Here is a 72,089-nt window from a genome sequence, read left to right on the forward strand (position 1 = left end):
ACCACTCACAGCCTTGATACCGTCGTTTACAAACTAGTCTCCATATCTTTGTGTTTGACTGATCAACCTTAAACTCCCTCATATCCTTAAAACAATAAATTTTGACAGCCCGTTGCAACGCCTTTTTGGATGCGAACAACATTCCCTTTGCAAGGTAGCATCGATCTTTGTTGAGATCCTTTGGTTCAATCCAGGTTTTTTGGCGACTATCATCATCTTCTCTTGTGAAGACAAATGCATCATCACGACCCTGCAGGCTGTCAAGATAAGGGATATTGTTAGAATGCCACTGAATTGGGCTTTCAGAAGTTGGGTTTTCAGCCATCGGTGGTGGTACATGGTGGTGCATTGGTTCTTGTTGGTTTTGGCTTTGAGGAATATTGTTGGTCATACCAACTTGAACATCATCATCATCTTCATCATCGGTTACCTTTGCATTATTAGCCATTTCATCGTCATCACTTGATGATGACTCATAATAATTAGGAAAATCTTTATTATCAAGTGCATTCATCCTCCTACACGAAAAGTAACATATTTTAAATACCAACATCATATATATATATACAGATAATTTAATATCAAGGTGATGAACTTACTGTCGTTCATTAGCACTGTCATGGTGTGGAGAATGATCAACTCCACCGAACTGAGAGGATTGACCAACATCCATATTTGGTACCACTGGCGAGTTTTGAGAATAGTTCCTATAAAGATTTGAAAACTGGTTATTGACCAATTCATACAACAAACACGTGCTATAATATGAAAAATCCATATTTACCAATTTTCATTATAAGCTTGATTAAATTGCTGGCTTAGATTTTCCAGCGGCACTTGACCACTCAAAATGTCTCCATAAGAACTAAAGTCCCCATAAGTGTTACCATGAATAGGCTGGACTTGAGGAACTTCTTCTCGAGGTATCTTTTCAACATACATCTCAAGAACATTAATGAATACTAAATCACGATATTCTTCCGGCGATCCCAAATAATCACTTAAAGATTCATCATCGTTGATATTGTGCATGCCATAACGCACAACACCGTTTGATATTGTTTGTGGATATCTGCCAGTTATTGAGATTCCAAACTCAGTGGGTGTAGTTTTCATTCTTTTGTGCATGTAACTGACTAGTGTTTCATAATTTAAAGTTGTTGGAAATTTAACATGGGCTTTTGGTTTGATACTATAACGAATGGAGTAATTGTCCTCGACGATATCTCCATCCCAAAATAGTGAAACCTTAACAGTTGAAGCATTCTGAGACATTTTTTCTATGAAGTTTGATTTTTTTTTGAATGACTTGTAAGATTTAGACTTATGAAGTTGATGAGTTTTTCACTCGTCAAGCCTTCAAGTTAAATAGACCACTCAAAATTGTAATGCGTGGTGTGTTGTCAAATCAACACTTAGATTGTGCATTAAAATGGTGCACAATACAAGTCGTGTTAAAATGGTCAAATAATGCAGCAACGTATTGTCAAATCAAGCCTTTATGTGTCATAGATTTCTGAAATTGACATTGCGCATTAAAATGGTGTGCAATACACGTCGTATTAAAGCGGTCAAATAATGCAGCAACGTATTGTCAAATCAAGCCTTTATGTGTCATAGATTCCTGAAATAGACATTGTGCATTAAAATGGTGCGCAATACAAGTTGGTCAGACAAGGTGGGAACTTTTCACGCCCAAAAACTGTGCGTGAAAGGTTAATGGATGGTTTTTACACTTTCACGCACAGTTCTTGTGCGTGAAAGGTTGTGTTTTTCATTTTCACTTTCACGCACAGTTTTTGTGCGTGAAAGGTTCACTTTTTCATCCACCTTTAAACTTTTTACTTTCACGCACAGATTTGTTTTTTTTTTTTTTAACCTATTAAAATCACGATTTTTTCCATACGTTGCACGAGTTATTATTAATATAACTAATTATCATTAAAAAAAAATAATAACATAAAATATACACTTTATTTACAACATTCACAATCTCAGGTCCCACAAATGGGAGCCTTTAGAGTTTGGCTAGGCCTAAGGCTAACCCCACCACCACCACCATCATCTCTATCCCCCTTCCTCCTCTTAATCTGTACATGCTCTATGGCATGATCATCCTTGCTTCCCTTCCTTCCCTTCTTTCGACCCGGACCCCAGTTCATAACATGTTTTCTATGGGAAATGACGGTGGGCGGTGGGGCCGGTTCATAACATGGCTCCTCATCAATCTCATCAGGAGATGGGTCCACAGGCACAGAGGAATGAACCTGAAATAACATATGAACAATTTAATTTAGATTTATCCTAAAATGACCTGAAATAAATAAATAATTAATAAATAATTTTATTTTATTGTAAAAATCAAACCTGTGTGTCGACGACCTCCTGAGATGCCTGCTGAGAGGGCTCCTGAGCTGGCTCCTCAACGGTCTCTTGAGTGGGGCCCGGTGTAAGAGATGGGTCCACAGGCGCAGAGGAATGAACCTGAAATAACATATAAACAATTTAATTTAGATTTATTCTAAAATGACCTGAAATAAATAAATAATTAATTAATTATTTTATTTATTGTAAAAATCAAGCCTGTGTGTCGACGACCTCCTAAGATGCCTGGTGAGAGGGCCTCTGAGCTGGCTCCTCAACGGTCTCTTGAGTGGGGCCCGGTGCAGGAGATGGGTCCACAGGCGCAGGAGATGCCGATGGTGCCGTATCAAACACGAAGTCCTCGAACATGGAGTCCTCGAAGTGCAGTTGTAGGCCACCCTATAGATCACAAACCGGCCGCTCACCCTGTGGATCACGAACTAGTAGATGTGGCAATGAAGGCCAGGGCACATAATCTGAAAAAGGGTCCGGCATATACAGAGGTGTCTGTGAAGTCGACGGCCGGGAATGAGAAGTCGATGAGATATCTGTAGTCGCCGGCTGGTAAGAACTCGATGGGATCTCTGAAGTCGCCTCATCACCTCTGCCAGCCCTACCACCTCTACGACGGCTACCAACTCCTCTGCGACCACGACCACCTGCTGCCCTAGGTGGGGCAACGGAAACACGCTCATGAAGACGCTCAAAGTCATGTGCATGTCTCATACCAGCCTCGGCAAGCTCAATCATCCATGCTGCATACTCCGCCGTCTCGGGGGCCTCTAGACGGGCAGTGCTCTCATAGCGCATCGTCTGAACGGTCCGTACCAGCGCCTCGTACGCTCCTGCGAGATCTACATATCCCAGGCCATCTGGACGACGCCTAGAGGGGTTGCCAATAATGATGCGAGTGATCCGCATGTACCACTCCATGTACACATGGATCGGAGTGTCATGTCCGACCACCGAGGCTCGTCATCCTCACATCCCAACTCTGGACCTGCTACTGCATATATAGTCGCCATGCATCATCGACGCCCGCACGCTCGTCTCTCGCATGGTGGTCATGCTCCCAAATCGTAGCCGCGGGTATATTTTGTACATACCCAAACTGCCGTAACACGCGGTCGGGTGCGTGATACTCAACGATATCCATATGTATCAATGGACACCGCGACATTCACATGTGCTGACCAGCCCTACAAAACGCCTGCAGCTGATCCAAAATATGATCATACGACGTCCATATAAAAGCCTGTAAAAAGAAGTGAACTAGTTAACAATAAAAGACTAAAATAGTAGCTATGTGGTCTAGCGTGTGGATCTAAAATATGAACATACCGTCTGCATCGTCATGCGGTCTAGCTGATCCCTAAACGGGAGAAGGCTGTGATGAGTCTCCGTACGTCGGCGTACGCCTCGCGACCATCTCCGCGCGTATGGCATCGACATAGTAAGATAGTCAGCGGGAGGGTGAGCTGGTATGGGCTGAAAAGGTCTCAACCTAGTCCACACCCATATCTGATATAGTCATTTAAAAAACATTTTATCAGTCGTCGTTTTAAAAAAATATATTTTGTGTTTAATTACACAGACTTAAATATATCACCTGAAGGAGCGAGCAAAATGCAGGGACCTTTACCCTCGTGCCCATAGAACATCGGCAGAATCCTCGATACATGTAGCCCAGCACAGCAACGCCCCAACTATAACATCCTATCTTGGCAAGATCGTCGATATACCGAAGATACCTCAAGCTCAAATGTGAACCCGAAGTGTTCGGGAACAGGATGGCCCCGAATATGACGAGTAGGTATAGACGCGCGCGTCGGTCAACATTAGCCTGAGGCGTGTCCTCTCCAATCGGATGTTGCATGTCTGTGAGGCGCAAGTGAGCGTAAAGGGCCGACAATAAAAGTCGACTCTGGCTAAAAATATGACCATCCAGAGCCGCGAAACCGGTGAGCCTAGTCAACTCATCCCGGTAAGGTGGCAGCACAGGGGGCTCCTCAATATACAATGGGCGTCCATCAACATGTAGCCCATAAATGACCTTTACATCCTGAAAGGTAATGGTAGCCTCACCGGTGCGGAGATGAAATGTGTGCGTCTCCGGTCGTCACCTCTCAATCAATGCCGTCACTAGCGACCTATCGTGCTGTACTTGACCAACTTCGACGCACCGGTAGATACCGCCCCGACGTAGTATATCCAGGACACGAGGATGTGGGAGGTGAGCAGCTAAGATCTCCCATGCTGAGTCCCCTAACCGGGTACGAACCTGAGACTCAGGCTGCAGGTCGGATGTCCATATATGTTGCGACCTATGCTCGGGCTGAAGATACAGTAACTCTCGGTCGAAGGGCCCCAGATCAAGAGGGTGGTGATCCATCTGTTTTACGTATTTTAAATCAATCATTAACAAGTAGTATTAGTTATGTAATCTTTTATCAAAAATTTTATTAAGGATTGTGGTGACCCATCTGTTTTACGTATTTTAAATCAATCACTAACAAGTAATATTAGTTATGTAATCTTTTATGGAAAATTTTATTAAGGATTGTGGTGACCCATCTGTTTTACGTATTTTAAATAAATCATTAACAAGTAATATTAGTTATGTAATCTTTTATCAAAAATTATATTAAGGGTTTTCAATCCTAAGCTACGGGTTATGAATCCTAAACTAAGGGTTTTCAATCCTAAATATAAAGATTAAAAATTAATAAGTCAAATAATTAACAATTAGTTAGCATACAATTAGTATAAATAATTAATAAATAAACAATTAACTAACTAATCAAATGATTAACAAGTTATTATCATATATTTAATAAATAAACAATTAAGTAACTAATCAAAAAATTGATAAATTATTATTGTATATTTAACAAATAAACAATTAATTAACTAATGAAACAATTAAGAAATTATTAGCAAATAAACAATTGGCTTAACAAAAACTCAATAAATAATTAGCTAATCTAACAATTAAAATAGCTAGTATAACAATTAATAAATGCTTAAGTCGCTAATCGAACAATTAATAAATACTACATAAACAATTACTAAATAATTAACTAATTAACAATACATAAACAAATTAAAAAAAAAAAAAAAAAAAAAGGGCAGTCCCAACAGTGCGGGCACTGCCCAAAAAACGCACAAAAAGATACCGCAAAACGGCAAATCCACCTCAACAATCCTTAGGGTAATAATATATTTAGCAATGTAATAAAAAATTCGTAGTGAAATACCTAGATTGAAGGTTTTTTTGAGTTTTCAAAATAACCTCTGCGCTGCTCTATTCCAAAATGTAACCTTAGAAACTTGTTCCTACACTTCAATATACCAAGAATATTGAGTTTTGGATTGAAAAACAACAAGAAAATAGCGTTTTTGGGGTGGGGGACCATCGAAAATCGACGTTAATGGTGTGGGTGGGGGCTAACTGTCAGGTTCTGTGGTGGGGAAGGAGGGGATCGGTTTTTGTTGGCATCATTCACGCACTAAATTCGTGCGTGAAAGGCAAAAAGGCAACTTGCTCTTTCACGCACGAAATTAGTGCGTGAAAGGTGAAAACTATATTTTTGCAACTTACTCCTTTCACGCACGAATTTCGTGCGTGAAAGGCTCAAAGTGCATTTTTGCAGTTTGGTCCTTTCACGCACGAATTTCGTGCGTGAAACCTATTAATGTACTTTTATTTTGTACTAATTTGGTTCAACTTTTCTTTTTTTGTGCTACTTAAATCGCGGGTTCAAACCAAGATGGTGACATAGCTAACGAAGCGCAAAATCCTTTTTGGTAAAATTCGTATTTTTTCTTGTTTGCTGTTGGTGACTTCGTGGCATAAATAGTAAATTAATTTTTCTCACACACAAGTAAAAAAGTCGTAAATATGATTTTATTTGACTTCATTTTCTGCTGTTTGATACAATAAGGTGATTGTATTTTGACATGTTTGCTAAATTTGTTTTTTAATGCAGGTTCTTTTTTTCTTCAATTAAATTTGTGAGCGCGCGATTGCGATTTGCTAGTTGTGATTGCTCCGAATCTTCTTGAAGCTCTTTTGATTTTCTTAATTTCAATACTAAGTCCTTTACAGCTATAACTATATGGCGGTAGTGATAGCAATGATGGTGGATGAGGTGAATAGTTTAGTGGTGAAAGAGGGGAGGAGTAAAATGGGTTAGGGGTGATGAGATGGCAATGTCACGTGGCACCCACCTCATCAAATGTCAGTGTCACGTAGGATAGGATGTCCAAAGTGGACAACTTTATCAGAGGAAAGGTATAGCTGAGCCAATAATATAATTGCAGGGGTATATTTAGACCCATAATATACTGAGGGGTATATTTAGCCCTTTTCCAATAGTACAGGGGTATATTTGGCTCTTTTCTGTTGAAAAAATATAATGAGGGATCAACCCGACCCTGCAAGGCACGCGACGACCCAAATTGAAAGCTATGACTTATTTCTACCGCACGACACTAGGGAGCCGTTTGGACATGACCATGAGATGAAATTATGAGATGAAATCAGATTTGGACATGCAATTTGAATTTCTTAAGTTGCAGTTTTTTTTATAAACATAAACCCCACAAGTTGTGAATACCATCAAAATTTTCTCAATTCTTATACAATCTTACCAAATGAGTAAAACACAGTTCATAATAAAGTTAATACGCGACTTGAAGACCTTTCTAAAAAATACAATATCAATTGATCAAACTTTAGTTCAATAAAAAGGAAAATTTAACATGAATAGTACTGTAACTACTATTTAATATAGTCCTCCCACATGGTAAACATGATTGGTAAATATATTTTACCAACTTACAGATTAATATTTAATACAAATGATTGGTAGATATGATTGGTAAATATTGAGTTATCACTATAAAGTGGTTTAGTGACACCGAAAAGTAGTTTAGTGATATTTGTGTTAGTATACTCAAAGTTAAGTGATTTTTGTGTTAGAAACGATAGTTAAGTGACTTTTGTGGAAAAAAAAGTGATAGTTAAGTGACCATATGTGAAATTTACTCGAGAAAATCTATATATAATATAAAGCTACGCATAGACAAAGTGATGTGGCACCCCTATATGGCCTAGAATACCATTTATCTTTTTTCTCCTTTTTTTTTTTTTTTTTTTTTTTAACTTTCTCTCATTTTAAAATCAATATGTTATCTATTAAATAATTCAAAAGTGACTATCTTAATTCTCTTAATTACACCTCTTAATTATTTTAAGTTTTAACTACACCTTATTCTCCATCTCTAGCCGTTCGTTTTCTTTAGCTTTCTCTTTTGTAACCGTTTTTATTAAATTCTTAATCAATAGAGCATGAATTCTTCAACTATTTAAGTTGGAAATAAGAAGGTTGCAAACAATCTTTCACACACTTTCAGTTTGTTCACCCAATTAAATTCTTGCATATAATAGAGTAATATTGTGTTCTTTTGTTCTTCCAACGATTTGAGGGAGTAATATTATTTATTTTCTGTTGATTCCTCCATTGTCGTTTTTTGTTTCTAATATAATTATTTTGATTTGTTTATCATAAATCTTTCTGTTTAATTTTTGTGCGATTGCGAATTTTAAATTGTTGTATTTCTTTTTCTTTTTCGTGCTCCGGCAAAAGTCTAGGAACTATGATTCAATGCTTCTATTTCTTTTACCTTTTATCGAAAAATATAATGCACCAGATCTTTTTTTTCTATTTTGTCCGCTTTTAGGATGAAAACCTTAAAGGAGCTTCCTTAAGTTTTTTCGATGATTCAAGCAGGAGTAAGATACTGTTGAAAGATGGAAGAGACAAGACAATTCTTAAGGTTTCTTGATGTAATTTTATAATCTCAAAAAGTTACAAATGCAATTCCATACTTTATTGTATTCTTTTTTGTCTTTATGTGAATTCGATGTAATTTTATGTTCAAAAGGAACATTGAAGAGGGAGTTTATCTCTATGATATTCGGTTTTCTATCTTTTCTTTTCTTAATTATTCTCTATACGCGAAGACAAGAATTAATTGAGCAACGAAGAAAATAATGAAAGAAGGAAAACAAAGGTGGAGTTGTAGAAATGGAAAGTTGTGACATCTGTTTATTTCATTAATAATATATCCCTTAACTTTTAACTGTTACAGTAACTATTTGAAAAACTAAAATTATTTTATTTATAATTAGACCTTTTAATTTGATAATATGTATATTTTGCTGAAATAATTTAGCTATTCTATCGTAGATACGCGTTTCAATCATATTTTAGGTTTAAGTGATGGTTCATAAAATAGTGGTAATCAATGATTTTATCTTCTACAAATATCTAATTGGAAAAAAAAAAAACTTAAACTTTTCAATTTTACTTAAGAAAAACTAATCATGTTAAACACTTGTATTCTCAAAATTGTTAGAAACTGCTATTGTACAAGACATCAAGAGTCCCAAGGTTGTAATTACATATTGAATTTAGACTGCTCTGTTCCCCGTGCGCATAAACGAATTTGATGTTTTTTGTGGAAAATGAGCAAGTAGGGAATTACGAAAGAAAATAAAAACCAAAGAGAGAAAAATAAAAGGAAAACGGACAGGACTAAATATAGACAAGGTTGTTATGATTTAACTCACTGAATTTTGGATTATATTTATTCAGTTTTGATTTTATTTTTTCCATTCATTCTTCTTTTATTGTTGTTATCAAATTTAGAATGAAAAATAGAGCAAAACATAAAAGTAAGTGTTAAAAATAAATTAACATTAAAACGTTAAAAATCGATCTAGATTTGAAGTCAAAATGGTTTTCAAAACAAATATCTATAAAATTTATATATGTATACTTTTTCATTTACCTATTTTCTTTAAAATCTGCTAATGGAAAAATCAGTTCATTTATGTCTAATTCTAATAAAAGATATTATAAATTTTATTTAATATAAAATTAATTACTAAATGTAATACATAAGAAATTTAATCTATTCTGTCTTGAGTAAATTTGTAATGATATCAATTATATCCTTTATGTATTAATATCGTGGTTGTACCGTGTAAAGCGCGGGCTACTTCACTAATAATTTCTTAATCAAGAAATCGACAAGTTTACTTTTAGTGTGCTGTTTTTTTTCCGGTTATATTTTGTGTAACCAAGCCAACTTATTTTATTTATTGTGTAACCAACCCAACTTAATCTATTCAATCCACTTGGTGTTTGTTTGACATGTGGTAATCTTTCTTTTCTGGGACAATTTTTGCACTTTCTTCTTCAAATTGGATATGCACATAAACGATAATGTAGAAACAAAATTGAAAAAGAAACAAGACATTTCTTTATGGAATCTTTTATCCTTGTCATCCTTTTTACTTTTAGTAAGTGACTTTTTTGGAGGCAAATTTTTATTTCTAATTTTAAATGTAACATTTATTTGAAAAAACTTAATGAAGAATGATAAGATAATCTCAAGTCTCGTCTATTATATTTTATAGGAATGATATATCTATTTCATGCTTAATTTATATACATACAATTTTACATGAGTTTAAAACACCTGAAAGGACGGGGTTGAAACGTTCACTGCTTTAAGCTCAAGGATGTAAATTGCAATTGGAGTGTGATAACGAAGTAATTGCACGGTTTTCCTTCAAATGGACCGATCTTTAATTTTTTGTCTTTCAAATGGACTGGTCTTTAATTTTTGTCCTTCAAATGGGCTGGTCTTTAAATTTTGCTCTTCAAAATTAAACTTATGCATAGCAGGGTATAAGTTCTTTAAGGTGCCTAGCAAAATTTGTGAATATTATGATGTGTAACTTATGTGCCTTTAAGCATAAGTTCGATTCCGAAGGACAAACAGTAAAGACCAGTCCATTTGAAGGTCAAAAATTAAAGACCAGCACAAAATAGGGCCAAAAGTTCAAATGACCCCGTGATAATTGACGACCAGATTGGCCTTTTCCTTAGGCGAAGCCCGTAGATTTTTGGCCGGTTCGTTTTCTGGATAATTGTTTAATAAATAATGATTTCTTTTGGTGTAATTTATGAATCTCTTAAATGACGGTCAAAAGATTTCTTTTGATCAAATCGAAAATTTTATGAAAAAATACTAGACCACTTTCTAAAATTTTGCAAGTTGCAACAAATATTAGACACAGTTTAATGTTTTGTTTGTAACGTGGAGCAATATGAGCAAAATAAGACACGAGTCTAACATTTTTTAGAAAAAATACTTAGTTTATGTGACATCATTTCCTTTATACTTTGTCCCAAAAAGAATATTATCTTTCTATAATTAGAAACAACTTAATCTTAAAATTCCCCTTTTACTTTTGAAGAAATGATTTATAGCAATGCGAATATCCAAGATTTGCTATAGACCACAAGTTTCAAAAACTTACTTCCTTTATTAAACTTTATGTCAACTTAAATGGTGTCAAATATTGGGACGGAAGGAGTAATTTTTTAAGATTTATATTTGCACAACCTTTAAAAATAACAATAACTCCCTAAGTTTTAATTTATGTGATATAGCTTAACTAGACATGAAATTTAAAAAAGAAAGGAAAACTTTTGAAAGATATAGTCTAAAACAAGTCAAAATGGTGGTTTACAAATATAATAATACTAGTATTTGCGTAAACTAGAAATGTTAGTAGTAAGTAGTAATAGAAAGAGATTGGGCTTTGTTCCTTGAAGCCCAATTAAGTAGGGCCTGGGTCGATATCCTTATTTTTTATAAATATAAATATAAACCCTACTGATCCTTCTTGACATCTTACAAACCCTCGCTGAGCAGAGAGTCGCCGCAAGTAGAATAGAAGGCCAAAACATGGAGGCAGCGAGAAATGTGAAGGATGTTTCACCCCATGAGTTCGTCAAGGCTTATGCCGCTCATCTCAAGCGCTCCGGCAAGGTATGTACTTGTATATATATTCATTAGATTAAGTCTGTCTAGTTTACAAATTTGTGTGTTAGGTTAATGCTTTTTAATTTGATCATTTATATCTCATTTGCATGTTCTCTATATGTGTATTAGAGTTGTCTAATAAACAGATAACTGTACGGCCAAATCTGCATTAGATAATAACGTGACCATACTCTCTATGCCAAACTATGTGTTAACTATTCCTGTTTTTGGAGTGCCAGGCTTGTTGTAAATATACGAGATGTTTCTGATTTTGTTTGGTTAACACACGTACGTGTATACCTTGTTTGGTTACTCTAGAATATGTAGTCTGAGGGTGATAGAGTGAGATTGCTGTTGTGTAAGCCTAAATACTGATTCAGCAGAACCCATTAGCTTTTGCTCTACGCTTATTAAGAAATTCATTGATTATACAATAATATACCCAGTGTAATCCCATAGGTGGACGGATTAAAGCATTTCAAAGCAGTTTGAAATAGGGAATGTGGAAGTGAAAGCAGTAACAACAACAAAATAATTGGATATGTAAACTTAGAATCCAGTTATTAGCACTTGAATTTGTAACGTTGAACCCAGAAAGTTGAAACCCTAGCTCCTCCTCTTATGTCAAGGCAAAAATTATTATATAGTCCTGTAATAAGTGTATATACATTGTGATCAGTAGGGAGAGTGTGTGTCTGCCCTTATTATTAGTAGACTGTTTATTTTCCCCGTCCAGTGTTTTGTTGTTTAGTTTTTGAACTAGCTTGCTGCTGAATGTCGGTTTTGATGGGAGGTCGAAAGTCACAATGATCTTATTCGTTTGCTGCTTATTAACATTCCATATCTGTAGATGGAGCTTCCAGAGTGGACTGACATTGTCAAGACTGGAAAACTGAAAGAGCTTGCCCCATACGACCCTGATTGGTACTACATTAGGGCTGGTATGTGTTTTATTATCTCCCCACACTGAAGAATGGATTCATGTGAATCAGAATTTTGGCTTACTGACTTTTCTTCCATGTTTTGAATTTTATTGACAGCTTCTATGGCAAGAAAGATCTATTTGAGAGGAGGTATTGGTGTTGGTGGATTCCGAAGAATCTATGGTGGTAACCAGAGGAATGGCAGCCGTCCACGCCATTTCTGCAAGAGCAGCGGTTCAGTTGCACGACACATTCTTCAGCAATTGCAGACCATGAACATAATTGACTTTGAACCCAAGGGGTACGTATTCTTTTCACAATCAAATGCATCTTTCTTGTGTTTGGGTGTTGGTATAGGGCATGGAATTCTTTTGGTTAGGAAGAACTCCTCGGATTGTCTTTTGAGTAGAATAATGTAGTTATTTAATGATGGTTTATGTGTGGTTACTTGTTGTATCTTTTGTTCTTCTATCAACAACAACCCAGTGAAATCCCACATCGTGGGGTCTGGGGAGGGTAGAGTGTACGCAGACCTTATATATGTCCTGATAAAATAGATGTAAAGTGAAAAATGTATATGAAAGCAACACATTTGTGAAATTGTTTGTTTTTGATTGTGCTATTGTGTTTCTGATAAGTATTCTGATTTATCTGTTATTTCCTTTTTACACAGAGGAAGGAGAATCACATCCAACGGTCAGAGAGATCTTGACCAAGTTGCTGGAAGAATTTCTGTTGCCAATTAAGAGATGAAAAAGCTGCCTTTTTTTATGAATACATGAGTTGCTTCCACCTTGCAATTTCAGCTTGGACCTATATAGATGTAGCGTATCGTTGAACCTTTTTTCTGCATGTTTTGCCAATTATCTTCATTGTGGGATTCTTCTCTTTTTGCATCAATATGCTAGTTTTGTCCTGTCAGTATTTTAAGATGTTACTTAAGATTGCTGTCTATTTGAGCATGGCTTCCTTATCTATTTTCGGAGTATTTGCTTGGTGGAAAATGTTTCCTGAAAGGAAATCATCTATCTTTCAAAAATCATGACTCGTGCTCTATGCTTTGACTATTTAAACATGGAAAAATCGGTGAAGAATTGATTTTTGTCGTGGTTAAATGGTTTTGGTGCTAGGTAAGTACAATCATAAGTTCTTTTGTGAGAGTTGTGAAAACCAACAAATTTGTGTGATAATTAAAGTCGTGGTAATTTTGGTTCTCTTCCCCTCTCTGAGGAAAAATTTCCTGTTAGCTTAGAGCTTTTTGTATGTTTGGATAGTTTTTACCGTACAGTGGGAACGGGAAGTTTAATTCTTTCCAATAGAATTTTAATGTCCACGTGTCCAATAGAATTTTAATGTCCAATATAACTGTTTTCTTTTATTAGCTAATTTTACTTTCCGTGTTAACATAGTGAACAAACCAAGTTGACGCTTATACCTCTATTTGGATGGAAAATTCAAATAAAATCTAATTTTCAATTTCATTTAAAATTATCCATTCTCTTTGTTGATCCGCTCCGATCCATCAATTACACACAGTCCCCGTCAGATCCCCTACATTAAGCAATGCTCCAGTATTGTTCAATACTATACTAGATTGAAGCCACGTGTCCTGTAGAATTTTAATGGCCTAGATTACACCTTTCCATCCTCTACAATGTTCCCCCTCCACCCATTAGCTTCCTAAATCTCCCTTCTTCGCCAAATGAAAGAGTAAACAGAAAGTTTCTTACCCCAAATTCAAAATTCAATTCATAGGAAAATGACCAATTCATACTCTATATTTAAGCTTTCCAGTTTTCCAAATGTGTTAACGCAACTTTACGAAAAGCACTATTAAAAGGCAGTTTTAATTAAGGGTAATCTAGTCGAAAAGAACATATCTTGTTTCTTCTCTGTAATCTACTGAATAGCAGTACAAAATCTCCCCGAGATCGATCTTCTGAAGAAAATAACATGGGTCTTCATGCATTAATGCCTTCAGTGTTGAAATTGCGTATAAGGAGGAGAAAAACACAAAGCTGTACTTCAACAAATTGCTCTCTGAAGAAACAAAGAGAGGCAAATTGCTGTTGCAAGCTAAAATAAAAATGCAGGAATAGGATACGCCATTGTACATGATGAACGATATAATAATGGGTATGTATTTCTTTAAGGGAGTTCTATGAGATGGGTTCGGTATAGAGGCTGGAGAGGTGTAATCTAGGCCATTAAATTCTATTGGACACGTGGCTTCAATCTAGTATAGTATTGAATAATACTGGAGCATTACTTAATGGAGGGGATTCGACGGGGGCTGTGATTAATTGGTGGGTCGGGGCGAACCAACAAAATGGAAATTTTAAATGAAATTGGGAATTGGGTTTGATTTGAATTTTCCATCCAAATAGAGGTATAAGTGTCAATTTGGTAACGGCAGAGGTATTTTTGTTCACTATCGCTAATGGAAGGTAAAATTAGCTAATAAATGAAAGTAAAGGGGTATATTTGACCATTTTCCCTTGTGTTAATGCAAAACGAAATTAGATAGTGGCGGATTTAGGATTTTTAAGTTTGTGGGTTTTCACCTACATGGTGACCAAGGAGAATTGAACTCTTGACCAATAGGAACAAAGCTTAAAGGACTCCTTCTCTATCAAGAGACTAACAACACACTTTCTTAATGGATTTTCAAGTTGTATTTTTTCTATATTTACTGATTTTTTCAATACAGAAATCAAATCCGCATGAATGTATGGGATTCCCAGGAATCCCATACAAGGAGCTAGATCCGCCCCTAAACAATAATAATAGATATGCCCCTGCTTTTTACTCTCTCTGTTTCAAAAAGATTATTCTCTTTTGACTTGGCACAAAATTTAAGAAATAAAAGAAGATTTTTGAAATGTGTAGTTCAAAATAAACTTTAGATATTTGTGTGATTGTAAATTATCTCATAAAGTTAAATTATTTCTAAATATAGAAAAAGAATAATCTTTTTGAAGCAGACTAAAAAAGAAAAAAGAATAATCTTTTTGGGACAAGGGAGAATACATTTTACTGAAAGATATTACATGAAGCATCATTAGGAGTTGAGGACGTGGAAAAATATAAAATTGTTGGCTGTCATACATCAGAAATCTCTGGGAAGTTTCCTAGCGTGATGATTATTGTTTTATAGGCTCCTTAGACATCACATTGGCAAGATCTTAGGGTTCATTGGGTTTGGAATAGTGTTCAATAACCTTTCCTAAAATCAAGAACAGTGTTTGAATTACGTTTCCTAAAACCAAGAAACAGGGAGTTTGAATTAACAATAAGATTTAAAAAAAAAAAAATCAGACCAAAGTTTATTGCAAATACAAGATGCAAAAAACACCTAGTATTTTCTAATAGGAAATAGTTCGTAGTGCTACTAAAGATATATGCAGTTTTTCTTCTCCTTTCACTGAGAGTTACTAAAGATATCTTAATGCTCTCAACTTTCCCCTATTATCAATTTATCATTCTCACTGTTGCCGCTTTCTTTCAACATCTTGACACTCTTAACGTGTAAGTTCTGACGTAGATGTGCATATATCAACCAAGTCATGTCGGCAATGTTGTTTAAGGGGTAAGTTAGCTAATTAAGAAGCAATTTGTATTTAGCTAATTAATTTGAAAAGTGCTTGTGACTGCTTTTAATAAGCAAATTGTGTTTGACTAATCTTCTTAAAAAGTATTTTTGTGTGTCAAATTACGAAAAGAGATAATTATCAATGAACATTTACTATTAAGATTATTTTACAAAGACAAATTATTTTAAATATCTATTTGTGAAAGACTTCATATTAAGTTTTCACTTTTATTTAATTAAAATTTAAAAGTACATATTGAATTTTCAATTAGTATAATACATAGATAAATTACAAAAATATTAAATATTGATATAATACCAACACATTGATTTAAATATACTAAAAATTACAACCAAAATAAAATTTAAAATCATTGCACAAATTAAAATTCAACACAAAAAATTACTAATTAGAAAATTAATGGATTAATGAGGGATATACTTGGTAAATATGTATTTATGATAGGGATAAAAATAATTTTCTGCTTTTGCTTTCTTCAAGAAGCAGAAATTTTCTGCTTCTCCCCAACTATAAAAAAACTGCTTCTGCCTCTACTTAAAAATAATTTTACTAATTAGCTAAACACCTCAAATATTCAAAAAAAAAATTCTTAAAAAGAGAAGCATTTTTTATCTCAAAATCGGTATGCCAAACAAGACCCGTGCCGCCGCAAGTAAATGTTCTTTCAACTTTTTTATGTCAGGCTTATCCAAAACTTCTATTGTTAATGGGATTTAATTTTATTCTGTCAAAGCACTGGGTTAATAAAATCTAATTCAAAAAATTGAATTTGGAGATTTTTTTTTTTAAAATTGGCGATGGGCGTAGGTGATGGGCACCGTGTCCCCAACGTCAACGTGTTGCTTCAGTATAAATCCATAAAGTAGGGCCCAATTTGGACATGGGCCCACCAGAGTCGGCACACTCTGAGAGAATCCACGTGTAGGCCTGTTAATCTCCGAAGCGTCGCCCTTCCTCTAGACGTAAGATTAGGAATATATCCATAAAGATTTATAGAAACCTGTATAAATTCAGAATTAAGCCGTTGCCTAACACTTAATTAATAACGAATCAATGAACAAAGGAAAATAAAAGAAGGCTTAAACTCTACATTTTGATAAAGCAAACTTACGGCTTTTGCTTTACTTTTTTTCGATTCTCCATTTTCCTACTTGGCCTAGGGTTTTGCAGCTACAATTCTGTTAGAGGAATAAACAGAGCACCACTTTTTAATTTCGCTTATAGGGTAAGGTTGTTAACTACCAATTCATTATGGTTTTGCTGATTAGATTGACATATTATTCACAAACTATGATCACGTATTCATGTTACTTTCTTCGTCTTTTATGTCCGAAATGAGCGTTGAGCCATTTCGTGATTGTCGGTTCATTCATAATATCAGTATAACTATTTTTTTTTTTTTTTTGCTTTGCTATCATTTCTAAGGGATATCGTCTGAAAATTGTTACTATATCTTTTCGCTACACCGATTTGTTTATCATTCATAATATCAGTATAACTATTTTTTTTTGTTGCTTTGCTATCATTTCTAAGGGATATCGTCTGAAAATTGTTACTATATCTTTTCGCTACACCGATTTGTTTATCATTGTTTTTTCGAAGCCATTTTTCTCTGATCAAACAATTAACTCGGCGTTTTTCCTTCAATGCTAGTGATGGAGTAGTTGTGAAGTATATTTATTTGCGTTTGATGTGTTTCCGTGTGCAAAAGTTGGCATATGACTTGTACTCCTTTCAATTTGTTTGTCTTACTTAAAATTTCCCTTTTTGGCAAACTCTTCAATTCTAACTTTCTACCTGCCATCTTTAAAACCACAAAGATTAAAGGGCGTTTTAGTACATTCCATCTATGTTTAGTTTAAGATCACAAGATTCAAAAGTGTTCTTTATTTTCTTAAATTTCATGCCGAGTCAAAACCAAACCAGCAAATTGATATTCTGTGAAGTATAATGGTTTTACTTTCTGGTTAAAATTTGGTATACATGTGCAGTTTGATCCCTTTTGCCAAAGATAGGCTAATGTTACATGAACTCAGCTAAGGTTTAGTGGAATGTTTCTGGGCACTGTCTGATAAAGATGTTATTCTCATCTTTTGCAGGTTATTTTTGTTTCTTGTTGTGTTGATTCAAAGGTTTAGGGCCCTTCCAGGGTCATAGTGAATAAGCAGGATTTCAAAGATGAGTTGAAGTGAAGTAACCTCATATTTGGACGAAGGTTTCATAGTATTGTTTGGTTGGGCTTATACTGGATAGTAAGCTAATATGTTTGGCTTAGTTGGGGAAAAATGAAACTCAAAATCGAATTCTAGCGCCGGCATGGCCTTAGATTGTGGTCGTGTTAAGAAGGTGCATTATACTGTTATTCATAGCCTAATGCTTGTCTAGGTTCATAGTTTACTAGCATACGTGTAGTTGAGTACTAAATGGAAATATAGAACTTTAAAATGGAAGAGTATAGAGAATCGGAGTTTCCTCTTCTTAGCTGGATCAGCAAAGATCCTTCTGATATGGTGGCGCCCCGTCTGTTTATTCTCTCCTGTTTCATTGCTGGTTTAGTAGGAATTTTAACTATATTTTACACAGCTTTCGAGTGGAGAAGGAACCTAAACGGTAGTTGGATGAAAGCCATAGCCAGGTCAAAGAAAAACCCGAAAACAAGGAATAAGGTCCCTGCAGCTCCTCATACTTGGGCTTTGGAAACTGTTTCTCGAGGGAAAAGTTTAAATTGCTGTGTCTGTTTAAAGTCCATTTCTCAATCTCAGACTCTTGGCCCACTTGTTGCTTCAGAAAGTTCTTTTAATCGTTGCAGCATATGTGGTGCAGCCACTCATCTGAGTTGCTCATCGAGTGCTCATAAGGATTGTAAATGTGTATCTATGTTTGGACATCCGCATGTGATACATCAGTGGGCATTACGCTGGACAGAGGTAGCTGATCAACCCGATGAATCTTATTTCTGCAGCTACTGTGAAGAGCCAAGTTCATTTCTTGGTGGGTCCCCTATATGGTGTTGCTTGTGGTGTCAGCGCCTAGTTCATGTTGATTGTCATGCCAATATGTTCAACGAAACAGGTGATATTTGTGACCTGGGCCCTTTCAGAAGGCTTATTCTATCGCCACTTTATGTGAAAGAGTTTAACAAGGGCGGACTGCTGAGTTCTATCACACAAGGTGCCAATGAGATTGCATCTTCAGTGCGTGCTAGTTTAATAAGTCAAACCATGAAATACAAACACAATAATCAGAAACATGGGAGTGGGACCTCTGCAGAGACAAACAACGGTGATGTTGTTGGGGACACAACGGCTGAATGCACTGCTGATACTCATCAAGTGAATGGTAATTGTAGAATAGATGAAAACTGCAATAATGGTGTAAATAGAGAGGGTGTGGATCAGCAGCAAGACAGTGGTGTGAAAAAGATGATATCTATACCCAGCTTCAAGAGGAGTTCATCCATTAATCAGAAGGATGAATCTCAATTAATAGGGCAGAAATACGAATTGACTGATTTGCCTCCAGATGCCAGGCCTTTGCTAGTTTTCATAAACAAGAAAAGTGGAGCTCAACGAGGAGATTCACTTAGGCAGCGGTTGAACCTTTTATTAAATCCAGTGCAGGTGAGGTGAAGTTCATTAGCTAGTCACTGTTCTTTTAGCATCCATCTTGTGAACTATTCTTGCTATCTATTATCTATGTGTAGAGCATGTCAGTCAGCACAATGATTACATGTAGGGAATGTTACCGCCATAGGTTGTAGTTGATTCTTCTGTCTTTTAAATGGCTTAGGTAGCTTGTAGCTGCTGGAAAAGATCATAGAGTTTTATTTTATGTGTCATCTGCTTTTTACCATGCTTTTCAAAGCGTTGGACACATTTCGATGGACAATTGTGAATTTTGTGCCACCTAATAATGTTTCATTATTAAAGATTGACTTATCTAAACACATAACTAAGAAATCCATTTATCGCATTAGATATCTTCATACTGCTAATATAGTTGTAAGTCGAAGCTAACTTTTTAATCTTGGTCTTGTGGTGAATGGAGGCAGATCTCTATAAGGAGAAGGAACAAATATGGTATTTATTATAATTACATTATTCCGGTTACCAGGTTTCAGTGAGGCTGGCTTGCTAATTTCCTTTTTATGCGACTTGATTGTGCCTTATGAACGTCATAAACATGCGACTTATCTTCTCTGTTTAAATACTTTTTATGTGGTTTAGCTTTTTCAGTAGATTCATGAATATTGTCCAGCGAACCAATGTCTTGATCTGTGATTTCCCATTGATATGCTGCTTAGGTCTTTGAGTTGAGTTCAACAGATGGACCGGAAGTTGGTCTGCATCTTTTCAGAAGGGTGCCGCACTTCCGGATTCTTGTTTGTGGAGGTGATGGAACTGTTGGCTGGGTTTTGAACGCCATAGATAAACAAAACTATGTTTCTCCTCCACCGGTGGCAATACTCCCCGCCGGGACGGGAAACGATCTGGCTCGAGTTCTTTCCTGGGGAGGTGGTTTAGGTTCAGTTGAGAGACAAGGTGGTCTTTGCACACTTTTGCATGATATAGAACAAGCAGCCGTAACTATCCTTGATCGATGGAAAGTTTCTATCTTAAACCAACAGGGCAAGCTGCTTCAACCCCCAAAGTTCTTGAACAACTACCTTGGTATGGTGACTGATCTTCTCTAGACAGCAGTTGATATGTTAAATTTGCTTCACTAGAGAATCTTATGATCAGTGTCTCGCATATCCAATTTTATGTTGTATTATTATTTTCTTGCAAAATTTGATGAGTGTCCCCTGTTGATGTTCCAGGGGTTGGTTGTGATGCAAAGGTTGCATTAGAAATCCATAATATGAGGGAGGAAAATCCCGAGAAGTTCTACAATCAGGTATGCAGATTTTGTTCTATAAGATCACGTGAAGCATGATAATCTGGTTAGTGGATTTGGTTTGATAAAGGAATAGGCCTGTAGCTTTCAACTTTTGCTTTGATAGCTGATACGTCGGATGATGAACTTTCATGTGTAGCATCATAATAAATTGGTTTTGGGTTGCGAAAACAAACATGTTAGCTGCTACGTAAACCTTAAAATATGATCTACAAGAGCATCTGAACACAAAATTGGGTTGTCAAATTTTGTTTGACAAAGAATAGGTCTGTAGCTTCAAACTTGTGATATGACAGTTGATATACTGATGATAAACCTTTATGTGTCGCCGTATAACATCATGATAAAATTAGTGTTGGGTTGTGGCAAAACGAACAAAATAGCTGCCATGTGAGCTTTACTGTTGACTACCTTTATGCTATAATTTCGGAGTGTTCTTAGTTCCTGTTGAGAGGCTTTCGTGCGGCCAGGTTCTTGGTAATTTCACCATATTTCTTCCTGATATTTGTCCTATGCCTCTATTGCATTTGGAAATGAAATAGTCAGTAAACGTGTACTTTGTTTACTTGGTAATCAGAAAACTATATGTACTTGGTAATCTCTTGACATGTCCATTTACTGAAGGCACCGACAGGCCCAGTTAGCATTTTCCTTCTGAAGAAAGTTTTAAATATCTAATAGTCTGCAGCATGAGATAACGCAGGGACACATTTCAAGTATTGATGTAAGGCAAAAAGGTGTTAATATGTGTCGACCTTAGATGGGCTCCTCAAGAGAGAAGTCACTGATGCACTGTTGCTCTGCTATATCCTGGATATTTTGTTCTTTTTTGCTTCGGTGCAGCAGATAGGGTTTGGATAATAAATCCAGGTGAACTAAGATGAAGTGCAGAGCAGCCCATCTACATTGCTTTGCGTAACATTAGAAAAATGAGGATATACTGGAAAAAGTTCAGTAGCAAGCCAAGTCCACCCTCCTCCATGAAGATGAAATAACTTCTACACCAAGAGTATACTAGAAAGCTAAGTCTAAGCATGGCCTATTAGTCTGTATACTGAGCTGGGTAGTCAAGGCCTGTACTGGCTAACGTGGTTTTGTGAATGCCGATTTGTTATGTTGAGATTTGACCGTCTATGGGGGTTTTCTGTTTTCTTTCTGTGTAGTGAACTGCATTGTTTATATTTCCATGTTGTAGTCTTTTTATTTTATATGCATTCGTGACTGAAATTCTTTGCAACAATGCTGCAGTTCATGAACAAAGTCCTTTATGCCAGAGAAGGTGCCAGGAGTATCATGGATTGGACATTTGCGGATTTTCCATGGCAAGTTAGGGTGGAGGTTGATGGTGTTGAGATTGAAGTTCCCGAGGTGGTGTCAAAAGGCTTTAACTGTCCTTGTGGAAAATACATTTGAGCTGTGAATGCTTACTTTTTAATCATTTAATATTTGATTTCTTACGTCAGCTTTTATTTTTCTAAATTTCATAGTTCTTATAGAAGTTGCAAAAGTATTATTCTCTTTGGAAATACTAAGAAATCTTCCCTCATGGATAAAACGTACAAAAGTTTATTTTGGAAATTTGGTGGATAATTTAGTATTTTCTTAAAGATGTTTAGCGAGTAATCGCGTCTTGAAACCACTTCAGTAATCAAAAGATTATTCATCTTTAATGATGACTTACGATTTTCTGACTTGATCTCTAGGATGCAGAAGGTGTTCTCGTAGCTAATATTGGAAGCTACATGGGTGGAGTAGACTTGTGGCAGAATGAAGATGAACACTATGACAATTTTGATCCTCAATCCATGCATGATAAGATGCTAGAGGTTGTTAGTATTTCTGGGACTTGGCATCTTGGGAAGCTTCAGGTATATAGAAAACAATTTCAGACACCACATAATTTTCATGGTACTGTGGAAGCTGTTTCCTCTTAAGGAAAAATTTCAAGTGTGTTAAAGTAGCTTCTCCTTAGGCATTTATCTATGTTATGTGGTCATATCCTTACTGAAGACATCCACTAATTACATCTGGTGATTCTCTGACAAGAGTTGCAGCAGATGTATACTAATTGGTAAAAAAACTCTCTGATGGTTATTTGTCATTTACTTCTAGCGGAGAACATGTTCCTGATTCATTGTGTTGACATGATGTGGCTATTTGATCTTCAGCTGCTTTTTGATTGCATTCTCTTGTTATAATAAGGTTACTGCTCTTGCAAACAGGTGGGACTTTCCAAAGCTCGGAGGCTTGCACAGGGTCAATCGGTCAAAATTCAACTTTTTGCTGCATTTCCTGTTCAAATAGATGGAGAACCTTGGTACCAGCAACCTTGTACATTGACAATAACACATCACGGCCAGGTCAATCAGACTTTTGTTTTTGTTTTCTTTTGGGTGGCGAGTGAGGGGCTCAGGCTTTGTCGTCGAGTCTATTAAATTGCTACGGTATCTAAAATTTGTCCGTGCTGCTGAATTACAGGCTTTCATGCTGAAGAGAGCAGCAGAAGAACCTCTAGGTCATGCAGCAGCAATAATTGCTGATGTGCTTGAGAATGCCGAGTCTAGTCAAGTGATCGATGCTTCACAGAAGCGGGCACTTCTTCAAGAAATGGCAATCAGACTCTCTTAGGCACCAACACATTAATTTTGGTAGTTTGCAGCAATTAATCCAAAGTTTTGTATAAAAGCCCCCCTCTTTCCTTTCACCCCCCCCCCCCCCCCCCCCCTCCTCTTCAGGTTCTCTCATTTCACGTGTAAAATATATGGAAATTAGACATGCTCGTTTGAATACGAAGCTAGTCAGCGTTCAAGTGATTTAGACGAATTTGGCTCCCTGTTTTGCCATATTTTATGATAGTTGAACCAGTGTCCTTGTAGTCCTGCGGTCGGATGTGCTCCTAGAGTTTCATCCTCTAGTTGTAAATAAATTGTGAGCAAGACTCTCTTGGAAGCTTTGGCGTGTCTTCATATACACCCCACAAACAAACATCCCAGTAGTTGGAGATGTCCCGCCGGGTTGAGGCTTAATATGCGGGGTTGGACCACGGTACCGGTAGCGAACTTAGGAATTTTGTGTTTAAGATCTGATATTTGATATGTAGAGAAGCAGTATTTCATCTATATAAATGGTATGATCTTCTGTTAAATGGTGTTCAAACTGCCACCTTTTGCTAGGGAAAGGCGGGTAGCTTGACCAATTCAATGAAATAGGTAGAGAATTTTAAATTTAGGATTCGAATTCCAACAGAGGTAAATACCAACTGATTCTTTCCATTTGCTTAATGCTTGGATGAATAGAGTTACTTGATTTCTATCCAGGTTGCAGGTACCAGAATTTATTGAAGTACGTACAAGTAGTAGCGGCGGGATCACCTTATGTTAAAATCACAACATTTATTTAGGTCAAAATTTTAATTTTTTCTACAAATACTATTTGTTGACTCCTCTTATTTTTGTGTGTCTACCATTTTATAATTTGACACCGCTTTAGTAAAATTTCTAGCTCCGATACTGGCAAGACGGTATGGACAAAATGGCATGTTTTTGGAGCTAATATCTCAAAATAGGATGCCTTTTTTTTTTTATACCAAAATAGGTATTTCGTTGGTTATCCAACGAAATACCCGCAAGTAGCATTGTTCCGGTCCGGTATTTGTTGCATTTCGCTACACTTGTAGCGAAATGTATTTTTTTTTTTTTTGTATTTCGTTTATTAAAAAACGAAATATGAGTTTTTTTTTTTGTATTTCGTTTATTAAAAAATGAAATATGATTTTTTTTTGTATTTCGTTTATTAAAAAATGAAATATGAATTTTTTTTATTTCGTTTATATAAAAACGAAATAGAAAAATATATATATATTTTTTTTTTGCATTTTGTTGGTATATGAACGAAATAGGATAATTTTTTTTTTTTTTTTTTGCATTTCGTTTATATTCCAACGAAATAGGAAATTATAATTTTGTATTTCATTTATATACCAATGAAATAGGATAATTTTTTTTTTGTATTTCATTTATATAAAAACGAAATAGGAGAATAATTTTTTTTTCCGTTTATATACCAACGAAATGTTTTGTTCCATTTCGCAGGTATATAACAAAAAAACCCTTTTTTTTTTACCGTTTTTCTGCTCTCCATATTGCAATGGTTTTAATTTTATTTTTTTGTTCATTTCTGTTGGTTCAATCAGTTTCAGACGAGCATTGAATAGTTGTCAAAATAATATCTTTTACATTTCGTGACTTAATTTGCGAAATTTTTTACTTTTCTCCGTTTATAAATGTTGTCCTATCTTTACCTATGGTATATCCTTCGTCTTTAAACGGAGAAAAGTAAAAAAATTCGCAAATTAAGTCACGAAATGTAAAAGATATTATTTTGACAACTATTCAATGCTCGTCTGAAACTGATTGAACCAACAGAAATGAACAAACAAATAAAATTAAAACCATAGCGATATGGAGAACAGAAAAATGATAAAAAAAAAAAGGTTTTTCGTTATATACCTGCGAAATGGAACAAAACATTTCGTTGGTATATAAACGAAAAAAAAAATTATTCTCCTATTTCATTTTTATATAAATGAAATACAAAAAAAAAAAAAAAATTATCCTATTTCATTGGTATATAAATGAAATACAAAATTATAATTTCCTATTTCATTGGAATATAATGAAATGCAAAAACAAAAAAAAAAATTATCCTATTTCGTTCATATACCAACGAAATGCAAAAATAAATAAATTATATTTTCTTATTTCGTTTTTATATAAACGAAATAAAAAAAAATTCATATTTCATTTTTTAATAAACGAAATACAAAAAAAAAAATCATATTTCGTTCAAAAACCAACGAAATGCAAAAATAAAATAAAATTATTTGTTACATTTCGCTATAAGTGTAGCGAAATGCAACAAATACCGGACCGGAACAGTGCTACTTGCGGGTATTTCGTTGGTTATCCAACGAAATACCCATTTTGATATATAAAAAAAAAAAAATCCTATTTTGGGGCATTAGCTCCAAAAACATGTCATTTTGGCTCCGGACTCAAAAGGATAGCTTGGTAGTGGGGTAGGGTAGAATGATCTTAACAAATATCGAGCAGCCTGTTTCGTAACATCCTCTCAATATTTGGAAGAAGTCAAAACTGCCTATAGTTTAATTTTGACAATAAAATATCCAAGCTGAAATCATAGTCAATCAAAATAGTCTTACGATAAACGATTGACGTAATTTAACAATCGCAGAAACTAAGGCAAGTCAGCAGGGGCGGATCTATTAAGGGTCGGGAGGGTGCCACGCCACCCGCAAGCCTCACCCGAAACCCTGTGTATATATATGTATATATACAGAAGCTATGTACAAATATTTAAAGTGACACCCCCACTACAAAGTAACCTGCTGGTGCCAGTGGATAGAGGCTTTGATTCTTGCTCTCTGGTCGCGGGATCGAGCTCCAGCGACTGCATAAATGTTTTTATTTTTTTAACCCTTGCTGCAGTGCTGCTCAACAGATAACAATGAGCAGTAGCAATCTTTGTTGACTTAATTTAATTTATTAATCTTTGACTTGTTTATTTCTTAAAGTTAAAAATAGAACTTTCCCTCTTCCTTCTCATTAAAAAATAAACACAAACCCTCTCTCTCTTCTCAATTCTCATCAAAGAAACAAACTCTTCTCAATTCTCATCAACTAAACAAACCTTCTTCATTGCTCCAAAGTCAAAATCCCATTCGGCTGCTTCCTCCATTGACCCATTGTAAGGATCTTTTCGTCTTTCTTTCTTGATATCTTTTGAGTTTTTTTTTCGTACAAAAATATTTTTTTGTGTTAAAATTGCAATCTTGCTTGTGAGTTTTGTACATTTATGTATAAAAGTTGTCATTTTGCTTGTGGGTTTTGTACATTTACGTATAAAAGTTGTAATCTTGATTGTGGGTTTTGTACATTTATGTATAAAAGTTGTAATTTCTTGTGGGTGTGTACTGTTTTATAGAAAAGTTGTAATCTTGCTTGTGCTTTTTGTAGAGTTATGTATAAAAGTGTAATTTTGCTTGTGGGTATGTACATTTTTGTAAAGAAGTTGACATATTGCTTTGTGTGTTTTTTGTTGGCTGCTTAAATTTGCGGTGCTTTACTTCAGTTTGTTACATAGAGCGTGATGTATTCACAAATGTAAGTAATGATGTCATCATTGATCATTTTCAGAAGATGAAACCTCGTCGAGGACAATTGTAAATGAATGATGGATATTTATGATATTAGTAATATTATTGAAAGTTTTATGCTTTTCTCTTCTGTATATTGCTATAAATAAATGTTTCATCGGAAAAGACGAATAACCCGAATCAAAGTTCGAAAAGACGAATAATCCGACCCGAAGCCCAAATTGATTGAATGACGCATGGCACCCGGAAACTTCAAATCCTGGATCCGCCTCTGCAAGTCAGTTTATTAAACCAATATAATAATAAGAATATTATAGTGAATATCACTATTTAAAATTTACCAAATGAGTGGCAAAATTTGTCCATTAAAGTCGAACTCTGCAACGCCATAGCTTGTTCTTGAAAGCTAAAGCAATTGGCACATGCAAATGCAGCCGTTTCTTTTACTTCTCGTTTTGCTTCTCCTTTTATATATTGGCCAATTTATAACACTGTTTTCTTTTATTTTCATTATATTACTAGAAAAATTGGTGCATTCTTACATACGTTTTATCAACACACTCAACTAGACCAACTCCATACGAATACGATGAATAACTTGATCCCAAGAAAGGGCGTGAGCTTTAATAATTCATCACGCTATAAATGTTTAAAAGAAAAAAAAAACATTTAAAGCCTGATTATTGGAATGAAAATCAGAAACACAACTATGAAAACACAAATTATTTGAATTTAGTTTTTAATCTAGTAAGACTAGTAGATAAAATAAAGAAGTGTCCATTTAAGATTTTCGGACCAATTGAGTGTATAAGATAATATTTTTAGCCAAATGGTAGTAAATGTAAATAAAGGACTACTTAACTTGAGTTTTCTTTTTCGTTTAGTGGCCATTATAAGACGTTGATATGGAGATCATAAATAACTAAAATACTCAAACTTTTCAAGATTCTAATTATAGTCGCATGGACTATCATCAATAATTAGGTACAATGGCAAACAAAAAGTTGGTTATATTCATAATATGGAGAAAGATTATAAACATCATATGTCCAGATCCCAACGGGAACTAATATACATTAACGTCAAATCCTTAATTTTGCCGCCTATTATACGATTTCAATCCAAAAACTGTCGAGAAGATTTACTAGTAGTCGAAACTGGAGTTTTGAAAAATATTTGCAGTCACCAAATAAGTAAGAAAATAACTTATTTTTATATAAAAAAAAATTCGTTGAAACATTTTCTTTTATACCAAACACACTTTTAGAGTAACAAAATCTATACCTTTAATATGTTTCCGATTAAATGCATTTGAAGGTGCAATGTAATATATCTAAACACCCCGAATTGTCATTATAATTGACGTGATTTTTTTTTTTAATCAAGTCTCCAAAGGGACGATTGTCTCAAGAAAATGAAGCTTTTTTAGCATTTATCCCACGGTTAATAAAGCGTTTTCCATGTGTTATTAATCAAGAAGGAGAAAGCGATTTGCATACTAACACTTGGCTTTTCTATATAAGTTCATCTATCTAAGGTCTTCATGTTTTTGCTTTATTGGTCTAATTACTTGGAAATTTGAAGCCCATCAGTCTATTAACTCCAATTTTAAAACAAAAGGTTATCAGGATTTTTTATTTTTAAAAAAATTATATCTATTCCACTGAACATTTTGGTTATCATCATAGTTTTTGGTGATAATCATGCTCTCCTTTTTTTTTTTTTTCCAAACAATAACTCCCAAATATAATAATCGAGACATTTCTTCCACACCCCAAAAGAAAAAGAAGAAGCAAAATTAATTTCTCTTGTAGTGAAGTTTAAGCTTCTGCACCACCTTTTTTAAGGTCATTTTTTCAGGTACCAGCACGTTGATCTCAAGCTCTGTTGCCTTCAAAGCAAGCTTTTGGACTATTCTTTTATTTGTATTTTTATTTTTAAAACTCAACCATACTTAATGTACCAATACATGCTTTTAGCTGTAATTAATCTTTCTTTAATCACACTCAATGCCCTTCTGAACAACCATTTCTTGAACTTTCTTTATCATTATTCTGTTTCTGTTACTGTGTCAGTCAAAAACAATTTTCTTGTTGGGATACAACCTCATTTTCACATGAAAATTCCACCTGCTAACAACCTGTTTTACTTGAAAATTGGTTACTTAAAATAAGGAAAAAGGTTTTTTTTTTTACAGCTTGTGAGACTTGGGTTTTGTTCAAAATCCATTCTTGGAAATTGAGTTTCGAGCAAAAGATATTTGTCAAAATAAAAAATATATCTTTTTTCCTCGGCTAATTTACCCAAGTATCCCCTTTTTAGGTCACCATTAAGATGGTTTCCTTATTTTTAATTTAGATCACCATTTAGATTTTTTTTTTCTTCACATTTTTACAAGTTGTGCAAATATAGTCCATGGACCGACAAAACATTAGATTGTAGTCCAACATCTACAAAATTTTAAGTTATAGTCTAACATTTTGTCATAATATTTTCAGTTTACTCAAAAAGTATAACTATAGTCTAAAAGGTCCATAAATTACAATAAAAATAAATAGAGAATTATTTACTAAGCAACTATCAAAATTAAAAGATGATCATGTACTAAATAGCTATACGAAAAGAGACAACCTGCAATATTTCTATTCTCTTTTGGTAAATGGACTTAGATAGAAAACCAAGAGTCATACTCCTTTGTTTACTTTTTTTGAACCCCTTTCCACGGAAAAAAAAAACTGTCCAATTCATTCTACTTTTTTTCCCATTGTAATGTGATAAAAGTACAATGTTTTCAGAAAAAGTTGGTAAGAGCTTTAAAGCATTCATTCAATAGTACTTTTTTTGACGCATTCATTCAATACTGAATCTTGATTGAGGTGGTGGTGAAAAACTAGTCCAAGTGTAAAGTATTACTGAGTTACTACATGGGAAAATGAATTTCCTTATTAGTTACTCTTGAAAACGTGTTGAACATTCTAAATCAGACTTTAGATCTTACATTTGGCACTTTACTTAGTTTTTGAGAGTCCATTGGCTTACACCCCTTAGTCTCTTTTCCATTATATAAAGTGGTCTTTCCAAGTCTTTGAACCATCATTGAAGCACTTCAAGTCTCTTTATAACAACATTTGATTTCAGAATCAAGACATATCTTTCTTCTTGGGATATTTTCCTTTTCTAAAAGTTAGTGGAAAATCCTTGAGGTAACTTTTATTTAAGTGGTTTATGGTTCTTGTTTCTCTTTGCAGGATTTCTAGTTCAATTTTTGTGTAATACCGTCTCAGTTTGCTCCTTTTTTTTTTCTTTCTTTATTTCAGTTTCTTTGTGTATTCTTGTGCATTGCTAATAAGATCGTTGCATAATTTTTGTCGGTAACATATGCAATAGACTTTGTCCATTGGATGATGCTTGCAAGGCTAAAGTATATGCAAAACTCCTAATTTAAGTATCAACTTTGTGCATTGCATGATGCTTTCTAAAAGTTATTAACACGTCTTAAGCATGTAGATGTGACCCTTTTACTGGAGTATGGGAAAAGAGAAAAGAAAAGAAAAGGAAAAGCTCTATGGAAGTTTATCCAGTTCTCTTTATATAACTTTAAGCAGAGGATTCATGTATGGAAGTCGTATTCACTGATTAGACACTGTGCGAAGATGGTGGTTGTTAATTGGACATATTAAAAAGATATCATTGGGAATATGAGTCCTCTAATAGATGCAATTCTTTCCTTCCCATTTTACTAATACAAGTTCAAATGCAAAGATGACATCTAGACAGAACTAATACAGCTCTTTGCTGGATAGATTTCCTGTTTCTTTACAGTAGATCCTACTAATGGACCATGTGGAGACTACTGGAGCATTAAGTTCTGTTTAAGATTATAAATAGGATAGAGCAAACAAGCTTGATAGCCCACTTTTATCAGTCCTAAATCTAGTCCTTTTCCCTGTTTTCCAGGTTTCATACTGCCGGAAAAGATGGTGAAGATCTGTTGCATCGGAGCGGGATATGTTGGTGGACCAACTATGGCAGTCATTGCCCTAAAATGTCCCTTAATTGAAGTGGCTGTTGTTGATATCTCTGTTTCCCGAATCACAGCCTGGAATAGCGATCAGCTGCCTATCTATGAGCCTGGCCTTGATGACGTAGTGAAACAATGCAGAGGAAAGAATCTTTTCTTCAGCACTGAAGTAGAGAAACATGTCTCGGAAGCTGACATCATCTTTGTGTCGGTTAACACCCCAACGAAAACTCGAGGACTTGGGGCTGGAAAAGCTGCTGACCTTACATACTGGGAGAGTGCTGCTCGAATGATAGCAGATGTATCCAAGAACGATAAGATAGTTGTTGAGAAATCAACTGTTCCGGTTAAAACAGCTGAAGCAATTGAGAAAATTCTCACGCATAACAGCAAGGGAATTAACTATCAGATCCTTTCGAACCCCGAATTTCTTGCTGAGGGAACTGCAATTCAGGATCTTTTTCATCCAGATCGCGTTCTAATTGGAGGAAGAGACACCCCTGAAGGGCAAAAGGCAATCCAGACCCTAAAAGAAGTTTATGCACATTGGGTGCCCGAAGACAGAATCATCTGCACCAATCTCTGGTCAGCCGAGCTGTCAAAGCTCGCTGCCAATGCCTTCTTGGCTCAGAGGATTTCATCTGTTAATGCCATGTCAGCACTTTGTGAAGCTACTGGAGCTGATGTTACACAGGTGTCTAATGCTGTTGGTAAGGACACCCGAATTGGACCAAAATTCCTCAATGCCAGTGTTGGTTTTGGTGGTTCTTGTTTTCAGAAGGATATCCTTAACTTGGTTTACATATGTGAATGCAATGGCCTCACAGAAGTTGCCAATTACTGGAAACAAGTAATTAAGGTGAATGACTACCAAAAGAACCGCTTTGTTAACCGAATGGTTGCCTCAATGTTTAACACAGTTTCTGGAAAGAAGGTTGCTGTTCTTGGATTTGCCTTCAAGAAAGACACAGGTGACACTAGGGAAACTCCTGCAATTGATGTCTGCAAAGGCTTGTTGGGAGACAATGCTCGCTTGAGCATATACGATCCACAGGTACGGGTATCAAATGGACGGGTTGGGCTGAATTTGGGCTATATTCAAAATAGTCTAAGTTAATAAATGGGCGGGTTATTGACCCGCCCAAAAGTTAGTTGACCTGAAATTGCCCAAAATTTACTTGACCTGAAATGGGTTAAAAAGCGGGTCATAACTCAACCTGCACAAATCTTACTAAGTTGTAAATTCTGTTTTGTTCTTTTATAATTTTTAGTACCTAAGAAACATATTTTTTTCTTTATAATGGTTATATATAGTATATCAAATTAAAAAACGTTTTGAAAATATTTTGACAAGATTTCTTATGGGTCAATTTGGGATACATATTAGCCCAATTTTTTGATGGCCTGGAAATAGGCTGAGCTAATAAACGGGTGGGTTGGGCGGGTTGTGTCTTCATGGCTAATTTTGCCACCCTATCCACAGGTCACTCAGGAACAAATACAGAGGGATCTCTCCATGAAAAAGTTCGACTGGGATCATCCAACTCACCTCCAGCCAATGAGCCCTGCTGGAGTGAAGCAAGTTAATGTGGTCTGGGATGCTTATGAGGCAACAAAAGATGCCCACGGTGTCTGTATTCTCACTGAGTGGGATGAATTCAAAACGCTTGATTTCAAGAGGATTTATGACAACATGCAAAAGCCTGCATTCGTGTTTGATGGGAGGAACGTTGTTGATGCAGAGAAGCTCAGAGAAATCGGGTTCATTGTCTACTCCATTGGGAAACCTTTGGATGCATGGCTCAAGGATATGCCAGCTGTGGCATAAGAAACTTCAGAAGCACTAGAAATGAGAGGAAGATCCAATTCTTTTTTCCCCCAGTCAGGCCTTAAACTACTTATTTCCAATTAGCATGGTTGAGCATATGTATCTCTTTATTATTTCTCTTTCATTACAAATTGTTGTTTGCCTAGCTCATGATATAATCACCCTATAGTACAATAATAAAAAGCACTTTGTTTTTGGTCACTTGGGCATTTTCTTCTTGATAAATTTTATAACTCCAGAATCTCTCTCCTTTTTGATTGCCAACATCGGATGCAAGAAAGATCTTCTTTACTTTTTACAGAAAGATGAGCAAAAGAGAAGCTAGTATATAGCTATATATTTGCCAAAATTTCCAGACTTCATTGCCCCTAAAAAGTTAAAAGTAAATCAGTTGGGTAGTCGTATCTTCCAGAAGCCAGCAATGGCAAACGTCAATACACATTTGCAAATAAATTGAAGAGGGGATGAAATAGAAAGAATATATTAAGTCTCTGCCAGGTGCTGGGAACTGGCAAGACTAGTCGAACATGATATGATTATCACTTAGGTTTACTGAAATTATGGTATGATTTTCCCAAGGCACTTTCTTTGATCCTGCTGCATAAGGTGTTAGGTGTAGAATTGGCCAAACAAGTCAATTCTTTTGTTCACATAGTCGTGATGTAAGCGCTTACATCATAATAGTTGTGATGTAAGCGCTTACCTCATCATAGGAAATTCATTCCTATAAATAGCTAGCTTATGGTTCATTTGTAAGATATCATCAAGATCATTTGCTAAACACATCCCAAAGAGAGAGAGAAATCTAAGAGAAATACTCTTAGTGAAAGGCCTAAGTAAGAGAAGGTCTTTGAGAGAATTTTCTGTGGTAAAATTCTTGAGTGTAATTGGGATTGGGGTTGTGAGGTTGAGTGTTGTAAACACTTGTAATATTTCTTCTTTAATAAGATCTGCAGCAGCAACGTGGACGTAGCTCTCACATTGAGGGTGAACCACTATAAATCTGTGTGTGCTATTTATTCTTCGCTTACATCACGGCGTAAGTAGGTTCTGTCTAAGGAGGTTGGTATTTAAGTGGTCCAGCTGTGACCCTCCAATCTTTCTTGGGAACCTGCTTACAAAGGTCGGATTTGGGATTCAAATCCTAACAACTGGTATCAGAGCAACAGGTTGTGTTGTGATTTAGAAACGATGGGAGGCGAAGATGGTACGACGCACGGCATCGGTAAATTCGATGGTACAGATTTTGCGTTCTGGAGAATGCAAATTGAAGATTATTTATATGGCAGAAAGCTTCATGAACCTCTGAGTCCGAAACCAGAGGAGATGAAGCAAGCAGATTGAGATCTCCTCGACAGACAAGTTCTGGGAGTCATTCGACTGACGCTGTCGAAGAACGTTGCTCACAACGTGGCAAAGGAGAAGACCACCGCAGATATGATGAAGGTATTGTCTGACATGTATGAGAAACCTTCGGCAAATAATAAGGTATTTCTCATGAAGAAACTATTTCATCTAAAGATGATGGAAAATGCTCATGTTGCTGCACACATAAATGAATTCAATACCATTGTAAATCAATTGTCATCGGTAAAAATTGACTTCGATGATGAAGTGCAAGCTCTAATTTTGTTGGCATCCCTACCAAATAGCTGGGAGCCAATGAGAGCAGCGGTTAGTAATTCTGTCGGCAGTGACAAACTAAAGTTCAACGATGTTAGGGATCGTATCCTTGCTGAGGAAGTGCGCAGGACAGATTCTGGAGAGGCATCGACGAGTTCTGCTTTTAATGTTGAAAACAGAAGCAGAAATTATGACAGAAACTACAACCGAAATAGGGGCAGATCGAAGTCAAGGAATGGCAGGGGTCAATCCAGACCAGGACGAACATTTGAGTGTTGGAACTGTGGAAAACCAGGTCACTTCAAAAAGAACTGCAGGGCGCCAAAGAAGGAGGACAACAAGTGTCACGACCCAACCCCGTGGGCCGCGACCAGTGCCCTAGCTGGGCACCTATACGTACCCGATACCCAAATTAGCATATTATCAGAATAATATTATAATAATATTAGTGGATGCCACAGAATTTATCAGAAAAAGCAGACTTGGCACACATAGGCCGATAAGGCCATCATAGAACAAAGTATCCCAAACATATGTACAGAACCCACACAGATGTATCCACAGACCTCTACAGAACATATCATAATCATAAGACGGGACAGGGCCCCGTCATACCCTGAACAAAGTACATATCCAGATAGCAGTGACAGACTGTACCAAAAGATGGGCTCTGTAGAAAAGAGCGCCCCAAATAGCAGAAATAGGATCCTAAACGTGTGGATCAACGAACCTGTCGTCAGTACCTGCGCGGCATGAAAACGCAGCCCCCGAAGAAAGGGGGTCAGTACGAAATATGTACTGAATATGTAAAGCGGAATCACAGAAGTCAAATCATAATGATTACAGAAAATGGGTACAAAATCCAGAGTGTCAAATGCATATTTCCAAATCAGACAGAATGTGTACAGAAACATATGTCATATCATATCCGATCCCTGCCACGGGACTCGGCAGACAGAACGTGGTCACCCTCCCGACACTGGTGCCACAATACAGAGGAATCAGAAAAGGGGGCGTGGCCCCGTATCATAAAATGTCATATCAGAATGGCCATAACAGATCAGATCAGAATAGGCTGACATGGCACATCAAACTCCACAGACCCATGTACGCGTATACCTGCCCCCTCACATCGGGGCGCGGCGAATAATGCAGAGAATTACGCTTGACAACATATCCTGGCCCGGGCTCAGTGTGGGAAACATTGGGACATCCACGAGTGGAGTAGTGAGAGACTAATGCAATTTAAAAATATAATAAATGTTTTCAAAGACTCGATGAAGCGTATCGAAGACAAACAAATCCAATGGGGTCGGACGGAATCATAATAAATGTATTTCGGATATCATAATAAATTACAGAAGTATAACTTTCCCGAAGTCATTCCGAGTGTCAAAATAATTTATAATATTTAACAGAATATTTAAAATAATATTCGTTAAGCGATTAGTAGGGTAATTAAAACATTTCTTTCAAAAATCGCTTAAAAAGGAAGCTTTAACACATTAGGGGCAAAACCGTAAATAGCGGGCCCGCCTTGGGACAAACAAGGCGGCGGGCTCAAATTGTGTCCTCTAAGCATATAGTATCACCTAAAAAGGTTATACAAACATTCTATGACTTTCTGAATAATTTAGAGCAAAATTGCATAATTTCAGAAAAAGCGTATCAAAATGGTTCAATTCTACTGAAGGAAAAACTGAAATTTTGTCTTGCGGATTCCGAGGGCCAAGAGGTCCTTCGAGGCCCGGATCCGACCCTAACACACTAGAGGCATGCCAAGGGAAGAATTGGGGTTGCTTTACATACCTTTCGCGCTCCTTAAGCCTTTCCAAACTCACTTCCCGTTTCGTCGAAAAACTGCAATTGGTCAAGTTTACCAATTGTGAATTATTAATGCCATTATTTCAACTTTAAGCATATTTGGCTACCGAAATTTCGGCAGCACTTCCCCTATACATATGACACCCCGAGAATTCAACTCGGTTATAAATCATCAACAACAACCCAAACGACAACAACAATATCAACAATGAACATTAAAAACACAAATATCCTTCAACTAGTCATTTTTCTCACAAGTTGACATAATCTTCAATTCAACCCAACTTTCAACTAAGATCAATAATTTCATATTCAACAACCATCATGAGTTGTGTTTAACTTTACATATGTGATTCATATGACTTTTCAGATGTTCCAAAAAAAATCTCGGTATGTGGGCCCCATCCCAGCAGATGCTCCGAGGTTCAAAAATACGGGATATAACATCCTCCCCCCCTTTAGAACATTCGTCCTCGAATGTTAAATTAATCTCATAGGGTTTGAAAATACTTTGGGGGAGTTCATGTTTACAGACATCACATATGACACACGATTGATATTAGAATAAATTAAAGCAGGGATTTAAGGTTACCTGTGGGTATAGAGAACAAATGAGGATATTTCTTCTTCATTTCCTCTTCGGCCTCCCATGTCATTTCCTCCCTATTATCGTTTCGCCACAGTACCTTAACAGAGGCTACATCTTTATTCCGAAGCCTCCTTACCTGACGATCCAAAATAGATACGGGCTGCTCCTCGTACGATAGTTGCTCCGTCACCTGAATATCATCAGCAGGAAATATTCTAGAAGGGTCACCAATGCATCTGCGAAGCATAGAGACATGGAATACCGGATGTACCGCTTCCAAATCAGGTGGCAAATCTTACTCATAGGCGACATTTCCAACCTTCCGAACAATCTGATAAGGCCCAATATAACGCGGACTGAGCTTACCCTTTCTGCCGAACCGCATCACGCCTTTCATAGGTGATATCTTCAGAAATACCCAATCGCCTACCTGAAACTCCAACGGTCGACGCCGTTTATCCGCGTATGACTTCTGTCGACTCTGGGCTGCCAATAGTCGCTCTCGAATAAGTTTTACCTTGTCCACGGCCTGCTGGACCATATCTGGGCCAATCAATTCTGACTCGCCAATATCAAATCAGCCAATCGGCGATCTGCATTTCCTGCCATATAGAGCCTCGTACGGAGCCATCTGGATGCTGGAATGGTAACTGTTATTATATGCAAACTCAATCAATGGCAAGTGATCATCCCAGCTGCCTCTGAAATCAATAACGCAGGCCCGCAACATATCCCCCAGCGTCTGTATAGTGCGCTCGGCCTGTCCGTCGCTCTGAGGATGAAAGGCTGTGCTCAGACTCACCTGAGTCCCTAGACCCTCCTGAAACGACCTCCAGAAACGCGCCGTAAACTGGGCGCCTCTGTCAGAAATAATAGATATAGGAACTCCGTGAAGCTTCACAATCTCTCTAATATAGAGCCTGGCATAATCCTTGGCGGAATAAGTAGTCCTGACGGGAAGAAAATGGGCTGATTTCGTCAGCCTATCAACAACGACCCAGATGGAATCATACTTCCGTGGAGTGCGAGGCAAACCTGTAATGAAGTCCATATTAATAACCTCTCACTTCCAAGTCGGGATTTCCATCTCCTGCAACAGTCCACCCGGCTTCTGATGCTCAATCTTGACCTGCTGACAATTAGGGCACTGGGCGACGAACTCTGCAATATCCCGCTTCATGCCGTCCCACCAGTATAAGCATCGGAGATCATGGTACATCTTCGTAGACCCAGGATGGACCGAATAGCGAGCATAATGTGCCTCGCTCATAACCTGTTGCCGAAGGCCTGCAATATCAGGTACACATAACCTGCCTCTGTATAACATAGTGCCGTCCGGTGAAAACTCGAACGGAGTCCTCTCCTTATCATAGGGTGTGTCCCTGTACCGAGCTAAGACAGGATCCTCAAACTGATGCCGCTTAATATCGTCCCTGATAGATGACTCAGAAACCCCTCGAACAGAAATCCGTGTATCTCCAGAATCGGCCAGACGAACCCCGAGACTAGCCAACTGCTGAATATCACGGGCTATCTCTCTCCTGTCTGACTGTAAATCGGCCAAACTGCCCATAGACTTCCGACTGAGCGCATCGGCAACAACATTAGCCTTACCCGGATGATACAGAATATCCACGTCATAATCTTTCAGAAGCTCCACCCACCTCCGCTGTCGCAAATTAAGCTCTCTCTGCCTGAAAATATACTGGAGACTCTTATGATCAGTATAGATATCCACATGAACGCCATATAAATAGTGTCTCCATATCTTCAGAGCATGAATCACCGCTGCGAGCTCCAGATCGTGGGTAGGATAATTCTTCTCATGCTTTTTGAGCTGCCGGGAAGCATACGCTATAACTCTGCCATGCTGCATCAATACGCAGCCTAACCCCATGCCAGAAGCGTCACAATAAATAACATACCCGTCCGGTCCCTCTGGAAGAGTCAGAACTGGGGCTGTAGTCAGCTTCTCCTTCAGCAACTGGAAGCTCCGTTCACAAGCGTCAGACCACTGGAACTTAGCTCCCTTCTGAGTCAGCCTTGTCAAAGGCGCTGAAATTGAAGCAAACTTCTCCACAAACCTCCTGTAATAACCTGCTAACCCCAGGAAACTGCGTACCTCTGTGGGCGTCGTAGGTCTGGGCCAATTCTTCACGGCCTCAATCTTCTGTGTGTCCACCCGGACACCATCAGCTGCAATAATATACCCCAAGAAGGCCACTGAAGACAGCCAAAATTCGCACTTAGAAAATTTCGCATATAACTTCTGATGCCGGAGTACCCCTAATACCGATCTCAGATGATTTGCGTGCTCCGCCTCAGACCGAGAATAAACCAGGATATCATCAATGAATACAATTACAAACATATCCAAGAATGGCCTGAATACCCGGTTCATCAAATCCATGAATACCGCGGGAGCATTTGTCAGCCCAAAAGACATAACCCTGAACTCGTAATGCCCATATCGGGTCCGGAAAGCTGTCTTAGGGATATCGGCCTCTCGTACTCGCACCTGGTGGTAACCGGATCGAAGATCTATCTTCGAAAAACACTTAGCGCCCTGCAGCTGATCAAACAAATCATCAATCCTGGGGAGGGGGTATTTATTCTTTATAGTTACCTTATTCAGCTGCCGATAATCAATACACATACGCAGCGACCCGTCCTTCTTACGCACAAATAATACCGGGGCTCCCCAAGGCGAAGTACTGGGTCTGATGAAGCCCTTATCCAACAAATCTTTCAGCTGCTCCTTCAACTCCTTTAATTCTGCAGGCGCCATTCTATACGGAGGAATAGAGATAGGCTGAGTGTCTGGGAGTAAATCAATAGAGAAATCTATCTCCCGCTCTGGAGGAAGACCTGGAAGCTCGTCGGGGAAAAACATCTGGAAACTCATTAATCACGGGGACTGACTGAAGTGTCGGCGTCTCGGCGTCCAAGTCTTGCACCCGAACCAGATGATAGATATAACCCTTTCTGATCATTTTCTTTGCCTTAAGGTATGAAATAAACTTACCTTTCGGCGATGATGTATTACCAGCCCAATTTATAACTGGCTCCCCGGGAAACTGGAAGCGAACTACCTTATTCTGGCAGTCAACATTAGCATAACAGGAAGCTAGCCAGTCCATACCCATAATAACATCAAATTCAGTCATATCTAACTCTACCAGATCTGCCTTAGTATCACGGCCACATACAATCACGGAACAGTCTTTATAAACCTGTTTCGCTACAATAAAGTCCCCTATCGGTGTGGCTACCACAAATGGCTCTATAGGTTCAGACATAATACCAATTTTACCGGCAACAAGAGGTGAAATATATGATAAAGTTGAACCTGGATCAATTAATGCATACACAGACCGAGAGAAGACCAATAAAGTACCTGTAACGACATTAGGAGATGCCTCCTGATCCTGACGGCTGGCCAAAGCATAAATACGGTTCGAAGGACCGCTAATACCAGAAGCTCCACCACGGCCTCTGCCGCGACACGCTGGTGCCGAAATACCCTGCCCCGTAGGGCGCATAGCCCCTGACGAAGATGAAGACCCAGCGGCTGATCCGGTAGGCTGTGCTGCACCACCCGAACTACCCTTATACGGGCAATCTCTCACAGAATGGCCCTGACGGCCACAAGAAAAGCATGCACCGGTGGCTCTGTAGCACTCTCCCGTATGGTATCTGCCGCAAAAAGAATACTGAACCCTGGGTGGCCTCATCTGACCAGAACCCCTATCTGTCCGCGAACCTGAAGCCCTGGAGCTCTGGCCTGCTCCTGAATACCCTGGGCTATCGAATCTGCGACCTGCAGGCTGGGGAGGCGCGCTCTGCGCCGGCTGAGATGAAAATCTGCTAGGCTGCTGCGGCTATTGGGGTTGTCTGCCCCGAAAGTCTCCAGATGACCTGGCCCTCTTGGGCTGTCTCCGATCCTGGCCCCTGTCAGGCTGGTGTCCTCCTCTGCCCCGATCCTCCATGCCCTGGGCATGGGCCTGGATACGGGCAATGTCCATACCGGGCTGAGCAGCCAATACTAAGCAGCTATCAACAAAATACCGATCCAGCCCCATAATATATCTATGCATCCGGTCCGCCATAGTAGCCACCACAGTAGGTGCATATCGGGCCAAGGAATCAAACTCCAAACTATAGTCCCGAATACTGCGGCCCTTCTGCCTCAATAATAAGAATCTATCAGATCTGGCTCGTCGCAACTCTGGGGGCAGAAAGTGTCCAAGAAATGCCTGAGAAAAATCGCCCCAAACTGCTGGAGGAGCGCCGTCCCCCCTGGATAGCCCCCATGACTCGTACCAGTTTGCCGCCACATCATATAACCGGTACGAAGCTAACGCGACTGACTCTGTCTCGGAAGCATTAATCAAATCTAGAGTGCGTCGCATCTTCCTAATAAACTCCTCAGGATCCTCCTCGGGCTTTGTCCCGAAGAACTCTGGAGGGTTACAAGTCAAAAACTCACGGGCTCTCGAACTATCACGCCTGACTGCCCGGTCACCTCCCAGTCCATGCCCCTGAACCTGCCCTGCCACAAGCCTAGTCAGCAACTGGACTGCCTCCCTCATAGACTGATCCTCAGTGCCTGGCCGTGGAGCTGGAGGCTCAGGTACTGGAACTGCGAGAGCTGGCAGTGGAGCCGTCCCCCGATCTGTAGCTACGGCTGCCCCAATCTCCTCCACGAGTGGCGGTGTAGAAGAACCCTCTGTCTGGGGCAAAGTCTCCGGAGCAATATATACCTGGGCCCTGGTAGTCCTCTGGACCCGGCTAGTCTCTCCTACGGCAACTGACTTGGCCTTTTGGGCCGCTGTCGCCTTTTTTGGAGGCATATCTGCAAATATAGCCACTCATTAGGAAGGGGTCATCCTGATAACACAGCTCTATCGCACGATCTAAGACAGAAAGAAGGGTAGTATCCTAAATGCCCTGTAGCCTCTTGTTTATAGGTGTGGTGCACAACACACCGATAAACAAGACTCTACTAGACACGGTCTGTGGACATTCCGAGGACGAACCGCTCTGATACCACTTTTGTCACGACCCAACCCCGTGGGCCGCGACCAGTGCCCTAGCTGGGCACCTATACGTACCCGATACCCAAATTAGCATATTATCAGAATAATATTATAATAATATTAGTGGATGCCACAGAATTTATCAGAAAAAGCAGACTTGGCACACATAGGCCGATAAGGCCATCATAGAACAAAGTATCCCAAACATATGTACAGAACCCACACAGATGTATCCACAGACCTCTACAGAACATATCATAATCATAAGACGGGACAGGGCCCCGTCATACCCTGAACAAAGTACATATCCAGATAGCAGTGACAGACTGTACCAAAAGATGGGCTCTGTAGAAAAGAGCGCCCCAAATAGCAGAAATAGGATCCTAAACGTGTGGATCAACGAACCTGTCGTCAGTACCTGCGCGGCATGAAAACGCAGCCCCCGAAGAAAGGGGGTCAGTACGAAATATGTACTGAATATGTAAAGCGGAATCACAGAAGTCAAATCATAATGATTACAGAAAATGGGTACAAAATCCAGAGTGTCAAATGCATATTTCCAAATCAGACAGAATGTGTACAGAAACATATGTCATATCATATCCGATCCCTGCCACGGGACTCGGCAGACAGAACGTGGTCACCCTCCCGACACTGGTGCCACAATACAGAGGAATCAGAAAAGGGGGCGTGGCCCCGTATCATAAAATGTCATATCAGAATGGCCATAACAGATCAGATCAGAATAGGCGGACATGGCACATCAAACTCCACAGACCCATGTACGCGTATACCTGCCCCCTCACATCGGGGCGCGGCGAATAATGCAGAGAATTACGCTTGACAACATATCCTGGCCCGGGCTCAGTGTGGGAAACATTGGGACATCCACGAGTGGAGTAGTGAGAGACTAATGCAATTTAAAAATATAATAAATGTTTTCAAAGACTCGATGAAGCGTATCGAAGACAAACAAATCCAATGGGGTCGGACGGAATCATAATAAATGTATTTCGGATATCATAATAAATTACAGAAGTATAACTTTCCCGAAGTCATTCCGAGTGTCAAAATAATTTATAATATTTAACAGAATATTTAAAATAATATTCGTTAAGCGATTAGTAGGGTAATTAAAACATTTCTTTCAAAAATCGCTTAAAAAGGAAGCTTTAACACATTAGGGGCAAAACCGTAAATAGCGGGCCCGCCTTGGGACAAACAAGGCGGCGGGCTCAAATTGTGTCCTCTAAGCATATAGTATCACCTAAAAAGGTTATACAAACATTCTATGACTTTCTGAATAATTTAGAGCAAAATTGCATAATTTCAGAAAAAGCGTATCAAAATGGTTCAATTCTACTGAAGGAAAAACTGAAATTTTGTCTTGCGGATTCCGAGGGCCAAGAGGTCCTTCGAGGCCCGGATCCGACCCTAACACACTAGAGGCATGCCAAGGGAAGAATTGGGGTTGCTTTACATACCTTTCGCGCTCCTTAAGCCTTTCCAAACTCACTTCCCGTTTCGTCGAAAAACTGCAATTGGTCAAGTTTACCAATTGTGAATTATTAATGCCATTATTTCAACTTTAAGCATATTTGGCTACCGAAATTTCGGCAGCACTTCCCCTATACATATGACACCCCGAGAATTCAACTCGGCTATAAATCATCAACAACAACCCAAACGACAACAACAATATCAACAATGAACATTAAAAACACAAATATCCTTCAACTAGTCATTTTTCTCACAAGTTGACATAATCTTCAATTCAACCCAACTTTCAACTAAGATCAATAACTTCATATTCAACAACCATCATGAGTTGTGTTTAACTTTACATATGTGATTCATATGACTTTTCAGATGTTCCAAAAAAAATCTCGGTATGTGGGCCCCATCCCAGCAGATGCTCCGAGGTTCAAAAATACGGGATATAACAACAAGGGGGCTGGAATCAACGCTGCTACGGAAGACATTGGCGATGCGTTGTTGCTATCGGTTGACAGCCCGATAGACTCTTGGGTGCTTGACTCAGGAGCGTCCTTTCATACCACCCCACATCATGATATAATGACAAACTACGTGGCTGGGAATCTCGGCAAAGTTTATTTAGCTGATGGAGAGCCGCTAGACGTTGTTGGCACGGGAGACATTAATTTGAAGATGTCAAATGGATCCTCGTGGAAGATTACAAAAGTTAGACATGTTCCAAAGCTGATGCGAAACCTGATTTCAGTAGGTCAGCTTGATGATGAGGGATATGATCTCAACTTTGGTAATGGGTCTTGGAAGGTGGCGAAAGGTGCTATGGTAGTTGGCCGAGGAAAGAAGATTGGCACTCTCTACATGACGACTAGCTGTCGTGATACTGTTGCTGTGGTTGACAACACAAAGAAGACAGATTTGTGGCATTATCGGCTTGGGCATATCAGCCAGAAGGGGATGAAGCTGTTGGTGACAAATGGCTTAATTCCGGAGCTGAAGACGGTGGACCTTCATACGTGTGAGAGCTGCATTCTCGGAAAACAAAAGCGAGCAAGCTTCTCAAGTGCAGGCAGAGAGTTGAAGGTCTAAAAGCTGGAATTGGTGCACACAGACGTGTGGGGACCTACCACTGTACCCTCCCTTAGAGGATCACACTACTACGTGACCTTCATTGATGATTCAACCAGGAAGGTATGGGTTTATTTTATGAAAAATAAATCCGATGTGTTTAGTGTATTCAAAAGATGGAAAGCCATGGTTGAGAATGAAACAAACCTCAAGTTGAAGTGTTTGAGGTCCGACAACGGCGGAGAATACACTGATGGTGATTTCAAACGGTACTGTGCCGATAATGGGATCAAGATGATGAAGACTATTCCTGGAACGCCGCAACAGAATGGAGTAGCCGAAAGAATGAACCGAACGTTGAACGAGCGTGCTCGGAGTATGAGAATACACTCTGGACTGCCCAAGACATTCTGGGCAGATGCAGTCAATACCGCGACCTTCTTAATTAACCGAGGACCGTCAGTTCCCTTGGATTTCAGAATTCCAGAAGAAGTCTGGAGTGGCAAGAAGGTAAATCTTTCATTTCTGAAAGTGTTCGGTTGCTTATCATATGTTCATAATGATGATACGGCTAGAAGCAAGCTTGATCCAAAATCAAAGAAGTGTTACTTCATTGGCTATGGTGACACCGAGCTTGGGTACCGATTTTGGGATGAACAAAATCGGAAGATCATCCGAAGCAGGAATGTTGTCTTTAACGAAGAGGTACTGTACAAAGACAAGCTGCAAAAGAATTCAGAATGTCAGGACAAGGAATCGGAAATAGGCGATTTGAGAGACTTTTCGGCACCTGAGCCGCAGCCAGGTACAACCGAGGCAGAGGAACAAACAATCCGAGAAGGTGCTGATGAAAGTGCTGATTCTGAAACAAATGAACAGACGCCAATCACAGAGCTGCGTAGATCATCCAGGATCAGGAAGCCGCTTCACAGGTACTCTCCATCCCTCAACTACATTCTACTCACTGATAGAGGGGAGCCGGAATGTTATGAAGAAGCAATGCAAGTCGATGAATCGACTAAGTGGGAGCTGGCAATGAAAGATGAAATGGATTCACTATCGGCAAATCATACATGGGAATTATCCGAGTTGCCAAAGGATAAAAAGGCATTGCAAAACAAATGGGTTTATCGGATAAAGGAAGAACCCAATGGAAGCAAGCGTTATAAAGCAAGGCTGGTTGCAAAGGGATTTCAACAGAAAGAAGGCATTGACTATACGGAGATCTTCTCTCCCGTAGTCAAGATGGTGACTATCAGAACTGTTCTTGGGCTGGTAGCAAAGGAAAATCTACATCTGCAACAGATGGACGTGAAAACTGCATTTCTTTACGGTGATCTAGACGAGGAAATCTACATGCGACAGCCGGAGGGATTCAAAATCAAAGGAAAAGAGAATCTGGTGTGCAAACTTCAAAAGAGTCTGTACGGACTAAAACAGGCTCCAAGACAGTGGTATTTAAAGTTTGACAGCTTTATGAAGAAAGCTGATTTTTCAAGGTGCGAGGCAGATCACTGCTGTTACTTCAAAAAATTTGAAGACTCGTACATGATACTGCTACTCTGTGTCGACGACATGCTAATCGTAGGAGCAAACCTACAGGAGATTGATCGGTTGAAAAAAGGGTTATCGGAAGAGTTTGCAATGAAGGATTTGGGAGCTGCAAAGCAAATCCTTGGGATGAGAATCGACCGAATCAAGGAGGGCATCAAACTCTCACAAGAAGAATATGTGAGGAAAGTTATCAAAAGGTTTAACATGCATGATGCCAAGCCAGTCAGCACTCCCTTGGCTGGACACTTTCGGTTGTCAAAGGATCAGTCGCCGACAACCGAGGATGAGAAGAAGCAGATGGAAAAGATACCTTATGCATCTGCAATCGGTAGTCTTATGTATGCAATGATATGTACAAGGCCAGACATTGCACATGCAGTGGGAGTTGTCAGCCGATTTATGAGCAATCCGGGAAAGCAACACTGGGAGGCTGTGAAGTGGATATTCAGATATCTGAAAGGCAGCTCGAGTTCAGCTCTGTATTTTCGAAAATCAAAAACAGGATTGCAAGGGTATGTTGATGCTGACAACGGTGGTGATATTGATAGCAGAAAGAGCACATCCGGGTATGTTTACACATTCGGAGGTACTGCAATCTCTTGGGTTTCCAAGTTGCAAAAAATAGTAGCTCTCTCTAGTTGTGAGGCTGAGTACGTTGCTGTGACGGAGGCCACAAAGGAAATGATGTGGCTACAATCTTTTCTGCGGGAATTGGATCAGGACCACGAGGGAAGTGTGCTATATTGTGATAGCCAAAGCGCCATTCATTTGGCAAAGAACCCGGTTTACCATGCTCGAACGAAGCACATACAACTCCGGTACCATTTCATTAGATCAGCTTTGGAAGATGGAGCGCTAGTGCTTGAGAAGATCGCAGGGAGTCAGAATCCAGCAGACATGCTGACAAAGGCAGTGACGATAGACAAACTGAAGCTATGCTCAACTTCAGTTGGCCTGCACGAAGTATGAAAGTAGGAAAGAGCTGCTGCATCGATCAAAGTGTGAAGACAAATTAAAATTAGTCTTCAAGTGGGAGATTTGTTAGGTGTGGAATTGGCCAAACAAGTCAATTCTTTTGTTCACATAGTCGTGATGTAAGCGCTTACCTCATCATAGGAAATTCATTCCTATAAATAGCTAGCTTATGGTTCATTTGTAAGATATCATCAAGATCATTTGCTAAACACATCCCAAAGAGAGAGAGAAATCTAAGAGAAATACTCTTAGTGAAAGGCCTAAGTAAGAGAAGGTCTTTGAGAGAATTTTCTGTGGTAAAATTCTTGAGTGTAATTGGGATTGGGGTTGTGAGGTTGAGTGTTGTAAACACTTGTAATATTTCTTCTTTAATAAGATCTGCAGCAGCAACGTGGACGTAGCTCTCACATTGAGGGTGAACCACTATAAATCTGTGTGTGCTATTTATTCTTCGCTTACATCACGGCGTAAGTAGGTTCTGTCTAAGGAGGTTGGTATTTAAGTGGTCCAGCTGTGACCCTCCAATCTTTCTTGGGAACCTGCTTACAAAGGTCGGATTTGGGATTCAAATCCTAACATAAGGAATATTAGCATCATGCCACAACATCATGTTATTTTAATAGGACAATGGAACAAAGAAACCAGATGCATGGACACATCTTGAGCATGTTGATGCGGCCTTTTCACCGAGGGTCAGAAAGCAAATGAAAAAGAATCCATTGGAGTTTAAAGTTAACGATATATCTATTCACATATGAATGCCAAATTCCTGGAGGCTGTTAGGACACTGGGAGAAGAGATATCTTTTAATTGGAAAGAAGAGAGATTCTTTGGAATATGATTCCTCTTAGTATGATCCAACACTTCGCTTCTGGTTTTAGTAACACAAGTTTTAAAGGTAAGGGTGAAATCTAAACAGAATTCAACAGAACTGTGTAGGTTAGATTTCCTGTTTCTTTGCAGCCGATCCCAACAGAAAAACCCACGTGGAGAATTGAAGTTTCATTAAGACTATAAATAGGATACTATACAAGCTCAATGACCCATTTCTTACACCAGTCCTGAATTATAATTCTTCACTTTGTTCCTGGTTTCATATTGCAAGAAAAGATATATGTCAAGGAAATATTCAGGGTCACCCATGTGGGTCAACCCTATAAATAAAATGAACAAAATAAAAAGAAGAAAATAATACAGCGATTAGTAATAGGTGTCTCATATAAACAATAAGTGCCTTGTTTGAATGGGGCTTCTCTTGTCCTTTAACTGTAACTTTTCCTTTCGTAAGAACAATATATACAAAACAGTCTTCTTCCTAAAGTTCTCTGCGAACTTCTACAAATATTGAAACATCTTCTCTAACTCAGGTACGATCACGGACTCTGGTCATTTCGATACAGTTCATGTTTTTATATGCGTGTGATTGTATCATAACTAGTGAAACAAATACCGAGTACCCTGAAGAACTATGTGTTCCTGATCTTAGTTTTTCCTTCAATATCGGTGACGATCTGTTGCATTGGAGGGCCACCAACCATGGCAGTCATTTCCCTCAAGTGCCCCTCAATTGAAGTAGCTGTTGTTGGTATCTCGATTTCCCAAATCACAAAGTGGAATAGTGATCAGCTGCCTATCTATGAGTCAGGCCCTGATGATGTGGTGAAGCAATGCTGAGGAAAGAACCTTTTCTTCAGCACTAATGTTGAGATGTCTCTGAAGCAGATATCATCTTTGTTTCAATTAACACCCCAACAAAGACTCGAGGACTTGGTTCTGGGAAAGCTGCAGATCTTACATACTGGGAGAGTTCTGCCCGGATGATAGCAGATGTATCCAAGAATGACACGATCGTTGTTCAGAAATCAACTGTTCGATCCAGTGAAAACAGCCAAGGCAATTGAGAAAATACTCATCCATAACAGAAGAGAAATCAACTATCAAATCCTCTTAAATCCAGAGTTTCTTGCTGAGGGAACTGCAATTCAGGATCTTTTTCATTTAGACCGCGTTCTAATAGGAGGCTTGTTGGGAGAGAATGCTCACTTGAGCATATTTGATCCACAAGCCTTTGAGGATCAAATTAAAAGAGATCTCTCAATGAATTTTTTTTTTTTACTGGGATCATACAACTCACCTCCAGCCAATGAGCACTACTGTTTTGAAGCAAGTTTATGTGGTTTGGGATGCTTATGAGGCAACAAAAGATGCCCACGGTCTCTTCAGCACAGAATGAGCTCCACTAGCAGAAGTCTCCAAAGAGGAGAAAGAAGGCATAGCATTGGAAAGTTAGTTCTGAATGGATTACAAAAGGGAAACAAATGGTTGATTGACTCGAAGATTACTGCTGGTACATTCCAATATTCCATGATCTCTCAAATGCCAGATTTACCTTAAGGAATTAGATTCAGTCTCAAAGTAACTTTCTCTGGAAACACCTCCAATTTGAACTACGAAGTTCCATATTGTTACAGCAAACAATTGCGATGTACTAGATTTATGCATTTGTTACACATATTATGTTGAGATCTACACCAGTTGTAGCGTTATCGTGAGCAATATGCCTGCATACAATTATGATTTACTGTGTTTTACACAATTTCTGCAGATGTGGTGCCAAGTGCCAACAGACAGAAATGAGAGTTCAATGCTTGAGTATCTGAAAGAAAGGTTTCTAGATGCGATTCCCATTTGGAGAAACCTGTAAGTGAAATCAGAGATTGATTTAGTTCTTCGTAACCTAATGTGTGATTGTTTGTTTGCATTCACATTTCAATTTGTTCTTACTGTTAATTTCATGACTGATCATCTTTTAATCACAACGTGGAATAGTGATCAGCTCCAAAATGACTTATTTTTGCGGCCATTAGACAAAAATAGTATGTTTTTTTTTTTTTAGACCAAAATGGGTATTTTGTTGGATAACCAACGAAATACCCACACAAGTACTGTTGCCGATGAATTTCTTGCATTTCGCTACATGTGTAGCGAAATGCAAGATTTTTTTTATTTATTTATTTTCCTTTGCATTTCGTGAATCAATTCACGAAATAGGCATTTTTTTTTTTTGCCATTCGTGAAATTAAAACTGTTTTTTTTTTAATTTTCCTTTGCATTTCGTGAATCAATTCACGAAATAGGCATTTTTTTTTTTTTGCATTTCGTGAAATTAAAACTGTTTTTTTTTTTCCTTTGCATTTCGTGAATCAATTCACGAAATAGGCTTTTTTTTTTTTTTTTTGCAATTCGTGAATAAAACGAAACTGATTTGTATTTTTTTTTTTTTTGCATTTCGTTGTGCAATCAACGAAATATGTGTTTTTTTTTTAATTTTATTTCGTGAATTGATTCACCGAAAGTGATTTGTTTTGTTATGTTTTTTTTTTTTTGCATTTCGTGACACAATCAACGAAATAGGGTTTTTTTTTTTTTTTTTTTTTTGCAATTCGTGACACAATCAACGAAATAGGTTTTTTTTTTTTTTTTTTTTGCAATTCGTGAATAAAAAAAGAAATAGGAATTTTTTTTTTCATTTCGTGTATTAAAAAACGAAATAGGATAAATTTTTTTTATTTCGTTCATATAAAAATGAAATTGGAAAATATATATATATATAACTTTTTTTTTTGCATTTCGTGTATTAATAAACGAAATAGGTTTATTTTTTTTATTTTTTTTTTTGTATTTGGTGAATTAATGAACGAAACTGATTTTTTTTTTTATTCGTGTATTAATGAAGGAAACTGATTTTTTTTTTTTTTTTGCATTTCGTAATTTAATGAATGAAATAGGTTTTTTTTTTTGTATTTCGTGAATAAAAAAAACGAAATAGGAAATTATAATTTTATTTTATTTTGCATTTCGTGTATTAAAAAACGAAATAGGAATACATATATATATATATATATATATATATATATATATATATATATATATATATATATATATATATATATATATTTTATTTCATTCATATACCAATGAAATAGGATGAATATATATATATATATTTTCGTATTTCATTTATATAAAAACGAAATAGAAAAATAATTTTTTTTTCCGTTTATATACCAACGAAATGTTTTGTTCCATTTTGCAGGTATATAACGAAACCCCCCCCCCCCCCCCTACCGTTTTTCTGCTCTCCATATCGCTATGGTTTTAATTTTATTTTTTTGTTCATTTCTGTTGGTTCAATCAGTTTCAGACGAGCATTGAATAGTTGTCAAAATAATATCTTTTACATTTCGTGACTTAATTTGTGAATTTTTTTACTTTTCTTCATTTATAAATATTGTCCTATCTTTACTTATGGTATATCCTTAGTCTTTCAACTTTCTTTTATTCATCTCATATCTTTCATCTATTGTTTTTCTCTTATCTGTTTCATATCCTTCAACTTTTATTTTTTCTCTCATATATTTCATAAAAGATGACGGAAACTCATGTTAAAGTGTATTTATTTTGGGGTGGTGAAGTTGTGTATGAAGCAGGTTCGGTTAGATACAACCGTGGTCCTGTAATAGGGCAAAGGTTTCTAATTTCCCTAAAATATGATCGTCTGCAACGCGTCTTAAGGAGTAAAATGTTCGTAAATGATCCTGAACTATCTGTGGTTATAACCGGACAATGTCCAAGTTCATTTAGAGCCGATGGTTCACCAATTTATGGTGAGATGCCAATTACGGACGATGAATCTTTATCGTTATTTCTTCGTTGTCCTGAGATTTTTAAAAATCACATATGCATAGCGGCGCTTGACATGTATGCTACAGTTCAACGCTCTACCCAGGTCGAAGTACCGACCGACAATGAGTTCGATTTTGGAGGTACTAGTAACCTATCTCCCAAGTTTGAATATTGGCTTTTCAAGGGGTGTAGTTCAACAACAAACAATTGTAGGATTTGGTAGTCAGTCAAATGATACAACTAATTATGGTACACAGTATGATGGTATGACTTCAACGCACGATCATAACTTTGATTGGAGTGGACAGAATCGTGAGACGGGTGGACCAAATAATGTTACTACGCAGTTGCATAATTTGAATTGTAATGTACGACACCCTTCGCATCCTGGTCCAAGTGAATTGGACAATGATAGGTAAAGATAATCATATTTTATTCACTTTATTCATGGATTGTATAATTGTATTTGACTCGTAAATTCTATGAATTTTTCTTATTTATAGCATAACGATTTTGAAGATAACCCCACGTTGACTCAACTCACACAAATTGTGAGTAATAACTATTTAGCTAATGATATAATAAATGAGTCAGATAGCGATAGTCCATTAGATCATGAAGGGACGGACGATGATCAATCGTCTGCTGACGGTGACGATTATGATGAAGATGTTGCGGCCCCCAGTAATGTTAGTGTTAATTACCATTCAAATGTGATCCCATATTTGGATAATACAGAAGAAGTAGAACCGGAAGATTTTGCATACATGAGAGATAACGGGTCTGTTCGGGCTGCACTTTGGAATTCCAGTAATCCTAAAGTTATCAAATCAGGTTAGTTTCGTGCGACTAATTTTTTTAATAATATATTATTTTTGAATTTTGTGATTTTAATTGGTGTAATTAGGAGTTGATATTTTTTATTGTACATGCAAATAGGTATGTTATTTCACAGCAAGAAGCAAATGAAAGGTGCAGTGAGGCTCTATAATATAGCCCATAAAAAAGAATATAAAACAGATCAAGCCAAAAGTACATTTTGGAAGGTTATTTGCAAGCGGCATGAGGAAGGTTGTAGTTGGATGATTCGTTTTTCGTTGATCAGAAGTGGTATGTGGAAAGCAGGAAAAATGATTGAGCCACATAATTGTGATACGGATGATTATACAGAGGATCATTTCAATTTGAATAGCAACATGATTGCTACTTCGTTGATACCATATGTTATGATCAATGCACAAATCAGTATTAAGTTTGTTCAGGAAACTATAAAAGGCATCCATCACTATACTCCTAGTTATAGAAAAGCGCAAAAAGGGCGTAAGAAAGCTTTTGAGATGGTGTATGGTGATTTCGAAGGTTCTTTTAGGGCATTGCCTCGATACATGGCTGCCCTAGAACATTTCAATCCGGGCACTATTGTTGAGTGGACACACGAGTCAACTATAATGCAAGGCGAACACATCTTCAAGTATCTTTTCTGGGCCTTTAAACCAAGTATCGATGGATTCAAAAGTTGTAGGCCGGTCATCTCAATAGATGGCACCCATGTCTATGGTAAGTATGAGATGAAATTGTTGATTGTTGTTGGCATTGATGCAAACGGAAATATTTTTCCACTTGCATATGCTATAGTTGCACGTGAGAGCTATGAGTCATGGACTTGGTTATAGGTGGGGGGCTATGACGACAAATGTCTCTGAGTCTTACAACGGTTTATTGAAGAAAGCCCGTGGATTTCCTGTTACTGCCATGGTTCGCTTGACCTTTAAAAATCTTGTTGATCATTTTGTTAAAAGAAGCACCCTTGCTGCTCTGCTAATGGTAAATAAGAAGACTTGGCCGCCCGGTGTTGATAAGAAGTTCCATGAATACTGGGATAGGTCGCCATTCACACTGATATGATGAACTACAACATTGTGACTGGGGTCTTCGAGATTCTAACATTTGCACACGAAGGTAAGGGTGGAAATGTCCATAAAGTCTCTGACAATGGAAAAAAATGTTAGTGTGGGAAATGGAAAAACTACCACATGCCATGTTCCCATGCAATTAAATTCTGTCAGATCCGTAAAATTCAGCCTAAGGACTATGTTAGCAAGTACTACAGTTGTAGGTATTACAAGCAAACATACAGTGGAAAGTTTTCTCCCTTGGGCAATGAGGCATATTGGCCTGCAAGTCCCTTCCGTTTAATTGCAAACACTGCATACGAGCGAACTTCTGGAGCCCAGAGAACAACTAGAAGGAGGAATGAAATGGATATTGCTCCTGCTCGCATGGCTAGGAGGTGTGGAACTTGCAGGCAAACCGGTCATAACAAAAATCATTGCCCCAATCGTACTCAGTAGTTGTTGTTGCTTGTTTACTGTTAAGTTTTTTCATGAGTTCTATGTTATTGTTATTTTATGTAATCTTTGTTATCTTATGTAATCTTCAATAATATGTTGTCGTCCTTACTTTAAAATATAAACGGTTCGTATTGTAGAGTTTAATTTTGTCTTTAATTTAACAGTTATTGTTGGATAGAACTTCCACAACACTTTATTGAATGAACATAAAATTACATTATAATTGAAAATTAAAAAACATAACACATAGTTGGTCTAAGGGAGTTCGTTAGGCATGTCATCATCCGATTTGTAAAGTTCGTGTGCTAAAACACTTGCCCTTTCATGTTCTGTTAGCGTGCGATTTGTTGCTGCAGCTTGTTCTTCAGCGAGCTTAAGGATATAGTACCTACAACGTCTCACCAACATCCTATTATTCTCCTTTCGAATTTGTTTCACAGCTATCTCATATTCTACCATATCCCTGCGTTCCATCCACACAGAGAATTGGCATGGCTTGGGTGCCCCCAGTTGCTCAAGCTCATTCATGAGCATATTTGACTCATGGTACCTATGCTCCCATTCACGGCGTAATCCGCAGTAGTACTCACATGGATCTGATTTTTTCAGCATCCGAAAATCATCCTCTCGTTCGTCAAGCATGTGCGGGTTGTACATGTCCATCTCAAAATCATATGGATCCCATGTTCCCCAGTCGCTGTTGGGTGACTCTGAACTTGAGCTATCATTTCTGTTTTCCGGGAATGCCCAAGCAAAAGGTGAGGAAGAGCTTCCAGGAGTGTTCTCTTTTTTGTTCGACATTTTTTGGATAGTAAATGGATTTTTAAGTCTCAGTCGAAGATTTTGGATAATTTGCGAAATGCAAAATAAAAAAAAATGGCTCTTGCTTGTAAACGCTCACCCGAAGTTAACAATGACCGGTTAGAGTTCTTTATAATGTAAATTTTGTTGCATTTCGTTGCATATGCACCGAAAATGTAAAATAAAAAATTGGAGTAATCCAAGTTTATAAATAACTTTTCGTCATGGACTTGTCAAATTTAAGTTTTTTATATTTTGTTTCTGACCTTGCGAAATGCAAGGATAAAAAATTGTCAGAAGCTTGTCAATAGCTTTCAATTTTTTATTTTTTTATTTTACTTGGAAATTATTTCTTTTCTTTTTACATGGACAAGTCAAATCCAATTTTTTTTAAGAATCTTGTCAGAAGCATTGTTGCAGTTATCTTTTCCAAGCTTTTATATTTCGTTGCATGCTTTGCGAAATGCAAATCTAAATAATTAGACAAGTCAGAAGCTAAAAAAGAAGCTCGTCAATAGCTTTCAAATTTTTTTCACTTGGAAATGGATTCCTTTTCTTTTTACATGGATACGTCGGAAGCTAAAAAGAAGCTAGTCAATAGCTTTCAATTTATTTTTGACTTGGAAACGAATTTCTTTGCTTTTTACATGTACAAGTCAAAAGCTAAAAAAAAGATAGGAAATAGCTTTCAATTCATTTTAAGAATCTTGGCAGAAGCATTGTTGTTATATATCTTTTCTCCAAGCATTATTGCATACGTTAAGAAGAAGCTAAAAAGGAAGCTATTAGTAGCTTTCAATTCATTTTAAGAATCTTGGCAGAAGCATTGTACACTTATTTAATTTTCTCCAAGCTTTATTGCATACGTTAAGAAGAAGCTAAAAAGGAAGCTATTAGTAGCTTTCAATTCATTTTAAGAATCTTGGCAGAAGCATTGTACACTTATTTAATTTTCTCCAAGCATTATTGCATACGTTAAGAAGAAGCTAAAAAGGAAGCTATTAGTAGCTTTCAATTCATTTTAAGAATCTTGGCTATTGCATTGTACACTTACTTAATTTTCTCCAAGCATTATTGCATACGTTAAGAAGAAGCTAAAAAGGAAGTTATTAGTAGCTTTCAATTCATTTTAAGAATCTTGGCAGAAGCATTGTACACTTATATTTTCCATTGTTGCATACTTTAAGAATCATTGTTGTTATATATCTTTTATATTTCGTTGCATACTTTGCGAAATGCAGGGACAATTTTTTTAGCATGGACAAGTCAAATCCCAATTTTTTTTACACGGATTCCTTGGTCTTGGCTGTTGAAAGAGCTAACATTTTCTTACAATTGCATTCATCCAATTTATAAATAATCAGACTATTTCAACCAAAAAATATAAAATTTCAACCAATATTCATCGTATTCGATTATCTATATCTCAATCTAACTAACTTCATTAATGTCTAAAAAACATTTTTTCAGCGGATGGTTTTAAAAAAAAAACATAAAGGAGAGGGGAGTTGGATTACGGCGCTGTGAACTGTGGGGCTTGGACTACGACGCTCTCGGATGGGAGGGGGGAAATCGCTCACTCGATAATGAAGATGGACGAGATGGAGAGGAAGATGAAGATGAAGATGAATACGATAGCATTTCGCATAAAATACAAATTGAAATAACATTGAAAAATGAAAAGGTACAAATACAATACTTATCTAGCCAACATAACAACAGAAAATGCTTATGGAAAATCATCTTCATCAGACATTTCGCAGTCTGAGTTCCAATCAGGGGTAACTATTAACCCCAATCTGTGTCCCTCCAAACGCAACCATCGCAAACGCATCCTATTATTTTCTTCGCGAATGCGGTTCAATGCAACATTCAGTTCTTGGGGTGACGTGAGCGGCATGCCTATTGCACGGCGTTTTGGACGATGCAGGCCACGACTTCTTAAATCGATCTCAATATTATGATCTTCATCCAGGCGGTAGTTCCATTCTCTCCTCATTTTGCTAATGTATTGTCTATTGTAGCGCTCGCTCGGATTAAGCGAGTACTCAAATTCACGTTCCAAAACTCATTTCCTACCCATTGACTCAAAAATGTCACCTGGGTGATATGTCATTGGGCCGCGTTGCCAGAAGAATGGATTCCACGATGACATTTTGAAAGAGTTTGTTTTAGCGTGGTGAGATGAATAAGGTACTATGGAAAACTATTTATAGAAAAATACATGGTGCAGAAAGGTCTAAACCCCACATGCAATTTTCGTATTTATTAAAAAAACAATTCATAGAGAAGTCTAATTAGTCAGAAATACACCATAATTCATATTGACGGAATATATGTCGCTATAATAAGTCATATATAGTCATAGATACACAATAAATTTTCAAAATAAGTTGTTAAAGCTCCTCATGCATCCCTACGTGTGCATTTTTTCCTCCCACCAGTGCCACATTGTGTTGGCCGGCGATCCCTACGAGATCTGCGCGGAGCAACCCCCTCATGCATCCCTTCCGCACCCTATAAATATCATACAAAATAAAAGTTACTTTTTAATGCGACACTTAAATTATATATATAAAAATTTAAATTCAAAACGAACCTGTGCCTCTAAATCCTGAACATCTGGCGTAGGTGCATATGCATCATTAAAACTGAGCCTTCTTCCATCACATGGAAAATTAGCTGGAGGTCGAGATGAGGTACTAGCTTGAGGAACTTGGAAAAGGAGGTTGTCCAAAGCCTGTTGGCTCCAAGGTTGTGAGGAAGGTCTAAATGGGGTGAAACCTTATGGAGTGACCATATTAGATGAGTTATATGGAGCCTCCGACCGAATCATAGATGGGCTAGACATATCCATGGTCGGATAGTGGGAGCTATGTATATCCATAGATGAGTGACATGGAGCTTCTGGGGCAGTCATAGATGGGTCGAAAAATTCCATCGACGGATAATATGGGCTAGGTAAATTCATATGTGGGTCATGTGGACTGGATGGGTGATGTGGGGTGGGTAAATGCGTAGGTGGATGATAGGAAGCAGTCATAGATGGGCCGACATTACAACAGAATGCATGAGCCGGGTCTGGGTGTGGCTTTAGATCGTCAACTTGATCGTCATCAATAAGCTGGTGCGCCACCTGACCTCGACCCCGTGGGTTACCAGCACGACGTACATTTGCACGATCCCGACGACCAGTTGGCAACTTAGGCGGTGCCACATAAACTGCTGGTGGTATATAATCGGGATCAAATGTCAACCTCGTCCCCATTGCAGCAGCATTCAGAGACTCAGTCGACATGTTAATAAACCTTTGCATCAATGCATTCATACCCTGAGAATCTGAAGGCAACTCTAACGGACTTTCCTGAACACTGTAAGCCAAATGTCTAACTCCATGAATTCCACGAGCCTACAAAAAATATATATAACAAACAGTGACGTAAGAAAGCCACGGATTGGCAAAAAGAAATTAATGTGTATCATATACGATATAGTTATTAATATTACTATAATATTTAATACATATGATACACATGTATTTGCATGTAAATCGGTTACAAATCCTTTATATGATGGTTTAGTTAGAAAATATAACTAAATTACTTTCATAATCATGGTCAATTTATTATTATATAGTCTTTTTGCTAAATAACGAAAGAGATAAAGTATAAAAATCGAAGCACCTAGGTTAAGATTTTCATGGTAAATTTGCCTGAATACTGGCATTGGATGAGTGTAGTAAGTCAAATTCGTAGACTATTTTTCAAGATATATTAATTAGTACTACCAGTAATTTTGTTTCTACTCAAATGTTAGAAAACTATATAGTACATCATTAATTGTCTATTTAACTTGACATGCACCAAAAGTTACGTACCAGTGCTTCATGCCTCCCTGCGAGGTGTTGGTATCCCCTAGCCACAGTACGTTCTGGATTTCCTATCAAGGTGCGGGAGTACCTCCGGTACCATTTAAAATATTCAGAATCCGGTCCGGGAGCTACAGTAGTATATGGAGCTTCAACTATTAGTTCCCGACGGCGTTCCCACAAATATTCAGCTTCCTCAAAATTTTCCCCCATCTCCTGACTTATCTTAAATCGCTTGTCCAGTGAAAAATGAAATGGTCTATGTGGGGGGATTGGTCCCGGAACAGACTGCTCCTTACCAAATTGTCTGTTGACCCGACCCGCCATGTGCCACTCTCGGTAGATCCCACAAATGAGTGGCAACTGCACCATCCAAATGTCTTGACCACGTCGGCACCACTCCGGAAGTCCATCATTGATGGCCTCTGTATAAGGCTCCCACACAAACTACGATAGCAAAAATATTATACAGTCATTTATAATTTATACTACAAATTATAAATTTTCTCATTACAACAAACATCCATTATGCATTTTCAGTTAAGTAAAGATTAGAAAGCGTATCATGACCAAATCCTTGCTAGGAGCACTTTCTTTTTTATTCAGTTCCAAAGCATAAGAAGAACAGGCTAACTTGAAAATTCCATAATGAATTTTGATGGAAATAAAAACAAAATAAAATACTTTAGTAACCTTCTAGCCATTAAAACAAACCTAGACAAAATACTAATTATGCTAAAAGAAGAAATGGGATCTAAAAAATATCACAACAAGTAGCAAGTTGTAGCAAATTAGCTATAACAAATTAAAACAAAATTAACCCATTATCATAGTACGATTAAGCAAAAAATGAACAAATCTATAAAAACTCTATTGTTGTTATATTTTTCACATTTCTTATCAAAAAAATTTAAAAGGAAAAATACCTGATCATCAGTTAGGTTGTCTAAAACATCCCTACAAACTACTAGCACAGCTCATGCCTCGCTTTCACGAACTCCACGACGAGTCCACTTCTGCGCAAACACAATATCTCGTTCGTTTACTCTTGGAGGACGAAGTAATGGCTGCATCGGGATTATTCGCTCCCAAGCCCAAACCTGTATAAGTAAATTTAACTATATAAATATTTTTTGAATTAAATAAAATAACCCGAAAATACACATGAAAATTGTGTTGTTATGGTTGGGTTCCGATAATGCGCTAATATTATTGTGCAAGCTATTATAATTTTTATTGATTTATTATACAAATTATAACACTAGGAAATCTAAAATATTATTTAAAAGATAGCAGAGAAGTTGACTATTTAAACGTGTATCAAGCAATATTTTTAAATTGTTAGCGTGACAACTCAAAGAAATATGATTAGCTGACATTTAGAATTATACACAAATATTAATAATCCAGATTGCATTATATATAGTGGTACATTTAGTGTTTATAATAAAGCTCGACTTTTGATTCCTAATTTCATTTTTCAAAATTTGGGTAATGGTGGTTATAAGAATGCTGCTTAATCTTTTATTTCTACTGAAGTAGAGCAATATATTATTGAAATTCGCGTACATGTAACAAAGCAATAAATTCACAAACATCACGGCTATTGGCCATCGAAGCACGGCATAAACAACTGTACAAGTATGATAATGCTGCTGCTCCCCAAGCTTTCCCGCCTATTGCATCAAGGTCTATTATGTCAAGCAAAAAGTGTAAACTAAGCTTTGAACCACTATTATCAGGGAATATATTGCCACCAATCAACCAAAACAGGTACAACCTGACCCTCTTTTGTACCTCAGCCTCATTAGTGTGTTCATCAATAATATCATTATTGGTAATCAAGGTTTCTATTACCAACATGCTATTACCTATAATTGCTTCTTCTCCGGGCAACCAACCAGTAAGGTCGTACATAAATTCCCGCCACCTTGATTTAGTTATATTTTTAACATTTCTCTGTACCAATGGGTGGCCATCCACGGGAATGCCATATAACACCTCGACATCCTGCAGTATGATGGTACATTCGCCAGTCCGCATATGAAATGTATGCGTCTCTGGACGCCATCTCTCAATAAGTGCAGTGATGATTCCTTCATCATACTGCACATTACCTACTGCTAAAACTCCCCCAAATCCACACCTCTCAAAGTAATTAAGGATGCGATTATGTAAAGGGTATTTCCTCACGTGATTCCAGAATTCATGATCCGCACGACGTATAGTTAAACACGCGTTCTTTCCAGTCAATTTTTCATCCCACACAGCCTGGGATCGATGCTCATGCTGGAATATTAATAAATCATAGTTTTCTGGACCTCGATGTACAGTGACTTTGGGGCGATCCATATCTATAACATTCCAACACCAAGCCACTGCTATTAGAATAATGGACAACACATTACAGAATTGTTTACTATATATTCAATAGGAAAGTCAATAAAGGTCAAACTATAAGATATATTATCACGTGAGAAAAGAAAAAAAAATTAATAAGAGTACAACTGTCAAAAAATAATTGCAGTTCCCTATGTGGTGAACGAAATGTAATTAAACTTTTGGTTAAGCTCATAATTAATTGTCATAATAGTATTCATCTTACATATAACTACTTCTTCTCTATTTAAAACAAAGCATATGACTGGAGAGGGGATGCAAGGAAAATATATATTTTTTTTTAACGGATCGGAATAGTATTTCGTCAGTTATCCAACGAAATACCCATTTTGGTATTAAAAAAAAAAGGACATGCTATTTTTGTCTATTAGCTTCAAAAACAACACCAACTTCCTCACAGTTTCTTGATCTTATACTTTTAATTTGAAAATTAAAAATTCTTCATGCTTATCAACAGAAAATAATCTCCAACGACTAGTCACAATTTGAACATAGAAAATGACCCAACAAATGATACAAATATCTTTATGTTATATTTAACAATCTTACTTTCCTCACAACTTCATCATCTTTTTTTTAACTGTTGTTCTATGAAAATGACTAACTAAAAGAACATTTTATAATATAAATTTATACATTTTTAATCAGTAGCTTCAACGATTTTTTAAGTATTTTAATTGTAGTTCCTTGACCAATAAACTCTACTAACATTTTTTAAAAGCTTTTTTTAATTGAAGCAACGACTGAAATTACCAACTATTGATTAATTAAACTTGTAACTTTTGTTTTCTTTATTATAGTCTACTACACCAAGTATAACATATAAATAAATTAAAAAAATAAATGTGAACTAATTTATAATGACTAAATCAAAAAATATATGTAAAAACTTATAAAATTAATAAATTACCTCAATTTGAAGAAGATTATGGAGCAAAAGTTGAGGAATCCTTGTGATAGGATTAGTAGAAAAAGAAGAAAAGAATCAAGAACGGAAGAAGAGAAAGAATGGAGGTAGAGGAAGAACGGAAAATGGAGAAGGGAGAATGGAGAATGGAGAATGGAGAAGGAAGAATGGAGAATGGAGAATGGAGAGGATAAGGTAAAATAATATAGGGTAAAAGTGGGGAGCAGAAAAAGGGAATATGAACGAAATAAAATAAAAAAAAATCCTATTTTGTTGGAACATAAACGAAATGCAAAAAAAAAAAAAACTCTATTTCGTTTTTATATAAACGAAATATATAAAAAAAAATTATCCTATTTCGTTCATGTATCAACGAAATACAAATATATATATATATATATATATATATATATATTCCAATTTTGTTTTTATATGAATTGCAAAAAAAAAAGGCTATTTTGTGAATTGCACAACGAAATGCAAAAAAAAAAACAATTAATTTCAAGAATTGCAAAAAAAAAAAACCCCCCTATTTCGTTGATTGTGTCACGAAATGCAAAAAAAAAAAAACATAACAAAACAAATCACTTTCGGTGAATCAATTCACGAAATAAAAAAAAAATAAAAAAAACACATATTTCGTTGATTGCACAACGAAATGCAAAAAAAATGTCTATTTCGTGAATTGATTCATGAAATGCAAAGGAAAAAAAAAACAGTTTTAATTTCACGAATTGCAAAAAAAAAAAAATGCCTATTTCGTGAATTGATTCACGAAATGTAAAGGAAAAAAAAAACAGTTTTAATTTCACGAATGGCAAAAAAAAAATGCCTATTTCGTGAATTGATTCACGAAATGCAAAGGAAAAAAAAAATCTTGCATTTCGCTACACATGTAGCGAAATGCAAGAAATTCATCGGCACCGAAACAGTACTTGTGTGGGTATTTCGTTGGATTGGTTATCCAACGAAATACCCATTTTGGTCTAATAAAAAAGCATACTATTTTTATCTAATGGTTGCAAAAATAAGCCATTTTGGCTCCGGACTCTGATCAGCTACCTATCTATGAGCCAGGCCTTGGTAATGTGGTAAAGCAATGTCTTAACATGACATAGATGCATGCAAAAATTTAAAGCCATAATTCAAATAGGAAACAAAACAATATATATGTGTATACATATTAACTACTCCCTCGGTTCACTTTTACTTGTCCACTATACTAAAAATAAATTTTTACTTTTACTTGTCCACTTTAGCATATCAAGAGAAAGACAAACTTTTTTTCTTGTTTTACACTTAACATTAATTACTCATTTCCAAGCCATTTTTCTAATCTATTGAGACCATATATACACCAATTAATGTGGGTATTGGATATTATGGGTAAAATAGTACTTTACTTATTAATTTTTAAGGGACGTGCAAAGTTAAAAGTGGATAAGTAAAAGTGAAAAGGAGGGAGTATGTAATATTATAGAAAAGCCGAAGTTGGGATTCTTTTTTTTTTTTTTTTTTTTTTTTTTTTTGGGTCCAATAATACGTTAGTCATTGAATACCTTTTTCCCTTAAAAATTGATTGTTTGGTGTATCGCTCCGGCTCAGTCAACTTATGCAACAAAGATAGAATAATATTTCCTTTAGTTAGTGAGAAACGATTTTCCTTGACTTCCATTTCCTATTTTAGTTTTCTTTTTATATTCCTTTGAGAACTTTTTAAAGACATAATACTTTCGGATGAAATAGACTTCTTATTGAAAACTCAGAAAAAGGTTGGGATTTAAGCAATTAAACTATTAAGTTCCAAAGTAAAACCTTTTTTGTTGGGCTTTACAATACACAATTCCTTCTCTTTTTCTATTTGAGCTATTCAAAATGCTATTTTTTTAAAATAATACTAAAAGAGGAAGCTCCGAGATATTCTACAATCCTCATCACAAACTTTTTCAGGAGTATTACTTTTAAGCTTTAGTCTCATTGCATAAAGAAGGTAATAAATTCAGTCATGTATTCAATTTTGTAGTATAAACTTATTCCATGAAATGTTTACATCAAATCATATTAATTTATCATGATTAAGTGAAAAATTAAAGGAAGAATGTATATTATTTAACTCTGGTTTGGTGAAATTCATAGTTATGAAGACATGTGTCGTGTATTTATTTTTTTGGTGTAAACATCTGGCACGGACAAACTTTTACCCAATTTTTTATTGGTATTCATTTCCAAATTACTCCCTTATATTTCTTGTGGGTTTCTTCTCTTAGAATGCTAATATCAGGTATACCATCCGTACAACTAACACAAGCGTTTACTCATGACGAAACAACCAAGCGTCATAAGGGAACATTACAAAAAACATTATTTACAAAGAAGTATTAGGCAAGAAACGAATCACATCACTTATTTCTAACCTATAAGTACATATAGGTATCTAACTGAACTAAATCAAAAATATTTATAGGTTCAGACGATGTCGAGGCATTTTGAGCTCAAGTATTACAGTTAATGTAATTTGAAAGTACGACACATTTATTTTTTGATTGTTAGGCCTCAACTGCTATACAGAACAGAATTCTTCAATAGTAAGGCATTACAAGGCACGCTCTACCATGCAATGAGGAACTAACTTGGGCTAATCCTGTTAGAAATTATCTATTTAGTTAGTGAACTCACATATTTAGTGAACTCACATATTTAATATAATTGTATATAGATAAGCTATTAATTAAAGATGCTCATTTTTTGGTTCCAATAAAGTATTAATTTTATGGGCTAAGTATATAAATCTTATTTTATAACGTATGAATTTTATATGCGTAGAAATCTAGTTAACTCTTCAGTTATAATTGATAGGTTCATAACTAAAGAGTTGCACATCATCTTAAAGGTTGCTTTTGAAGGGTTATTATGTCTCTTCTGAATAGGTGTCTCACTATTATATATATTGAGTGTGGTCCCTAAGTCTGTTACCAGAATCTTTTTCTCTCTGTCCCGTTAAGAGAAGTATCATAAAGACAGTAACAAGACTTAGAAGATCTATGACTTCATCTTGTCGATTCTTACAATGGATCAAGGTAAGTGTCTTTACTATTCTTCTAAGTTTACTCATTAATGTCTAATGATTTACTTGTTACTCTGAATTGTTTTTCCAACAAATCCAACATTACAAAGGAAAGAATGCTAATGCTAAAATATGGCTGGGTGCATAAGTGTGCAAGAAAGAAACAATAGAATATTTCAGAAAAACACAAGGTCTACTTATGCTTGCAATGGTTAAGATGAAAATCCACGAAGTGTTCTTCACTCTTTTAAGCCTAGATCAACTAGGAAGCTCCAAGAACTGAACTTTTGTCATAGTAGAGGTAGCTTTGTAGCTGAGGGGTATTAAAATAGTTGTTGGTACTTTGCTAGTTCTGCTCATCTATGGGATCATATGTCCAGTGCTTTTTTAATTATGCTATAAATACTTTCGTTTAGTAATAAAAGTTCTCTTAATTGCCCAAAATGAGTTGCAATTTCTTCCACATTACTTGTTACATTTATATAAATAACATTTTCATAAATTCAACTTTTCCTTCCACACAATATCTAATGCGAGATTTTGATAGACTGAACATTTATGTACAATTGATAGAAGCCAGTATATATAATACAGGTTAATTTTCTTTGGGAAAATTCAGTTGCGTCGTGCTTCGACCAGTGGCGGAGCCACATAGAGCCGAGGGTGTTGATCCGAACCCTCTCGGCAGAAAAAAAACGTTATTTTTACAAGGTTAAAATTATTTTTTATGTATATAGAGTAGATATTGACCTCTTAGGCTTCTTCGTATGTTTACTTTTTTATATTTTTAACCCCCTCGAAAATCCTGGCTCCGCCACTGGCTTCGACCCAAAACCCATTTCAACTACACATGCATCAGTTCATGCACAAGAGCTAAGGGAGGGAAGAACATCAATCACATAAATCAACAAACTGGAAACAAGCATAACATGCACAGAATAACGAGAGCAGATGAACATATAAATGAACATATAAAGAAGCACGATCTACCTCACTTTCTTTCAAACTCTTCTCTAAGCTTTTCCTTACACTACCTTAGGATCTCATTAAAACTTGCACTGTAAATTATATTTTTCTAGACACAAATGATCCAATTATAAAAGGTTTGATGGGACCTAAGCTGAGTTTATAAGGGTAAAATAATCAAGATATGAGATTTCACTCAGGTTAGGCTTTTGAATCACTTCATTTGGCCTTAAAATGAGTGAGATATGGTGGTTCAATTTTTGGAAGAGGCAAAAATTTAAAGGACAATCTCAGTGGCAATTTCGTAATTTTCAGCAAAAATCACACCAAAAAATCAGCACAGCAAAATTTTAGTAAAATGCCCATATCTCCCTCATATGATGGCAAAACGCGACAGTCCTTATGAGCTTTTTGAGTATCTGCAAAAAATGTAAAAGAAATTCGGAATATAATAGTGAGCTTGGGAAATATAGCACCAAACAAGAACATGAAACAAAATTGACTTGTTAACCAAGCTAACAGTGTGTTGCAAATAGCAATGGCAAGGCTGCAGGGAGGAGTTATTAATATTCTTGCGCAGAGTACGAGTGCTTTGGGCATGAATATGTCTCGTTCCATCCTTTTGAGGAGTCAGATGGTCTCAATTGAGCATGACTCAGTTGAGGAAACAATAAAGTCTTTGAAGATAATTGACCGTTTAAAGGATTAAGTTTCTATTGTGGCCCATAAAGCCTTTAAGTAATAAACATTTGAAAATAATACTATTATTTATATTGGTCAGGATCAATTCAAGCTAATAAGTTGTTAGCTATATGTTTGTAATCCATTACTTCTGATCTTGTTATATAATATTTTGTTTACAAATATGAAGATTTATGTAATTTAATTCAAAATTCTAAGATACTTCTATTGTTAAAAAGTAGGTTGTCTTTTTTTTGTTCTTTTTATAAGTTTTTTGTATTTTTTTTTTCTTACAAGCTTCAATATTTTTTAAGCAAAAAAAAAAAAATTGTAGAACCCTATATTAAAATATTGCGGGCCTAAAAAATTTGGGTCCTAAAGCAAAAGCTTTACAACCCGTGAGTCTTGAGCCACCGATGTTTCTAGTTGAATTCTTTATTTTTCATGAGATCGTGATTGTTATGTCACGTGATGGGTGATTAGAAAAAATCATTTTGCTCTTGTACTATCTAAAGTTACTTATTTTTGTTGTTGGCTTTACTTTTTATATAATCATACCCTTGCCATGGTAAGTAGTCTCATAATTGTTCTTTTCATTGACGAACCTTCAAGATGAAATGAGTGGACTCTATGTGTTCAAAAATTTTAATAAAAAAGTAATCAAATTTATCGCTCTAATCTCCGATCGGGATCAAAGGCAAAAATGAGACTTTCTCGTAACGGCAGCGTGATCTTAGACCATGTTAAATTATCTAGGAGGCAGGGATATTATTCTTTCAGTTCTCTTTATATGAAGTCCGATGGACACAGATCATAATGCAACTGTGATAAATCAAGCTCAAAGATTAAGGAGAATCAAGCATTATTATCTGACAAACCAAAGAAGTTAGCAAGTCGTGTAATTATTGCACTGACACGGCTTCCTCCTCTTCTTTAATTGAGAAAACATAATAAAACTCACAAGTCAAATGAGCGGGTTGGGCTGAATTTGAGAGGGTCAAAATAAGCTGAGTTAATAACTGGGCGGATCAATGACCCACCCAAATGTTATTTGGGGTGAAATGACCCAAGCTGCCCAAGTCTTGCTAAATTTTAAATTCATTGTTTGTTCTTATAATCTGTTTAAGTACCTAATAAAACTTTTTTCCTTATGTTATGGATGTATATATCAAATAATTTAAAAAAATTAAAATGTTTTGATAAAATTTCTCATGTGTCAATTTGGGCTGCATATCAGCCCATTATTTAAAAGTTCTGAAGTGAGCAGGTTAAAATGCGACGAGTTAACAAAATAAGTGGGTTATTAACCCGCCCAAACCTAAGCGGGTTGGGCGGGTCATGATTTTATGGGCTGATTTTGCCACCACACCTAAGTAAGCACTCCCACCGGAGAGAGTTCTTTTCTGCGGGATTTAGGGATTCCTTTCTTTTGCTCATATTGTCTCTTATGAAGATGGATTGATATGGCACTTTCTACTTCTTACCTATTTATTTCTACTTAAACCGTTCAACAAGCGTTGTAACGATCCAAAAGAAAAAATCCTGACTCAACTACTCAACTTGTGGGGTGTCACATACCCTGCAAACAACAACTGTAGCAGTCACCAGTATGGTCTAAGTAATTCTGGGTCATTCGCACAAATGCTCTTATTTCGAGGTGGTCTTTAATTTTTGCCCTTCATCACTTTAAGTCAAAAATGATATCCACAAGTTATGCTGGACATAGCAAAACTTTCAAAACTCAACATAAAAATGACCAAAAACACATCAAACTCCACCAAAATAGGCACGTTTTTCAACTCAAAAAGGATAAAGAACATATGCTCTAAAAAGCATAACTCCAGTTTTTGAACACTACAACAAATTCCGAAAATACTGCACAACTTATGTTGCATAACTTAATTCCTATAGAACTTAAGCCGAGCAAAGCAAAAGTTCAGTTTCAGAAGATTAAAAAAAAAAAAAAAAACTCTAGATGTTAGTCATAAATTTTCATTAAATGAGCAGCAAAGGCAAAAATTAAAGACCAATGCGTTTGAAGGGCAATCCGTGAAAAAACTTCACTAATTCCCACAGGCAACATGTCTGAATAAAAAAGTTCAATTTTTTTTTTTTTTTTTGAAAAAAAAATATAACTGCCTGCCTAATTGATGTTTGGACAAAGATGTATGTGATGTGAGATGAATGTTTTCATTTGTTCATACGAGTAGCGTTTCTAACTGCATCTGCTGCTCCTTGTGTCATAGCCTTCATTTGTTGCCCCGCCTATAGAAATAACATTAAAACCACATAGATTACAGTAAATTCGAGAGACGTGAGAGTCAATTATTTGATTAACGTGTAAAACAAATAAATAATAAAAAATGGAAATAAACCTCTTGCATTGTTTCCTTGAAAGACTGCAACATTGCCAACCTTTTCCATCATTTGATTACCCTTTTCCTGATACATACAGTATATAACAAGAGTTTAATAGTAATTCAGTTTAATAATATTGATTGATATCCTAGAATAAATGGTACGTGAGATGTTATAACATGTTAATCTACTGCCGACGAAAGGTTAGTACTGTTCTTGGATTTGCCTTAACAAAAGACACAGGTGACACTAGGGAAACTCCTGCAATTGATGTTTGCAAAGACTTGTTGGAAGACAATGCTCACTTGAGCATATATGATCCACAGTAATGTGTCAAATGGACGGGTAAGGCTGAATTTAGACAGATTAAAGTGGGTTGAGTTAATATATGGGGGTCAAATAACCCTCCTAAAAGTTATTTGGGCTGAAATGAGCTAAAATACGGGTCATAACCTAAACTGCCCAATTCTTACCAAGTTTTAATTTCTTTGTTTGTCCTTTTATAATTTTTTAGTAGTTAAAAAAACTATTTTATTTTCTTTATTATGGTGATATAACATCAAATAGAAAAAAAAATTGAAAATATTCTGAGAAAATATCTCATGGGTCAAAATGTGGTTATGTTTTCATTGGCTAATTTTGTCGCACAACCCACAGATACTAAAGAGATCCCTCAATGAAAAAGTTCGACTGGGATCATCCAACTCACCTCCAGCTAATGCCCTTTTCAGTGAAGCAAGTTAACGTGGTGGGGGATGTTGTGACGTAAGAAACTCAGGGAAGAAAATTATTTCTGGTTGAAAATTTTAGTACGTGAAACTTTAACTTAAAACTTTGTTTCCATTTTACTCAACATCGTTTGACATTGTATTGTATAGTTCTGTGAAAATTTAATTTGGATAGATTGTATTATTTGTTGTGGTCTAATGCGTGGGGGTTAAATGAATTGAACTTGAATATCAAAGAGCTGGGATCTTTGAGTTGGAGATGCTCTAACAGAACCAAATGAAAGTTGTGACAGAAATCAAATGTATATTGGCAGAAACTTCAATTACTCTTACAGGAATCAGCGTCAAATTCAAATGTTTACAAATATTAACCCAGAAGTTCATGGCACTCGTATACATAGTGAAAAAAGTTGGGAATCGCAAAAATGGGACCTTCTCGTTCTTAGAGCAATTACAACTATGCCCAGCTCTCCATCAGCACGAAAGTTTCATGTTCTTCGTTCTGGTTATTACGAATGTCGCCTATGAACACTCTGTATCTTCATGGAGGAGGAGAACCGGCGCCCAGAGAAGTATTGAAAACAGAAAAGGGGCAACTGAAACTCGTTAGTGGGAAAAGGAGAAAGGATGTCTGGTTCTTACACTCCTGTAATATGACTGCATTACAATCAAATACTTACACACCTCGTATAATCTATTCCATAACTCCAATGTGATGCTTACACGGGAAAAGATACATATAATCTTGTTTAAAGTAGCGCATAACAGGAATAGTTTTCTTCATTAATTACCAGTATTCTCTTTGGTCAACTCAAAATCATACCAAACTCATGGTATTTTCTTCACCGAGTATCAATCACTAAAAGGGGGTGCAGCTCATTAATTAGACAGTTGTGCTTCCCCCGTGCAACTTACTGTAACCAGAAAGAGGCACATACAGAGAATTACAGCCGTAAATCTACAAAAATGAAAAAAATATATATATGAAGCGTCTACATAATCGTATATACAGCTATCTAATCGTATCAGTTAATGTCCATGGACTTTCTCTGTTAGCAGAATCCTTGTGCCGAGCAGTATAATGGGCAAATTTCCAAGTCTTAGCATAAGCCACTCTCTTGACACCGCTCTTTGTAAAAGAAGAAAGGGGTTGATCCTAAGATGCACGGCCACTTCCTCGAGGCATTTTCTTTGAGCTAGCTGCATAAGGCATAAAAACACCGAGCAACAATAGTAGGTTATTTGAATAGAACAAACGGGACAACGGAATCATATTTTTCTTAAAGGAAATTCAACTGCCAAACCTCCAAAAAATATGATAATTTTAATTGCCTCAACATTAAATATTTTGGTCCTAATGCATCAAGAGGATGCCGCTGATAAGTACTTAAATTTTCTACAATTATCCTTTGAATATTTTAATCACTAATATGCACCAAGCACATAAGCATTTTAAATTTCCAAGGACTATGACTCTCCAGTTCAGCAAGGCTCATTGGATCCAACTCTAGAGGTTCTAAGTGTCACAAGATATTTCATTTACTTCTGTAAAAAAAAAATTGTTATTTGAACAAGTGCAGTCTTAAAACTCCAATGGAAACAACAAATATTTTATTGAAAACAAAGACGACTCCAACTAGTCCCTTGCTTAAACCCAACGTCCAGGTTGGATTGCAGGTCCCTCAACGATGAGATGGGAGGGTAGTCTTAATAGTGTGCCGTGAGGCACCAATAAAGCAGCCACACCAACAGAAACTGAAAATAACAAACAAAAACACCCCCGACCATCAAAGAGAGTAAGAGCACTTACAGTCTTCAACATCTTTCAACTGATAGTAATGAGGAGCTATTTCTACAAGCCATTCTGGTTTGAGTTCAGTAACCTGCCAGGACAACCCCCAATTACAATCTCTGTGAATCAATACAGCTAAAGCACTAATAACCCTAATAAGAAACAAAAAAGAAAGAGAAAAACTGACGGACTAACCTGCCGCATGTACTCCTTAGTCGTCAGGACCAGCTCATGATAAACAACCCATCTGGGAAGAACCTACAACGTGCAAGCGCGAAAGAGCAATGATTTTCATGAAGTTACAATTATCATCAAGGTCACATTACATGTCTAGCCAACAAAAAAAAAATATGAACAAGGATTTGAAAGCACGGAGGGATTGAAATGGGAGGGCCAGGGAAGATAAGACTTCATTGGCTGGTTGAGCCGCTCATAATTAGCTAACAACACACAATTACCAGCTCTCAAGTATTACCACAGCTGGGAGAAGTTGAAAAGGCGAAAGGGGTGAGGGAACAGGCGGGGAGGGACAAAGAAAGGAAGGAAGAGGAGAATAAGGAGCTGGCTACGTTGGAAATAACTTTAAGAGACAAGTG

At 36.9% G+C, this 72,089-nt stretch overlaps 4 protein-coding genes and 1 pseudogene across 9 annotated transcripts in view; 4 read left to right on the forward strand and 1 right to left on the reverse strand.

The window, feature by feature from the left end:
- Nucleotides 1-11,121: 11,121 nt before the first annotated feature.
- On the forward strand, nt 11,122-13,171 carry LOC132632877 (small ribosomal subunit protein eS19x-like). Its single transcript, XM_060348999.1, has 4 exons — nt 11,122-11,277; nt 12,122-12,212; nt 12,312-12,495; nt 12,868-13,171. The coding sequence occupies exons 1-4, from the start codon at nt 11,194-11,196 to the stop codon at nt 12,938-12,940; spliced, it is 432 nt and encodes a 143-aa protein (XP_060204982.1). The 5' UTR covers nt 11,122-11,193; the 3' UTR covers nt 12,941-13,171.
- A 3,649-nt stretch (nt 13,172-16,820) lies between these two features.
- Nucleotides 16,821-23,656, forward strand: LOC132632878 (diacylglycerol kinase 1-like). Its single transcript, XM_060349000.1, has 8 exons — nt 16,821-17,033; nt 17,908-19,428; nt 20,112-20,478; nt 20,628-20,704; nt 21,953-22,072; nt 22,408-22,572; nt 22,927-23,064; nt 23,183-23,656. Exons 2-8 carry the CDS (start codon nt 18,253-18,255, stop codon nt 23,330-23,332), a joined length of 2,193 nt encoding a protein of 730 aa, XP_060204983.1. The 5' UTR covers nt 16,821-17,033; nt 17,908-18,252; the 3' UTR covers nt 23,333-23,656.
- A 6,106-nt stretch (nt 23,657-29,762) lies between these two features.
- Nucleotides 29,763-32,929, forward strand: LOC132632879 (UDP-glucose 6-dehydrogenase 5-like). Of its 4 annotated transcripts, none has more exons than XM_060349004.1 (3): nt 29,763-30,062; nt 30,837-31,954; nt 32,384-32,929. In XM_060349004.1, the coding sequence occupies exons 2-3, from the start codon at nt 30,857-30,859 to the stop codon at nt 32,726-32,728; spliced, it is 1,443 nt and encodes a 480-aa protein (XP_060204987.1). In that variant the 5' UTR covers nt 29,763-30,062; nt 30,837-30,856; the 3' UTR covers nt 32,729-32,929. The 4 variants fall into 4 exon arrangements, with proteins under 4 accessions (XP_060204987.1, XP_060204985.1, XP_060204986.1 ...); XM_060349002.1 differs by having other exon boundaries at nt 29,765-30,082; XM_060349003.1 differs by lacking the exon at nt 29,763-30,062 and adding an exon at nt 30,144-30,300.
- Nucleotides 32,930-48,134: 15,205 nt separating this feature from the next.
- LOC132631453 (UDP-glucose 6-dehydrogenase 1-like) lies at nt 48,135-49,539 on the forward strand (annotated as a pseudogene).
- A 20,835-nt stretch (nt 49,540-70,374) lies between these two features.
- The window catches only part of LOC132632881 (pre-mRNA-splicing factor ATP-dependent RNA helicase DEAH1-like), a 21,380-nt gene continuing 19,665 nt past the window's right edge, over nt 70,375-72,089 (reverse strand). For all 3 annotated transcript variants that reach the window (XM_060349005.1, XM_060349006.1, XM_060349008.1), the window contains 3 exons: nt 71,689-71,751; nt 71,512-71,584; nt 70,375-70,901 (listed from right to left, as the gene is read on the reverse strand). In XM_060349005.1, coding sequence (XP_060204988.1) covers nt 70,858-70,901; nt 71,512-71,584; nt 71,689-71,751 — 180 coding nt within the window. In that variant the 3' untranslated portion in view covers nt 70,375-70,857. The remainder of the gene's footprint in view (nt 70,902-71,511; nt 71,585-71,688; nt 71,752-72,089) is intronic.

Source organism: Lycium barbarum, chromosome 3, assembly GCF_019175385.1.
Source record: "Lycium barbarum isolate Lr01 chromosome 3, ASM1917538v2, whole genome shotgun sequence".
In the NCBI taxonomy this organism is placed as follows: domain Eukaryota; kingdom Viridiplantae; phylum Streptophyta; class Magnoliopsida; order Solanales; family Solanaceae; genus Lycium; species Lycium barbarum.

Coding starts and splice junctions, on each gene's coding strand:
- LOC132632877 (XM_060348999.1), top strand. CDS start 11,194: ATGGAGGCAGCGAGAAATGTGAAGGATGTTTCACCCCATGAGTTCGTC. Junction 12,213..12,311: donor TTGGTACTACATTAGGGCTG/GTATGTGTTTTA, acceptor TTTTATTGACAG/CTTCTATGGCAAGAAAGATC. Junction 12,496..12,867: donor ATTGACTTTGAACCCAAGGG/GTACGTATTCTT, acceptor CTTTTTACACAG/AGGAAGGAGAATCACATCCA.
- LOC132632879 (XM_060349001.1), top strand. CDS start 30,714: ATGGACCATGTGGAGACTACTGGAGCATTAA. Junction 30,745..30,836: donor GGAGACTACTGGAGCATTAA/GTTCTGTTTAAG, acceptor CCTGTTTTCCAG/GTTTCATACTGCCGGAAAAG. Junction 31,955..32,383: donor TGAGCATATACGATCCACAG/GTACGGGTATCA, acceptor CCCTATCCACAG/GTCACTCAGGAACAAATACA.
- LOC132632878 (XM_060349000.1), top strand. CDS start 18,253: ATGGAAGAGTATAGAGAATCGGAGTTTCCTCTTCTTAGCTGGATCAGC. Junction 20,705..21,952: donor CCGAGAAGTTCTACAATCAG/GTATGCAGATTT, acceptor ACAATGCTGCAG/TTCATGAACAAAGTCCTTTA. Junction 22,073..22,407: donor TTGAGATTGAAGTTCCCGAG/GTGGTGTCAAAA, acceptor CTTGATCTCTAG/GATGCAGAAGGTGTTCTCGT.